Here is a 65,193-nt window from a genome sequence, read left to right as displayed (position 1 = left end):
GAGCTATCGCTCGAACTAGCTAGTAGCCTGGTTACAATCGAAGGTAGGATCGTTTATTTCGTGATAGTTGGATATCTTAGTAACTCTCCTTAACGGTCTTCGCGCCCTTAGAAGGTAAAGCGATTAAAATATTAAATAGATAGTCGTAAAGAGTGAAAAGGTAGGGTTAAGTAAAGAACTAAGTGTGATTACGATAGAATTATAATAGGGGAAGTATAGGGGTAGCTAAAAAATCAGATTAATCGCTGGCCTCCCTCTTCTAAGGGGAGGCTCCTCCGCTCCTTAAGACTACGTTTCGCTGCTCCTCGAGGGCTGCCTTATTTACTTCCTTAAGGGCTGCCTTATTTACTTTAAGAGACTATCCTATTTGCTGTGTGATAACTTGCTTTATTTATGTCTCGAGGGGTCTTAGACTAGGCATACCTGGATCCCTGTGGGTTCATACTGGGGACCTATTATGACCACTGCTGTAGGCACCTGATAAGAACCTAGAAGCTCTTGTTAATACACCCTTTAATACTACCCTATTACCCCTATACCTGCCTTAGAATAGCGTTAAGAGAAGCTTTTTAGAGTATTTTATTTATAAGTTATCTTTTGTCTATATTAGTATACTACTAAGTATAGGGATAATACTATATTTTAAGAATAGTATTAAAGATATTATTAAGAGAATTAGTCTTTCTTATCCAGATATAGATACCTAATAATTAGTATAGTTATTACATACATAGTTATACTACTATCTACAGTAGCTTTTATCTTTAGCCAGTCATAGCTAATTATATACGAGCTAATATTTCTAATCCCTGGATAGGTATATAAAGTTACTGCCTACCTACCCGGGAGAGGGGGTTTATAGGTCAGACCTCGGATAGAGACTTTTGCTCTAACTAGAGGCTAATAGATAAAGCGTAGTCAAAATCGTCATAAAATAGGTCAAAATTGATTAAGGCAATTGTGTATTATTATAACTGTCTTAGACTGTTAGGGAAATGCTGCCACCGTATTTTATATAGTGTAGATTCTGTAAGCGTCTACCCAGATTATACTCTTAGTAATCCGGCCTATTACGTAACCGAAAAGACTATAGTCTATTCGATACACCCCTAATCGCCCTAAACGTTAGTTAGGCGATTAAAGCTATTCGTAATCGGCAGATAATCCAGCTATATAATCTATTCGCTATAGTCGCCCTTAAATTCATCCTCTAGGTCCTCTAAATATTCTATCCGGACTTCCTCTAGCTATTTCTGCTATAACCGTTTCTGTATATCTATCACGCCTACCTAGGACCTGAATATCTTAAATTTCTCGCCGTATAGCGCCTTCGTTAATCCGTCTACCACTATTTCCGCGCTCGTAACGTACGTTACGAGTATTTACCCTTATACCTTTACTTAACGTAACTAGTAGCCGTGGATATTGACATGGCGGAGGCGTGTTATTAACGTGCTAATCTCTTAATTAACTAATCGAATCGTTTAGTTATTATCGTATAAGATCCTTAATTCCGGATCGTTAAATTCTACTCCTATACTAAGTAATAGGCGTTATATAAAGATGCCCTTTTTTACACCTTATACTAACGCTAATAGCTCTGCCTCCGTTATTAACGTTATAACCGTATCCTACTTATTAGCGTGCTACGCTATTATACCGCTAAATAAGCGTATCACGTATGCTTGACTGCTCTTTCGATCGAGAGTATTATCGGTAAATAAGGCATTAGTGTAGATTTCGATAGTATCACTACCCCCTAATTCTAACGTAAACGATTAGCTATTAATTGGATAGAGGATTAGATAATCGGCGGCCTTATAGTGAATAGGCCCTGGATTAATATTAAACCGGTATAGCCTGGATACTATAAACGCAATATTAGGCCGCGATATCACTACTACGTATAGTATAGATCCTATCTTCCGTTAATAGCTTTTAATATTAGTCGAGGTTCCTAAATAAGGTAGTAGCTCTATAACCTTAATTAGGTGTGTTAGGCGATAGTTACTACTCTACTTACTATTCGGCTTTAATAGGCGTTCTAACTTAGTAATATAATCGCGTTATAATAGCTATATTTTATGGGCGACGCGGTCGCAAATAACCTTAATACTCAGGAACCACTATAGAGGATCGCCACCTTATAGGTTATAGTGGCGTTATAGGTTATTAACGGCCTGCTCTATCTACGCCTTATATTATTCCTTATAAGTAATAACGATATCGTTAACGTAGAAGAATAGGATTAAACCGCGACGCAGAAAATAACACGGTTCTTATAGCACTATCTAGAATCCGTCCGCTAAAAGGATAGCCGAAAAATACTTCTACTGAAGTAGTGGAGACTCCTTAAGTCTATATAACGCCTTTTTTAGGTGTAAACGACTCCTAAGGGCTAGAAAGCCTGGTGGCGGGTATATAAAGATATCGTGGGGGAGGGGCGCGTGTATAAACGCGTTTATAACGTTAAATTATAATAGCGTAAGGTTAAATCGGGTAATAATAGCTATTAACGCGCGGAATAACTATCCGGCTAGTATTACTGCGTATATCTCCTCGAGCGAGAATTAATACTACTAATCTCCTTATAGTATAAGCCTTATAGCTCCGTAGGTAGTCTTCTTATACCTATCGGAATAGGTGGCCATAAGGGTGCGAGGGTATATCGCGAGGGTTCTTCGGAGGAGGAGGGAGGTCTTTACGGTGGATCTTTACGGCTATTAGGGTAACCACCGGAGTACCCGCCGGAGTAACCGCCGGGGTTATATTTCCCGATATAGCCTCCCTAGTCGTGCTTCCGGTAGCTACCGCCGGGGCTATAAATTTATAGAGTATCGTTAAGCGTCGCTGTAGTGCTATAGGCGTAGACCTTTTTAACCGTAATTTAGTTAGCGAAATCCTATTTAATATATATATATTAGGTATATAATGGCTAGCGTTAAATACTATAACCTAATAGTCTCTTTTCTAGCTATCTCCTTACCGAATTAGTTACGCTCCTTTATTTAATAGGAGCCCTATAGCCGTAGCTATAGGGGTATCGTAGCACTATATTCCGTTATCCTAGAACCCTACGGCCGTAGGGGTATTATGGTTTCCTAATATAACGGCTACTATTAGCGCTATAACTGTCGGCGGGGTTATTAATAGAGTAGGAAGTAATAGATCGGGCGGATATAGATAGTGATTAGGCGTTATACCGGCTAAATCACACTATTCGTGACCTAACACTTATCCTGATTAACTCGAGATAGCCTCCTCCACCCCCTTATAACCGGGCATTACGGACTATAACTTTAACGGTAAAGCTATCCAGGAAGGAGATCCGGGGGCGTTTAACCCCGGATCTAATAATTTAAAATAAGTAGTTATATAAAGGGGGGGGTCCTTAGCTTATACGTCCGTAAACGGCCGTGAATCTCTAGCCCTCTCCTGCTTAATCTAATTAATCAGGTCTTCTAATTACTCCTCGGTTAATTAACGGAGGTCGTCCTTAAAGGTGGCGATATCGCCGTTAAAGAAGGCGCGTTCGTTAAAATCCATATCGCGCGTTCGAATAACGCAGTTATAGCGGCGTAGGCTAAGCACCTGGATACCGAAAATATTAGTGGAATCGTAGCCGATAAGGTAGCCGATATAGGCGCGAGGAGCGATACGATTTAATAGCTTATTAGCAGCCTTTTAGGCGTTCTTTATTATCGCGTACGCCTTATAGCCGTAAGCTCGAAGGTGTGATAAAATCGGCTTTCTTTTAAAGAGGACCTCGTATAGCGTTTTCTATTCTTTATTATACTGCCTTTATAGCGTGCGGTTATAGACGTACGTAGCCGTGGGAATAGCCTTAGGCTATATAAATAGCGGTAGTTTTACGTGGATATTTATCGCACGACCTTTCGAGATAACCACGCTAGTAGCGCGTTCGGCACCCCCGTTCTACGCTTAAGTATCGGTAGCAAATACCTCTAAAAGGATACCCTTATTACGCAGGAATTAGGTGATATCGTGGGATTAAGTTAGCTTGTTATTATATTCGAAAACGCGTACCTTAGAGTTTATTTAATGGTTTACCTAGGTAAGGAATTCCTTAATTATTACGAGGATATCCACTGCTAGCTTACTCTTTATAACGTAGGTGGCCGTAAAACCATTATAACGGTCGGTGAAAAATATAAACCGTGAGTCCCCGTCGGATATTCTATTAAAATCCGTGAAATTAATCGCCTACTACTCCCCTATATAAGCAGGTACGGTGCGAGGGCGCCTGCTAATATATCGTTTAATCTTTACAAGCTTATAGGCCTTATAGTCAATAGTTATTAGTCCCTTTATTTTTACCCCCTACGTCTACTCTTCTAGGTGCCTAAGCGGTTTAGGGCTAGCATGCCCTAGTCGTAGATACTATAAGATGCCCTCCGTAGTGCTTGGATAGCGTATCGTCGATTTTTAGATAGCTTTTCAGGTGGAAGAAGAGCCTAGAAAAGCAGCCGTAGATTGGTTAGAGGGTATGTATTTAATAACGGTTTAATCGAAACGGTGACTTAGCTAGTATAGTATAGATCTATCGGAACGCCGAATACAGTTATTTAGTGGCTTCTAATTCTACTAGTATCCTCGAAGACGTAGGCGTTAGTTAGAGATTAAATTATAGGTAAAATCCTTATAGTAGGCGATATTCAATAGCCTAAAATCGAGGCCTCCTATTAGTCCGTTTAATCTCACGGTCATGTTACCGTAACCTTTAATAGGCAGGGATAAACTGCCTACGACTACGTAGTCTCCCGGCGTTACGGGTATAAAATCAGAAAAGCGGGAAAAATCGTTAAAAATATAAATAGTGGCACCGGAATCGAGGATAGCAGAGGTTCGAAGAGGGTAATTAGTAGTAGCGGTTCCTGCTATAAAGCTAGCGGCGTAGGAGACGCCGCTACGGATACTACGGACGCTGCTATAGTCGAGTCACGCCTTTTTAGGCTATACTAAGTCCCGGCTTATATCCTTCTTTACCTTCTTTACGGCGCGTAGTTCTTCTACTTCCGCGCGTAGCGAGGGGTCGTATTTCAGGGTCCGTTAGACAGTTATTTTAGTGCTCTCGAAGGGTATCTAATTGTTATATACCATATCCGGGAATAGATAGAAGTATACGTTAATATCGTGGCTAGGTATAGCGTATACACGGTAGATCTAACCTCTTTATAGAGCAGATTAGCGGCGTTTAGAAGAGGAACGGTTAGCTAAAGTAGCTAAAGGTATAGCTATAGATACCGCGGTAGTGGGATTCTTAGCTTTATTCTTCCCACGGCCGCCCTTCTTACGGGACTTAGCCGTGGCCTCTAAGGTATCTTTACCCTTTTCGCTTCCGGTATATAGTGTAGGGAATACTATAGCGCGGTAGCTACCGCGTTTTCCTTAGTCTTTAAGTCTAGTATTAATATACTTCTAACCGAGGGTGTAAAGGTCTTCGGGTATAACTACCTGGTTATCTATAAGGCGACCCTCGGCCTTAGTCTAATCGCGGCTGGTATAGGGGCGTATGCCTCTAAAGAAATCTATAACCTATATATACGTGGCGGGCTTCGAACCGGTATCTTTATAGCTTTATAGTAGTAGCTGCCACTTATCTAACTACTCCCCGAGCTTCTTAAGGCTATTCGCAGGATAAGGAGTATACTCGATATATTCTTTATAGGTATCGGTTTAGTGGGTGGCTAGGTATTAATCCGTATCGCGTTTAACGGCTTCGTATACCTCGCGAGGTGTACCTCCTTATAGTAGTTATCTACGGCTTTAGTCGATAGTATTAACCTGCTAGGTTAGTATAGCGTTAATCCCCTTTAGGTAGCTATCGTATTACGTTTATAGGATCTTCTAGCGCGCGATTTCGACGTCGTACGCTTTCTAGCCAGCGTCCGTAAGGTCGAGATATTACGTAGGGGTACGCCTAGGCGTTATAGAGGGGAAAGAGTCGTAATTCGGTATTATAGGCTCTTCGGGGGACTAAGTCGTATCGACTAGGCGGAGAAACCTCTATACGTTATTATAGGTAGTAACCGATTCGTATAGGCGTCGCTAGAGCTCCCAATCCTTATAGGTTTTATACGTAATAGGGCTAAGATACGATATCTTAATAGTTATTTATAGATTAATACGCTATATCGGCGTAGCTAGATGGCTTCTTAAATCGGTAGTAGTGGTAAAAGGGTAGGTAAAATAGGTATATCTTTACTTAGTAAGTAAGACTCTTAATTATTAGATAAAACGTAGTTAAAATCGTTATAAAATAGGTTAAAATTAATTAAGGCAATGATATACTATTATAACTGTCTTAGACCGTTAGGGAAACGCTGCCACCGTATTTTATATGGTGCAGATTCTGTAAGCGTCTACCCGGATTATACTCTTGGCAATCCGGCCTATTACGTAACCGAAAAGACTGGTCTATTCGACAGAGGCAGGCCAGAGAAATTTCTGTCAACATGATGTTCTAAGACTGTTGACAGACTGACCAGTTTATCGGGCTCTGTCCTATACCCCCCCAAACCCGGGTAGGTACGTTGTAAGTCGGCAAGATCAGGATCTTGGCGATGTTTTTGTGCAGTGGGGGTCTGCTAACACCTCCACCACTGAGGGGTGTCTTTTGTGGAGTGAATTCTTTGCACACCTCCCTCAGGCTGTCCTCATGACGGTGGAGTCTCGGAACCATGTGAGGGTGGCAACTTCCGAACCAACCAGCATCCTTCGTGAAGCTGAAACAAGTACGTACATACAGAAATATCCCTACCTACCTACCCGGGTAGGGGTGGGTATAGGTCAGAGCTCGAACAGAGAATTTTGCACTGACCAGAGCCAGGACAGAGATATCGCTGTCAACATAATGTTCTAAGACTTCGGACATCTGACCAGTCCATCGAGCTCTGACCTATAACCAGCCAAACCCGGGTAGGTAGGTACACGTACATGCCTAGGTACCTAGGTACCTTATGTAAGGTATGTACGTTCTAAGCTGGTAGCGAGTACCTACCTGTGGTATGGAGCACTGACGAGCAATATTGCAGGACCTCCTGATTCCGTCCAACCTGCAATTGGAAAGGTACGTACTCTTAGGTATCGTATGAGGCTGAATATTGTCAAGATATCAAGCCCAGGATAGGTCAACTCGATCTTCTACGAGGACAGGATTGGAGGTTCAGGTGGGAAAGATGTGGCAGATTTTACAGTGGTCACTTTTTTCAGATGGCTGAGGAAATTGGTGTTTTGATAGGTAACTGTAAGGATACATGCAGAGGGCATGTATTGGGCGGGTCCTGTCCTTAACAGTAGGAGGTCGACAGGACCTCGATGATAGTGTATAAGCTCCATATCAGTGTACCCTCTATGCTATGGTGTGCCCCTCGCAATTCTCATGTTATGATGTTCCTAGTGGGCCTTTCCCTTCTCTTTGCTTTCCTCGTTCGGAAAAAGCCCCTCCAATATTTACCTCCTATTACCAGACATAAAAATTAGCTCAGGCGGGCAAGAGATGATCAGCCGAGGACGGGAGGATCGGTAAGGATGGAAAAAGTCCCGACCGAAGTGGGAACTGGCAGGCCACGAATATCATAGGTATTCTGCAGTCTACCTCTGCGCACGAAAGAATCTGCCGGAAAAATCGTTGGGAACGATTACTGGCAGTGGCAACACTCTCCCTGGTAACTCGTCTTAGGTCGGTGGTTTAATGTGATACGTGTGTATCTGCACGCGGGGAGGGAGGGTGGCCATTTTTAAATCTGTGCAGTTCCCTCCTCTCTCTCAAAACTGAAATAACCACTCGGCTTCTAAAGCCCAGTGTCACCAGCCAAGGTGCCTGGTATAGACCTTAAACATATGCCATGTGTTAGCAGTCGAGAATTGTCATATTCTATCACGTGAGCCACGGTATGGTGCTCTCCTATTGGTTGGAGGTGCCCCACTATCCTCGCTTAGAAGGTGGCAGATATATTTAGGACACATATACCCGCCCCCTTTTTCTTTCTCTTTTATAGATAATATAATTATATATTTCCTGAATTAACGCTCCCTATAAGTACGCTCCCATTAATTTAATAGTTATAAGCCCGGGTAGTAGTAGTAACTAGTAACTTCCTGCTAATCTATTATCTACGTTTATTGTTATATACTTTTATAGTATTACGGAGCCCTCCTACGCTCTCTCTCCTAATAATAAGCTCTTATTCGCTAAACCCTTACTCGATACTATATCGAATAAGCTCGAGATCATGGCTAAAGCGCTTAGTATCCCGCGCCTTAAATCCACGCGGTAATAGGCCGATTAGATCTTCTATATTCAGTCGTATACGTAAGGGATAAAGGTCTAGGCACTACTCGATCCTAGCTAAAAGGATTAGCCAGATAACCGTCCTAAGTATATTATACCTAAATCCCTGGATTAACTACGCGAATAGTATTCTTAAGGCGAGGGCGACGATACTATTATACCCTTAACGCAGGAGCTTATACGTCTTACCGAAATCGAGAATTAGTAGACTATAGCCTAGAATTAAAAGCTTAGTCGCCTTATTAAGGCGCTCGATAAGGCTAATTAACTACTTAAAACCACTGTATAGACCTTTACTTATTAATAAGCTATTAAAGAGGCTATTAAAAAATATCCTAGCTACGATACGAAAAAGAAAACACTTTATATTACGCTATATAATAAAAGAACTTAAGAGTAGCTTCGCTCTAAGTAGTATTTATATAAAGGAAGAGGTAAGATGAGTATATGAAAAGTATCTATAAGACGCTCGTTAAGCTAATACTAAAATAGCTATATAGTATACGGAGTAGAATACCCTTATTAGACGCGTATATTAGTAAAAGGTAGCCGAGATTAAAGGACCCACTACTATTCGGAACTTCCTTATAGTAGTTAGATAGAAGTTTACGCCTATTTAGGCAGAAACTAAGCTTTAGGAGCTAGTAATAAAAAAGGTCCGCGGCGATAAGATTTCCGATGTTCTAATATACGGCCGTAAGTTTAACGCTATTATAAGCGCTCTAACCACGGATAGCACACGCCACGGCGTTTACGTAACCCTAGGAGACCGCTTAGATAATAACGAAGGCGGAAAGAAGCCTAAGAAGAAAAGCATATCGACGCGAATATATATAGAAGCCAGAGCACTATAATAAGCTAGAGTACGCTCTAACCGGAAAATACGAGTAGAGATCTAATACCTATAATAACGATAAGTGGTGTGAGGAGATACGGAAGGAGATTAAGCTCCTAAAGTGGAAGAGCTTACGCGAAAAACTATTAAAAAGGGATAGGAAAGCTTAGAGAGAGGTAGTAGTAAAGGAGATAAGTATCCTAGGAAGGTTATTATAATTATCCTAGATCCCGCCCTTATCTACACTATAGAAGAGGTCCCTAGGATCTATACCGCGCTCCGACTAAGCCCTTACCCGCTCTTATAGAGCACTCTTCTTAATAATTACGGCGTAACTCACCTGATTAATTTAATCGACCTGCTTATTCTAGGTTCCTTCGTTCCTATAAAGGGATCTATCGAATCCGGTATAACCGACTTTCCGATTATTAGTAAAGGTAAACGGCTTTTTAAGGGAATTTTTAATAGACCTTTAGGTGCTCTAAAACCTAACTTAGAGCTTAACGATATAGTCGTCGTAGAGGGATTTTACACGAATATTATATCGGAAGCTCTGTTATATAAGGTTAGGATCTAGTATTCGGGTTATAACTACTCGTTACGCTTTAGAATAGCGGAGAAGAGCGTGGTCTTATTAAAGCTGCTTCGACGCTTTAATATAACTATCCTTTAGTATAAGCTAATTTTATCTTCTTCTTCTTATTCGTTATTCTAACCGATACTACGTAGTATTATTCCGATTAACTACGACTATTAGTATATACTTATTATAGTAGTCGATTAACTAACTAAAGCTTACCGATATTATTAACCTTCCCGTGACCCTCCTCGTCCACGAGTCGATAAAGAATATCTATAGTATTTAAGAGCAGGCTATCTTAGACTAAGCGCTCTACGAGTATTAGTTTATAACGCTAGGAACGTGTTAATTAAGGGAATTAAGCGGATAGACTATAAGATATACTCTAGAACCTAGGCACGTTAAGTTATATCTCGATATATATTAGAATACCGCTCCCTATACCCGTTTTAGCGTATTTATTAGGATCTTTAAGAGCTATCTAAGAGCTATAACGGTATACGATATCTTCTTATAATAAAGGACGAATATAGCGGCTGGATCTACGTGCTGCCTTTAGCTTCGAAAAATAGCATTACGGTTTATAACGCGCTATAAGCCTTCGAATAATAGGTTAATCGGCAGTTTATAGTATATATCTATAAGATACGTAGTGATAATAAGCCCTTAATCGTTAACCTAGTAGGGGATTTAATAACCTAGCTATAGACGAGTAGTTAAGGGATCGATATAGAAATTACACCGCCCTATACCTATAAACCGAATAGAGGTAGCGAAAGAGCCGGTTAACTAATTATTATAAAGTCTAATCCTATACTTAACGGAGCAGGAATTCTACTAGATAAATAGCCAGAGAGTACGAGATTAGTAGTGTTATTATATAATATAAGTCCCTTATAACGATACGGATAGAAATCCCTAGTGGAAATCCTTAACTTATAGTTTAGAAAGAATATGCTAATTCTAATAAGAGAGTATATAGCTAACCTATGCCCTAATTAGAGTGGTATTTATACCTATAGCTACCGCGCCTATCTAATAGCGAGGGATAAGGAGGCTAGGAGGAATAGGAAATTATATAAGATTTAACTAAGGGGATATATTAGGTATCTTATAGGTTACGTTACCTATAATATTTACCGAGTATAGATTCTATAGCTTTAGAACGTTATTATAACACGTAATATACAGTTTAATAAGCAGCTATTTTATAAACTATAGCTCGAAGAAGCAGAATAGATCCCGGAGCCCGAGGCGAGGAACTAGCTTATGACTTACGAAATATAAGAAGATAAAGATAACGACTTTATCCTATAGACTTACCCTCCGGGTAGATTAATTAATAGCGTACCTTCTAGAGAATAAGTATAGTCCACGGGTTCGAACTCGGGGGTAGGAGTAGTAGAGGCTAAATTAGACACTTCGTTACTACTACTAGATACACCTAATATACCCGAACCGCCCGTAATAGGACTTTAAACCCCACGCATAACACCTAATCCTTAAAGCAGGAATCTTTAGGTTATAAGCATAGAGCCGTAGTCTTCAGAAGAACTCTTAATTAATAATTCTTCCGACTAATAAGATAACGGAGCGGCTATATAAAAAGATACCGTAACCGATACGCTAGGATTATATATACTAGAGCTTAATACGGACACTTCGACGATTTTAACTATAGAAAGGAGTATACAGGCAACGGTATAAGGACTAGCTACCCCTAATCCGCACCACGGCACTAGCTATACTATAGCGTCCGGATCCAGACTATCTATCCCACTGACTCCTAAGGTGACCGCCTACTAAAGGAAAAAAAGAATACTAGTAAAGGAAGTAACGCGCGCTAGCGTAAGAATTACCGATCGCCGTGCTTAAGGAAAGACTATTCGGATTAATCCACGGATATATTAGGTAGAGCCAGATATACCTTTAACTTATACATTTTTCTTATCTAATTAATAAGAAGAGTATTAGGACGGGCTAAAAGGGCTTTTAACCTTAAATTTAATAATCCTCGGAGTAGCCGATACTAAAATAAATACCCGTTCGAATACTAAAAAAGGGGCTATAATATCACTAAAGCCCTTAATCGACGGCAGGGTTTATCGCGACCACCTAAAGGCTATACTAAGGTATTAGCGGGAGCTTATTAACTACCCGATACGTGAACGGTTTAAGGAAGCCGCGTAGAAGGAGGTAAATAAGCTAATTAAGAAGCGTATATAGAGGGAAATTAAGCGCTTAGAGGCGAAGTTAAAGCCTTTTCTGTTAAAGTGGGTTTTTATCTATAAGTTCGACTAAGACGGATATCTTAGACGATATAAGGTATACTTATATATTTAAGGGGATTTATAGGAGAGCTTAATAATAGAGGGAACCTATATAGTAACGCTCGCTATACGATCTTTTCGTATTATTATAGCCCTAGCTACTTAGTTTAATCTAAAGATTAAGTAACTTAATATCGTTAATGCCTTCGTTAACGCTTAAAGAAGTAAAATAGGAACGCCCGTTATATACGAACTTCCTAATAGATTTATGTAGCCCGATAAATACTTAGAGCTCGATAAAGCATTATATAGACAACGCGACTCGCCTAGACTATAGTTCTAGACTTTCGCGGCCACCCTAATAGACTTAGGGATAGAGGTAAGTAAGGAAGAACCGTGCCTATTCTATACTAAGGCTTAAGACGTATTCGTTATTTTCTTTATAGACGATATTCTCGTGTTATTTTATAGAGATAGTGCTATAAATAGCCTTAGGATTATCGAAGGGATTAAAGTAAGGTTTAAGGTATCGGAAAAGGGGGAAGCCGATTAGTTTTTAGGTATTAAGATTACTTAAGATCGCCCTTAACGTAAGGTTTTCCTCTCCTACGACTTATATATCGAAAAGATTATAGCTAGGTTTAAATTAGACGCTCTAAATACCTACCTAATAATTCTTATTCCGGTTATAGAATACCGGAAAAGAGAAGATAAAGCTACCGCTTAAGAGATTAAATCTTATTAAGAAAAGGTCGGATTAATGCTTTATATAGTAGTTATAATATATCCTGATATAGTATTCGCCGCCTTTATCCTCTCCCGCTTTCTTAGAAACCCCTCTCCCGAGCACTATAAGGCGGTAGACTAAGCTATCCGCTATTTATCTATAATAAGGGACCTCTTAATTTAGTACGGATTAAGTATTAATTTATAGGCGATAGTTATTATAAGCGACGCTTTTTTTATAGATAATTTAGACACACGAAGATCTTTATAGGGTTACCTTATTAGCTTATTTAGTGGATTAGTTATATAGAAAGTAATAAGGTAAGTAACGGTAATAACGTCTATAACCGAAGTAGAGCTACTCGCTTTAGAGTAAGTGGCGAAAGAAATAATAGGTTTAAAGCGTTTTTTCGTCGAAATACGCTTTAATCCAGAATCTCCTTAGGATATCCACTACGATAACACGTAAACGATACGCTTAGTAGTCGATAATAGCTTTAGGATCGAGACTAGGCTTTACTATTTAAATATATAGCGCTTTTAGGTACGGTAGGAGAACGTAAAAGGATTATTTAGAGTTATATATCTTACTATAAATTTAATATTAGCGGACGGATTAATAAAAGCACTTCCACGATAAAAATTCGAGAACTTCCGAGTATATCTTAATATAATTAGTGCACGGAGGGGGTAGAAAGAAGTAGTTAAAGTCGAAATTCCCGCGCCCTAGGCGTACCGCGCGCCGGCGGTTTAGTTAATTCAGTAAAAGGAAGGGTATATCGTTATCTTAATACTATAATACTATACTAAACCCTAAAAGTAAATCCTAAAACCCTAAAAAGATAATATCGGAGTATACTAATAAAGTTACTAAGCTCTATTAATACTATCCTAAGCACCGTCCTACGTAATATTTACGCTATTTCCTTTAGTAGGAGGAGTAATAATAAAACTATTCTCCCGTAAAATATCTATTATAACTCCCGTAAGCTAGGAGGTGGAATTACTACTCGAAGTAATAGCGGGGAGCTAGTTTAACTCTCCCTTAAGTTCTTCCTTACGGAAAAACTTCTCGTTATCGTTATCCTCTATTAACTTAATTATAAACTTCACCGTTTATTTAAGCTTAGCGAAGAACTACGCGAGACTAGTTAGTTAGAGCTTTTATCCTTAGAAATAAAGCGATAAACGCACCTTTTTATTATCGTCCTCCGAGTCTTTATCAATTTTTCGGACTATAATATAGTCGAATAGAATTTTAACTAATAAGATAAGGCCAGAAAAACTATAAGTATAGGTTAGCGGTCGTAAAGCTTAATAGCGTATATATCTTCGAGCTAATACGAAATAGAGTATATAATCACGATCGTAAAGCGCCTTAGATAAGGGGTAAGAACTTATAAAGGGTAGTATATATAGTTTCTATCCTTATACTTTTAGCACTTATTAGAGCGCCTAGGAATAGAAATATAGTAATTAAAGGAGCGCTATTTTCTAGAATAAATACCCTTTACGTATTTAAGGCAGGGCGGTTCGAATAGGACTAGAATAAAATCGTCGTCGGTATCGTTATTATTATTATTACCACTGCCCTTAGCAGTCTATTAGGAATTAGCTAAGGTCTAAAGCAATTAGATCTAGAATAAACACGCTAAAATAACTTATAGTAGCACCCTTTTTACCGGCACCCTTACCCTTATTCTTCTTAACGCTATTAGATAAAGCCTTTTTCGCCGCCGCCGTATAAGTAACCGCCAAGAGAGTAGGAGGAGCCTAAGATAACGCTACTAGTTAGCACGCGCCACTAAAAATAAAGCTCCGATACTTACTATATCGCTGTTAATATTATTTTTATTACTATTAATAGAAAAAATTGGAAATTTTAGATTAAAATCGTTAAAAAATCCTTAAAAATAACGGAATAAGGGTTATAAGAGGGAAGATCCAAAAGCTCTAAAACGCCGGTATAACGCCTTTAATTTATCTATAGAAGGCCCTACTATCACCTATTTACTACTACTATTAATAGCACTTTTCCTTTATTATTTACTATTATTATTATTATTCTTTACTATTTTACAGCTTTTATTCCTGCCTTTTAACTCGATATTAAGGGTATCACACGACCCTTTCAGGCTATTTTAAGGTTAAAAATAAGGCTAGGTTAAGGTTAGGCTGAGTAATTATTCCGCTAATCACGGCGTAATAATTAGGGGGTGTGTTATATTCTATCACGTGAGCCACGGTATAGTGCTCTCCCATTAGTTAGAGGTGCCCTACTATCCTCGCTTAGAAGGTGGTAGATATATTTAGGACACGTATACCCGCCCCCTTTTTCTTTCTCTTTTATAGATAATACAATCATATATTTCCTGAATTAACGCTCCCTGCAAGCACGCTCCCGTTAATTCAACAAGAATCACAGCAGACGTTGCCGGTCAAATCTCCCAGGCTTGACTGAAGAGGCCGATTCGAGGACAACAAGTGCCTATTGTGAGGAGGAACCATCCGCAGAACGAGCGACGGCAAGCCATATAGCGAATTAAGATAAGTAGGCTGTGTGCAGGTGATGAATAGGCCAGGGGAAACGGACGATAATTAATTTGCATCGATTTATTCGAGTGTCGGCGACAGGTTGACGTTGCCTCAATGCTCCGTAGACCTTGTGCTCCCGGACCCGCAGCCCTAGCTTAGACATTCTGTTTCATGCTCAAGGTGCGGCGATGGAAATCTTATGGTGAGGTTATTGCCTTATCCAATACCCCTCCAGTGACGTCGAGGGTCCCTGCACTCGTAAGATTGATCCACCACCTGCCCTTCCAGTCTGCCTCTTTGGGACTTGGCGAGGTTTGACTCTTGTTGATATGGATGGTTGGTGACCATGGAAGGGTCGTATATTTGTGGCAAGGGAAACACGTGTACAGAGCACGGCAGAACTAGAATACCACGGCTTATTACCTTATATACCCCAATTGTTCTCAGTACGAGTGGTGTGCGTGTGTCAATTTCTCCACGAGTGATGGTTGCGAGACTCATTTGGCTGAGGTAGTAGTATATAGGAAGCTACCTATTGAGACATTCAGTGGTTTTTATGACCATATCCATGTATAACAGTAGAGCAATAGTCTAGGTAACAATGACTGATGTGCCTGATATAACTGATGCATGCACATCACGGGTTTGCTGCTAAACGTAGCCAGAGGGAACCAAGAATCAAGACATAAAGAGACACCATGGTTTTTAAGGTAAGGTACATAATACAACGGACTGTTACGGACATACAGACGGAAGAATCAACGGAGATTGACTTTAACCCGAATACGAAAAGACGTGACATCACCCCAAAAGAGGGTGGTATACAACGTTCCGATTTTCCGGGGATACTAATTACTGAGACGGCTTCTAAGCGAATGAGCAACCTCAATTCAGGAAGCGCGCAGGTCCGTGTTGACCAATACTCTAGACTACCAACAGCTACCTATAGTGCTCTCGGGCCGGTACTGGTTCGCATCAGGCCATACACCGTCCCAGGTTAAGGTACAGGCGGAATATTGTGAGTATATCTCGCATGAGGAAGGTACGTGTTCCAGGCACTGTACCCATACATACGGATAGTCTACCTAACGTCCTTTTCTACCTTATCCATTGAGTCTACTCTATATAAAGCACAACGCGCCCAGTATACACCTTGCTATTAATTAGGCTTTGCCTTTGGAATTCTTCTTTTTGTTGTCTTCGTTTCCCTCCTTAATATATCAACCTCAAGTCGAGTGAGAACCGAGGACCCTGATCAGCAGGTACGTAACTACCTTCTATTCAATAGGTACGACTGTCCCCTTCCTGCCTTAACGCCGGGAAACTCCACCTGCCCCTTTTATTTTTTTCTCTTCTATTAGTCCCTTCCAAATAATAACCCGCGTCGTGCTTTCCCTACTTGCCTGCCGTGACCGAATAATTTTTTCTTCCCCTCTATTCCCCTCTAACTCCCAAGCTCTTTTTTCTTTATTCTTCTTCCTCTCTATCGCGCGCAATGCTTAGAGCAACACTGCACTTCACTCTCACTTGATTTTCCTGACAAAAGACCTCAGGATCTCCTAACGCCACTAACAGCTGTTGAACAAACCGTCGCCATGGATATCGCACTTGAGATCATCGACACCTACGTTGCCGACCACATTTATGCCTGGCTCATGCCAGCGCATCCGGCTCCGTACGACCTTGCGCGCGATGGTTTTGCAAATGCCACTACGGGAACCTTCTCGGGATGGCAATACAAGCCTGCAACCCACTATCTCCACCTTGAGCCATCCGAGGCCGCGTACATGAGCGCATGGCCCAGAGACAATATCTATCGTCAGGCCATCACCCTCTACTTCGTCACCCTGTAAGCTTTCCAAAACCTGGCAGTGCTTGCTCGGATAACTACCGCCCCCCATAATGGGTCAGATGCTGACCTTTGTGTGCGCGTGTCTTGTCCAGTATTCTGGGGTTCTTGTTGTACTTCGTCTTCGCCACACTCTCGTTCTTCTTCATTTTTGACAAGGCCACGCTCAAGCATCCCCGATTCCTCAAGAACCAGATCCGGCTCGAGATCAAGCAGGCTACCTTCGCCATGCCGACAATGGCCCTCTTGACCATGCTTCTGTTCCTTGTTGATATTCGAGGATATGCCAAACTCTACGACACCACCGAAGACGGCCCTGGCCGCTGGTATGACTTCGCACAGATTCCTCTGTTCATCTGCTTCACCGATTTCTGCATCTACTGGATTCATCGAGGCCTTCATCATCCTCTTGTCTACAAGCACCTCCACAAGCCTCACCACAAGTGGATTATGCCCACTCCCTACGCCAGCCATGCATTCCACCCGTTGGATGGCTTCGCTCAGTCGCTCCCTTACCACATCTATCCTCTGCTCTTCCCTCTGCACAAACTGGCCTACATCGCCTTGTTCATCTCGGTCAACTTCTGGTCCATTCTGATCCATGACGGCGAATACCTCGCCAACAATCCCGTCATCAATGGCTCTGCGTGCCACACGGCGCACCATCTGTACTTCAAGTGCGTATTTCCCTCAATCCAGTTGGCCTTGCGGCGCGTCACTGGGGGTTTCAATTTCAATTTTGGTATACCCTGCATTCGGCTTTGTAGAGACTAACAGCATCACAGCTACAACTACGGCCAGTTTACCACTCTCTGGGACCGTCTCGGTGGTAGTTACCGCAAGCCCGACCCCGAATGGTTCAATAAGGAGACCAAAATGTCTGAGACGACCTGGAAATCCGGGATCAAGGAGATGGAGAAGATCCGCGTGCAAGTCGAAGGCGAAGACGACCGCGCTTACCTCACCCAAGGCAGTAAGAAGAACAACTGAGTTCATCTCTTCTCCACGGCGACTGAGATGCTTCGACTAGTGAAACAACGAGGGCCCTATTTGCTCCTCCAGTTTCCGAGGCGACTTACAGAGTTGTAATATTTGGTTTTCTCACGGCTCCCATTGTACATATTGGGATACAAGAGCCCATAATTTTTCTCATGCATGGACAAGGAGTTACGGTCTGACACGAAGATACACGCCCGGTGGCATCGTAGGGACTAGATGCGATCCCCATTACATCTTCGGAGACTTTGGGAGATGGACGAAGGTCGTTGGGCATCAGAGACTTTCATGTACATCAGCAGAATCCTGCACTAGATAGGACTGACTGATAGGCATAGGCTTAGCAAGCCTTAATTAATACGCACATGCGAAATGACCATCCGTGGAGTATTTCTCAAGTGACTGATGGGGATTGAAACCGTTGACTTCGATTTATAAATAGCAAGACGGAACCCCCCCATTTCGATTAAGACAACAGTCTTTTTATCGTACTCATAAGCTCACTACAGTATACCACCGTACTCATGCCTCCGCATCCCGGGGAGAGTGAAGTCAGCGGCTTGTTGCTGGCCCGCTCGGCCAATGTACAGGACAACTCCGAGAATGTGCCAACTGGGGTTGCCTCTCGGTCTTTCAGGTTAACCCTAGTGACCACGGGGAGTTGAACGCATCAAAATAGCTTTGTTAACTAAAAGTGACCGCCTTCGGGTCTGTCGGGCGACCGTCGGGGCCAATGCCATTTGCCTTGAATCGATTCTGTATGTAGACCCTCCGGGCTTCGTCAAACTTCATGCGACGTTTCTTCATGATCTTGAGGATCTCGGCCTTGCTCGCATCGTCCAAGCCAGCACGGCTGTCGCCGGCTTCGAGGTTGGTGTTCAAATCGAAGGTGGTGCTCGAAAGGCCGGCTTCGATGTCGCCGCCAAACGTAGACGGCAGGCGAGAGTAGATGTAGTCGCGGCCCGGGATCGGGAGATCGGAGACACGGTGCCACCAAAAGGCGCGGGTGAAAAAGAGAGTGGTGACGGTGAGAAGGAGGACAATGGAAACGCTGAAGAGAATGTATGCCATGGTTGATGTCGTGGTTTGCCAGTAGTGGCTTCGAATTATGGCGTCAGATTATCGTCTAACGAGTGCGGGAGAATGAATTAGATGCCGTTCTCCGGGGTCTGATGGAGAGAGCAGTCGACCCTGGCGCAAGGCATGCGGGTAAGCGACCTGAGGCCACCGAAGAAATGTATTGTAAATCGGATACGGCTGGGATATCTTGGAGGGGTTGCTAGGAGCCCATCCTCGACGGCATAGGTTGGGCGACGACGGGCTGGTCAGAGGCGTGGCAGATATTCGGGGATGACGGATGTTGCGGACCAGTCAGTCAGTCCCTGGTCCGTTGGCTGTCGCAATAAGCCACCGTGTCAGGGAAAACTACATACGTTGTCGGATAACGGTGTGTCTCGCTATCACAGCTCGCACGGCGCTAGTCCCGATGCAGATGGTTAAGCGACGAGCTGCCACACACAAGATACCGACACAGAATATTTCCAACTTCAAGCTCTTGGGACTGTCTTTTGGTAACCGCCGTTGATCGTGCACTATCTATCACAATGGCCGCCGAACTCCCGAACGTATCCCAGGACCTTGTCTGGGGGATTGTTAGTGAGTGACTTACCCGAGATCGATCTCAGGAATAATGCCGACTAATAGGAACGACTGGCAGGCACCAACAATGCCTTCCTCGTGAAGCGCAGGAGTCTGGGCAAGACCGCCAACTTCTCCCGCGATCCCCTGAACCTGAAGAACGTGCACTCCAGGAAGGTATGTTTCTTTTTTTTTTTTTTTTGCTCCCGTTTGCGGTGATATTGAGTGCTAATGTTAGATCTCCAGCACGCCGGCTTTGCTCATGACAAGGTACCTTCATTCCCCACGCAGAAATCGAACTTTTCTTCCGAGACCGCAAGGACGATGCTATGACTGCGACAGCAAGACTGACATGGGATATTACTCGTCGGTTTAGGCCATTGGTGTTCAGTCTGGCGAGAAGGGCGCTATCCAGGTGATCAGCAAGAAGGTGCAGAAGGCACAGCAGCCCGCCGAGGGTCTGAACGTCGTCACTTTCGGCAGCGGAACCTCGACCAGGAAGTGAGTTCTCCCGCCCTCTAGACTCTAGTATTCAGCGGCAGCAGGTGGCTGGGGCCGCTTGAATTCCCTTCTCTCGACAGCGGGGCCGTGTTAACGGGATATCTATCTGCCCTTTAGGACCTACAAGGCCGTTGCCAACCTGGCCGCTCGCCGCAGCTACCGCAGCGATCTCCGCCAGGCCGCTGTCGAGCGCGTCAGTGCCCTCCGCCGCGCCGAGAGGCCCGTGAAGCCCGAGCCCGAGCGCAAGCTCCGCGGCAACAAGGCGAAGAAGGCCGCGGCTGCTGAGGAGGTGTAATGGGGATGTATGGACATGATAACCAAAAGGAGCTTCGGACGGAAAACTGGCATGAAATGGGGTGGGTTTCCTCATAAGTTAGCCACGAAGAAATGATCCGGGCATTCGGCCATACCTTAACGAATGGGACATCACTTTCTTTCCTACGGGACGCGCAACCGGCGTTGGCCACAATCGATGTTGAACACATTTTCGCATTCTTCTTTATGTCCTCGAACCACTAGAGATGCAGTGTCCGACGCAGTACCGAACCCCTCGGGACAGTGGAACCCTATCCCGAATTCCTCGTGTGCATCATTCTACATCTTGGCTAGGGAGGTTGGGAAGTCTGGCTTCTGCGCTGGCAGCCTGTGACATATCGCTCCCTTTGATTGGCCTATATTTCGGTCTGGCAGTAGTCGAGGAGTTTTAGACCATGTTTTGAGTGCAGCAAGTCTTCTGGTCATGCTTGTTCGGGGGTTAAGGTATGCGGGTGGGCGTTAATATGAACTATTTTTGATTCATGTTTGCATCTTGCCCTTCAAGAGGTAACTAGTATTTAGTGGCATCGCGTCACGGACGGTTGACGCGGGGCCGGAGTAGTACGGAAGTATGTAATTCACCCATGAACGCCGAGGTAAAGAGAACCGCGTACATGCTCCTGATTCTGGGGTACGGCTCTTGTGCTGGACTGGTCATGCTGGGCAAAACGTGGAAATCCCGGAAACCAGGCACCCTCAGGGCCTCAACCTTCCGACCGACTTGTCTTCTCCACGTAAGATCGTAAGCGTCCGGATCTAGGGACCATCGGGATATGACGGGATCTAATGAAGATTAAGAGGTATGACAAAATTGGTTATACATGTGAGAGTGAGAATGGGACATATTGATTCGGGTCGATTCCTTTAACCACCTTCCCCATTCCCCCGCTAGTCCTGGTCAGTTCAGGTCCAGTCACAGTTTGGCGTACCAACGACTTCGTACTTCGTACTACCTACGTAAGAGGTAATAATTAGCCCCGCAGACCCCGCCCGGAGCTCCCCCTCCAAGGAGTCTTCAATTCTGACCCTATTGTCGCTGAACCTTCCTTTCGCTCTCAAGATTTTATCTACCAACTGCTGCCTCAAAGACTGAAAATAAGCACCAGAAGAATCGCATCTCAGTAAGATTATTCTCGTCTCCTTGGTTCAATTTTTATTTATTTAACTTATCCTTTTAAGGGTAACATCTCCTCTTCATTCATGAACTTCCAACTTTATCTTCGCGTTACTCTTTGAGCTACCCCGCTAATTGCTGGAATTTCCTACGGATAGGTGGCTCATCAGAATCCCCAACGCGTCAACATACCAACTCATTAACAAACTTAATCAACAAAATGGTCAAAGCTGGTAAGTGTTCAAACAATAGAACCCTTTGACTCTGCCAAATCCCCTGCTTACTGACCTCGCCATAGTTGTTGCTGGCGCCGCTGGCGGCATTGGACAGGTGCGCTGGTGTTCCAAGAACCACTCTCAACCGTGTCAAATTGGCTCACCTGTGCTTTTTAGCCACTGTCCCTCCTCCTCAAGCTCTCCCCCCTAATCGACGAGCTTGCCCTCTACGATGTCGTCAACACTCCTGGAGTTGCTGCCGACCTTTCCCATGTCTCATCCCCCGCTGTATGTGATCAGGTCCAACCATTCTGTCTGTGCTCCGATGAAATCTCGCCAATACTGACAGAATAATCAGAAAACCACAGGCTATCTGCCCAAGGATGACGGTGCCAAGGCCGCTTTCAAGGATGCCGACATCATTGTCATCCCTGCTGGGATTCCCCGTATGTCGTCCCCGGTCCCATCTGCTCTCACTTTTTTTTTTTTTTTTTTTTTTTTTGCTGCTTTGTTCTAAACGGTGTCCCCAACAGGCAAGCCCGGCATGACCCGTGATGACCTCTTCAACATCAACGCCGGCATCGTCAAGGGTCTCATCGAAGTTGCTGCTGAGGTTGCCCCCAAGGCCTTCATCCTCGTCATTTCCAACCCCGTCAACTCCACCGTCCCCATCTCCGCCGAGGTCCTCAAGGCCAAGGGCGTCTTCGACCCCAGGCGTCTTTTCGGTGTTACTACCCTCGACATTGTCCGAGCGGAGAGCTTCGTCGCCGAAATCACCGGCAAGTCGTCCCCCCAGGAACTGACTGTCCCTGTTGTGGGTGGCCACTCGGGCGAAACCATCATTCCTCTGTTCAGCCAGGTCTCCCCGTCTGTCACCATCCCCGACGACAAGTACGAGGCCTTGGTCAAGCGGGTCCAGTTCGGTGGCGATGAGGTTGTCAAGGCTAAGGATGGTGCCGGCTCTGCCACGCTTTCCATGGCTTATGCTGGCTTCCGGTACGTAGTGCGACATATGCGCATACATCTGTCTCACTCTGTGCTGACGAATAATGTATAGCTTCGCCGAGAAGGTCCTGAAGGCCGTGAAGGGAGAGAAGGGACTTATTGAGCCAAGCTACGTCTACCTGCCCGGCGTTCCTGGAGGCGAGGAGATTGCCAAGAAGACGGGCGTCGACTTCTTTTCCGTCCCCATCGAGCTCGGAGTAAGTCGAGTGCCAACACCTCCCCACCAGTAGATCGACGCTAACCGCTACCCCCCCAATCTAGCCCAACGGAGTCGAGAAGGCCATCGATGTTCTCGGCGACATCACCGAGAAGGAAAAGGCGCTGCTTGAGGTTGCCGTTCGCGGTCTGAAGGACAACATCAAGAAGGGCGTCGACTTTGCTCACAACCCCCCTCAAAAGTGATTCCCCCTCCCCTAGAATCTTTAGAGTAATTTGCGGTGCTGCTTGGGGAAGCTCAGAGGTTTCTTTGTAGCCTTCTCGTGTAGCCCACACCTAGACATAATATGAACTAGGAAGAGAGCCGGTTGCTGATTACGTTTCTTTACCTCACGTCTAGGCTGTAGGTTCGTTGATGAGACATCCACCAGTATGACAGAGGCCGTGTAGGGGACGAAAATGGCGTGATGGGCATAGTGCGCTTGTTGGAAAATTGGCAGTTCCCTGTTTTCCCTCTTTGAAGCAGCACCTTAGCCGCGAGGGCACCGGATATGAGAAAGAAATGATAGGAATCTTCTGAACACAGATTGTGTGCTCGACTTGGAGCTCGTCTTCTGGCGTTCATATTGCCGTGACGCCATTTCGCAGAGTGGTCGCCGTGTCCTTATGAGGAGAGCCCTTGTGGAAGTCGGTACAACAGTGCCATTGTCAATGAGATGGCTGCTTAGCCAAGGTCTTAATTTGGAATACAGCAGATGGCAGCTCGTGGGACTCTGCCTGGACCGTGGCATCGACGCCCATTGCCGCAAGAGCTCCACGCAGGATACCGCAAGGGAACCAGAGGAACTAGGGGAGGGGGACGGTCAGCGGGAAGAAGGGCTAGTCGAAGACGGGGGGATTCGGGGGATTCTGTACCGGCTGTGCTCGGATGACTGCCTGTCCTCCTACGTCTGTGCTCATCCTGCTGAATGGTTTGAAGTTGTTGTCCGTTAGAACATAGACCCCCTAAAATCGAAGCAAGTGGTCTATCGTCAGTTACTTGCTCGCTGTCGCCGTCCCCTCTTCACCAGCCCAGTACACCGAACGTACCCTATGATTCGTCTTGAGGTTGTCGACTTGTTTCCGAAACACCAAAAACCAGAGGTCCTTGCAGAGAAACTTGATCACGTCGAGATTGTCATTAAATCTAGGCCGGTCGCGGGAGAACCTGTTCCCAGTGAAGGGTTCTGCGTCAGCCCACGGTTCCCTGAAGCCAGCCCTTCACGGGAGACTATCACCACGCCAATGTGCTCCTGCCGACCAGCAGCAAGAGTGACGTAGCGGGCAGCGGCAGAACAAGAGCCTAGAAACCAGAGATAAAGAAAGTCGATCCTTACCTTTCCACAAGCCCCTGACCGACCCGGTAGCCCAGCCTCTCCAGCCTGTAGAACACAGCGTCCCTCTCCTCATCTTCATCCATCTTGCGGCTCATACTTGGCGCGACACTCCCGCTCCCGGCCCCGGCCCCGACCACGCTCGACGGCGCGCCGCCGCCGCCGCCTTCTTGTTGGCTCGCAGCCGACGATGCTGCATCGGCCGGTGCGGATGTGGGTTCTAGCAGAGCGGCGTCTGTTGCAGAGGCGGCGGACGCGTCGTCGAGCTCTCGGGTGACGCGGTAGGCGAGCGGGACGAGCTCAATGAGGAGGAAGTCGAGGCAGGAGGAGCTTAGGAAGGATGCGTTCGGATCCGCCGCATTGTACGGGGGCATCACGGTCTCGAAGGACATGGTTGGGGCGAGCTTGGTCGGGAGGGAATGTTCGTGAGGCAGCTACTATCAAATCGAAAGGCCAGAGTGTGACGAGTTTAAAGCATCGTTTGTCTCTTAAATGTTGGAGGAAAGTCGTGGAATCATGACGGATCTCATGGGGTTGGTTGTTGGGTCAGGTCTGAACAAGTCGCCAGCAGGGACCAGGGGTGAGGACGTCTTTAGAGCTGCGTTGTCCAATCAGACGTAAGTATTTCTACCCAAGCTACGAAGTTACTTCGTACCAACATGACAGTCTGGGTACCTTAAGGTACCTAGCTTTAGGTTGCTGAGAGATACCTTAAATTACCAGGCACTGTTACTCCGACCAAGGGTTGACACTGTCAACATCATAGCACCCGAGGAATAGTCAGTTCATATGCATTTTGAATTCCTCCGAATACGCAAAGCGACAGGATCGCTGCAATGCCTGTAGATATGGGATGGGGACTTGCAATCCTTTGCACTAAAGCCAACAGCGCCCTCATTCTCCAAGCCAGAAATAACCAAAGCCACAACTCCCGCGCTGAATCTCTCTGGAGAACCCTGACGAGTTGGTGATACATACATCTCTGTCCACAACGCCTATGCACTTCCCGTCCATCCCTAGCCAATCTCTCCGTCTCAAAAGAACAATGGGAGAAAAATCGCCGAGACGGCAATAGCTCAAAAGTACCGTGTAAACTCGCTTGGGTAGCCACCAGCAACCTCACCCGAGCCCTTACCACAATTTCGACAACACGAAGCTACCTGCCTTAGTAATAGCGTGGATGCATGGAATGCGTTGATGGTGCCGTGTGATGCTTCTTGGTAGGTGGTGGCCCGTCCTCGTCGTCCGAGTCGAGAGTCAAATCAACGACAACCTGCGCTGGTCTCTTGCCGCTGGTAGAACCTAACCCCCGGGGTAAACTTGACCCCCCCTGCGTCGTGGGCGTCGCGCTGCCATACAGCGACCGACTCGGCGTCTCCATCTTACGGCCTCCAACGACGTTGACCTCGGATATTTCTAGATCGTCGTCGTCGTCGTCGTCGTCGTCGTCTTCAAATCTGTTGCTTCTACTCCTGGAGCCTGCTGATCCGTTCTGTGCTGTCGGTACTCGCCATTTCGCGTCTGGCTCGATCGTCACCTGATCCAAGTCTGACGAGGTGTTCGTCAAAATCTCCTTGACGTACCTACCGGGGGAGGTCAGCATTCAGTAGACAAGAATCGCGGAGGTTGCCCACCGGTGGGAACTCACTCGTCGACTGCCAATGTCTCAAAGGTCGCACTCTTGTTGCAGATGGGACATAGCCACTGCGGACCCTGCTCTTGCAGTTGGAGGTATGATGTAGCATCGAAACATTGGATGTGGCTGCAGATGAGGGAGCGGCAAGGCAATTCCAGCCGCATATAGGATAAAGGACATTTCAGCGACAGCACCTGGGATGTTGTGACGATGTCGGCGTCTGCTGCCTTATTCGTGACTGGGCCGTTCTTTAGCGCCAATGTCTGGGGAGAAGGGGGGGGGGGGACGAGTGTAGGAAGCCAGTGCTTACTCTCCTGGATGACAGAGGCTTTGGGGATTCTCTTGCCCGATTTGATCCTTGTCACCAAATCCTGTACGGATGTTATTTTGCAAAAGTAGACCGCAACATAGAAGGGCTGTGGCAACTTGCATCAGCACATTTCCCCCATCACTCCCCCGAAACGTCATGTTGGAAAGGGACCTAACCTGTTTGGTTAATGCATAAATGAGTTCGACGGTGTTGTCGTAGTTAGTAGGCCGTGGCCTCAATGCATTTGTGATGTCCACGGGTCTCGTCGATCCAGGCTTGTTCTTTAAACCTCGCAGGTTCGCTTTGATTTCGCCGCCGTTGACCTTAATCTCGGACTGGTGAGGAAAGGCAATCTCCTGGACGCCGTCCTTGCTCCCAGCACAGAAGACCATGGCTCGTAAAGACGTATCAAGGGAAGCTTGCTGAAGCAAAGGGTGCTCGCTGGCCCTTATCCTGATGGTCACCACGTTCCGATGCTGCTGCATGGCTTGAGCGTAAGTCAGCAGCTGACGAACAGCCGGGAGGGAACGGACGAGGGAAGGGGCGGAGGGAGGGCATACGTTCGCAGACAAGAACCGGTCCGATAGAGGGCTGCAAAACTTCGTAGAAGGGACTCGGCTTAAATTGTAGACCTTGCATGCGTTAGGGTCGCTCAGGGAGTACGTAGACTGCAGACTACGAGGAAGGTATCATACTCAGCTGTGAGGGGGTGCCACGATAGCCATTAGCGCTGCTGCCATGGATCCCTGGGCTGGGCAGGCCGTAATAGGGCGCTTGTTGTCTGTGGGAATGTGAAGGCATAGTCTGGGTGTAGGCTTGTGCGGACTTTGCGGGCGATGCAGTGCCGTTGGCTCGGATGGTCTTGATGCTCTGCTCAATCTGGCGGAAGCGGGTGAGGTCTCGGGCGTTGACGGTTTCTTGTATCACTAGGATGGAGGGAGAAGGTCAGCGTTCGGCCCAGGGTAGACATTCTGGCAGGCTGAGGATAGAACGAGTGAGGCACGGAAGGAGAACGCAGGATGCCAATCGGGTTGTTCAAGAAGGCATCTGGGACAGCCCAAAACAACGTCTCAGACCAAGTTGCAAAAAGACCGTCCCTCGCCGGGCTTGAAGAGCGCAATGATTATCGCTTCCTTTGGTGCGGGACGACCCGGATGAGATAGGGCAGAACCGAGTCGGAGGGCAGGGAAGAGGAGCAAGGGCGCCGGGGAATACTCACGATTGACGATGCGTCCCTGAAGGTTGGCTTTGACCCCGCTGGAGGTCAGCCCGTTCAGTTGACAGATGGTGGACAGCTGGCGGTTCAGCAGAGTATTACTCTGCACTATCTTAAGCAACGAGGCGACATCGCCCCGAGGTATGTCAGGCATGGCGAGAACCTCATCAAGGGTGCCCGCGAGAAGTATTGAGAATTTCCGTCTCGCTCTATGCGATGGCCGGACTGGCGCAACGGCGACCTGGGAGCAGCCAGAGCCACCGACCAGACGGAGCCCAAAGGCGCGCCTCGTGTATTGATGCGATGGATATCCTAACTCGATCGAGTCGGTCGTCGTGGGCAAGGTGGATTTTGTCGTCGGGCGATGGGGTGGGGTGGGCGCGAAGTCTGAGGTCGGGGGATCGCAGGTATCAGAACGTCGGACCCGGACCCGGGAGCAGGGGAGCGACGTGCGGCAGGCGAGAGAGACTTGAGAACGGTAAGTTCTTCTATTACTCCGTGGACCGTTTTGAAGCCTTCAAGCCCAACTTTTAGTTTGTTTGAAGCGGAGTTGGCCAGGCTCTATATACCTAAGGTAGGTTGTCTGGGAGTGGGAGAGAGGTGCTCGTACTCGTACTTGCTTTCCCCGTTGGTCTAGCCACTGTGGGGCATCTCTTTTTCGTGCCTTGCGAGTCCCGTCAGAAGTTCGTAGGAAGAAAAACGTGCACGTCAGGGTAATTACTCCGTGCCTAAGGTAAGGTACCTTACCTTCGGTAAGTACCTTAAGGAGTACGTATATGGTCCCGCTTATTAAGCATAAGTGTCGATAAATTAGGTAACCGTTGGAGACGTATATCGTGGCTCGAGTTCCTTCAGAAGCCACCAGAATCCGCAATATGTTCTTTTCTTTTTCCTTTTGTACTCCAGATCTTAGACCCATTAGCTACATTATTCGCATCATTTGCTGTTACTTTTACGATTACTTATGGATTAATTAGTCACTTGGCCCCGTTGTCGTCGATTCTCAGTACTGAGTACGAACCCATTTTCCCTTATTCCACACAGGGGTGGGCGTAGTGAAAGACCCAGGCTGCTCAGGTAGGACAAGTCGCCGATAAGATAAGATAGCTCGTGGGGCACTGTCACATTCAAACGAGACCCTGAATTTTCATCGAGAATCGCATCGCCTTGCTCATGACCGTAGCATGGTACTTATCGTCAAGCTCTCTCCTTCTTGATTTTTTCTCCTCGTCAAAAGCTATTCAAACGTCTAGAAGCATAAAGGTCATATATTGCCCTTTAGGATAACGGTAGCGTCCTGATTGTTCGATCGAGACGACGTTATCGCCGCCCTCACTTTAGCCCGTCTCTTCAGTCTCTCAAGCAGCTTGACCTTATCACCCTGGCAAGGTTGGAAACGAGGGCACCCTGACTCTTCACCTCTTAACTTTCATCCCTCCCCTCACATATACTTCAACATGGCCAAGAGTGCGAGGGCCAGCTCCAGGAAAGCAAACAACCAGAGACTCAAGAAGAATGTCTTTGGTCCCGTCGAGGCGGCAAGAGCCGAACGCTTGTCTGCCAAGCTGCAAGAATTAGTCGCAAAAGAAAAGCCGCAGAAAGAATCCGATATCAAGATGATCGAGGACGCTGAGAATGGTATGCACTAGCGCTACTCCTTATGAAGAAATTGCTCGCTAGTAACTACTCAGACGTTAATATACTTTTCAGGCATTCACCCAAACGAAGGCGAGACGCAAGATGTTGAGGCCCTGGGAGATTCTAGTAAGTTGGCTAAACTGCCTCGTCCATTGTCACTCACTTCCCCCAGCTATTTGTGCTGACCACCTCCGAGAAATGGAAGTCGATAATACCAGTAGGTCGACCAAGTCAAAGGGGACTGGGAGGGTCGAGAAGAAGAAGCGTGGGAAATCCAAGATTGTCTTCCCGAAGTATACGGACCGGAAGGGGAAGAAGAGGTCTTGAGGGAGGGAAGCGGCGGTGTGCGTACACGTTTCGCAGCTACGAGGTTCGGTTTGGGACTTGACTTTACTCAGTACCTTATCATACTCTGCAGGCAAGCTTAAGAACTACCGGTATTGCTTTTTTCAAACCAGTCACCATTCAACTGGGTCATACCCCCTCCCCCAGGCCGATGATTCTCGAGTCCTTTCAAAATCTTCAATATGCTCAGAGCGAGATTGTGATGGCAGTATCGTTGAGTAGGAAATAGACGAACGTGGGAAAAGCAACGGTAAGAAGAGGTGAGGGGCATCGATAGAGATGAGTTCGTCCCCTTAATCGGATCAACAACGTTATACTCAGTATAGTCGCATGGCAACTGCGAGGATTGATAATAAACAGTGCGAGTCGGACGCAGTCACGTGTACCAACATCGCGGAGGCGACACCCTTGTGTCTGGTCCAATGCCCCGGTGCTGCGATAATCAGCCAATCAGCCGGTGCAATTAGCGCACCGTGGTACGGACGAGCGGGTATCCGTACCTCGTACTTCGTACGACGTACTCCGTGCCTTACCTTACTTCAGACTGTACGTTGTATCCGTACCTTGAAATGCGAACTTGCGCTCCATGAATATGCTGCAAGTAATTACGGAATAGAGACGTTACGTGTTCATCTCGACGATACAGGTCGCCGTGGTGGTTTTGCATCACATCAATCTAGACTGGGGTCCTCTTCCTGCTAAACCACCGGCGTCTGTGTACGTCCGGACTGGCCTTTCGCTTCTTTTCTTCCACTCCCTCCCCATTAATTTCATGGGCCTGTCCATCGGACCATGCTCAATTCTTATGGCTCCCGTCACTACGGGCTCCTCCTTACAGTTTCAAATGTCTTGGTTCCCATTTCCATTCTCATCTTCGCCACGGGATTCTTTCCATACAAGCCTTTCCTTCCTGGCCTGGCCCAGTTCGAACCGCTTGAATATGGGCCACCTCCGGTAGCCCATTTTGACAGACTGGTCTTCATGGTGGTCGATGCTTTGAGAAGGTAACGGGGCAACACACGTCGGAACCAATTTACAAGGCCGTTATTGTCAGATAATTGGGCCCTAGTCAAGACAAGACGCAACCTGCTAACATTGCGACTGGGGTTTTACTCTAGCGACTTCGTATATTCTAATAATAGCGGGTTTACCTTCACCCAAGAGTATGTCCATACCCCTTTCCCTTGTCCTACCCAGCCCAGGGGCGGTTATTCTCCTACCCCTAGACTCAAACCCCCATGACAGTCCGACTAACAAGATTTCAGACTGATTCGCCGCGGCCATGCTCTCCCCTTTACTGCCAATGCCCGGTCGCCGACCATCACGATGCCCCGCATCAAGGCCATTACGACGGGGTCCATCCCATCGTTCCTCGATGTCATCCTCAACTTCGACGAAGCGGATACGTCTTCTACCCTGTCAGCCCAGGATACCTGGCTCTCCCAGATGAAGGCCAAAGACTCGGGCAAGCTTCTCATGTACGGAGACGACACATGGCTCAAGCTCTTCCCGGAGACGTTCGACCGGGCCGATGGCACGTCCAGCTTCTTTGTTTCGGTAAGGCATGGGCTGGTTCGTTCGCGGTTGTCTCATGGGCTACATGCTTTCTTCACTTTAGCTCAACATGCTGACGATCCCCTAGGACTACACAGAAGTAGACAACAATGTCACCAGACATCTTCCCGAAGAGCTGAAGAGAGATGACTGGAACACGATGGTGCTGCACTACCTGGGTCTCGATCACATTGGTCACAAAGCTGGCCCTCGAAGGTTCGCCTAGATTTTGTTGCGGGCTATTTTTCTATTCATTCGGTGTAATGGACATGGTTGGATCGACTGACTGACTCTGACTCTGACTCTCCGTCACACCGCCTCAGCCCGAACATGTTCCCAAAGCAGCGAGAAATGGACGAAATGGTTCGGCAAGTCTACGAAGCCATGGTAACCCGTGAACATCTCGCCTCGACTCTCCTGGTGTTCTGCGGCGATCACGGAATGAACGATGCAGGGAACCACGGCGCTTCGTCACCTGGAGAGACATCGCCAGCTCTTGTTTTCGTTTCTCCTAAATTAGAGGCCATATCTCGCGGCCTGCCTTCGCCCTCTGCATATCGAGAGGACTTCGATTACTACACCAAGGTGGAACAATCTGACATAGCCCCGACCTTGGCAGCTTTGCTAGGCTTCCCCGTGCCGCGAAACAACCTAGGGGCTCTCATCGTCAACTTTCTCCCGCTCTGGCCAAACAGTACGCCTCGGGAACCCCCCCTTTTCCTCTTCTTTGCCTATTGGGTGCCATTGTATTGACGCGGCAACCTAGCAAACGACCAGATTCAGTTGCTCCTACGCAACGCTCGGCAGATCCTCAACATTGTGATTGCGACTTTCGGTGCAGGTATTATGGACTCGGATCCAGGACAAGACAATTGTGTCCTCCCCAAGGATGATGTCCAAGCGTTAGCCTGCGAATGGAAGGCTGTCGACTCTCAAAGATTAGCTCTGCACGAGTACAACGGCTCGCTTGACTCATGGGTGTCGGCGATGTCCAAGGTTGGTGGGAACTACGTGTAACTGTTGGCCTTGATGCGCTAACCCTACGAAGTGGCTAAGCAGAGCTCAGGACTTGCTGAGCAGTATGGCAAGTAACTACGACATGTCCCGGCTGGCCCTCGGACAGGCGTTAGCCCTTGCGGCCTTCCTGATGGCAACGCTGCTTCAGACCTCTACTATGACACGAATGCCATCCCTCGCCTTGGCCTCGGCTTATAGCGTTATGATGTTTGCCAGCAGCTATGTGGAGGAAGAGCACCATTTTTGGTACTGGGCGACGTCTGCGTGGCTTGCGTCGCTTGCCATTACCCGAGCCCAGAGGTGCGGCCCATATCCGTCGTCCAGACTAAACTTAGACTACCTGCGGTTATCTTCCCCTACTGACTTGTGTCCCAACTCAGGGTGGGCTCGCGCATTGCCCGGACGGTGCAGTTTACGGCGGCAATCTTCGCTACGCGACTCATCCGCGGCTGGAATCAGACAGGTCAAAAACATGCTGGCAAGCCCGATATAGTCACAACGTTTCTGGCCACCAACCCCCTATTGCTATGGGCTCTGGTTGGTGCGACGTATCTCAACATCTGTTTCCTTATTCACAAGCGGCTGGTGGGCATGCCGCCTGGCTCGTCAACGGTTCTCGTCACCTTCCTTGGCCTCTCCGGGATCACGTTCAAGCTCGCTTTCACATACGAAGACTCTCCCGAATTAGTAATTGGTGTCTTGAGAAGCCTGAAGGTGGCTACCGAAGGACTATCTCTCCTCTCCCACGCTCGCGTGCTTTTGGCTGGTCTGGGCATAACCGCTGCTTATGGACTGTACCATGCGATCACGAGGCGCGGGCAGGCCAAACGTACTGGTAAGCAAAAGCTTTTGCCCTCCTTTACCTATACACCCACTCCGTATGTTAAGGGCACGATTAGAACTAATGGCAGTAGACCTAGTCGAGCTGCTACATCACCTCTACACCTTGCTGGCCGTGACCCAGTCCCGAGTAACTAATATTCCACTCTTCCTCCTCTTTCAGCTGCAGTTCTACTTTCTCGCCTCTTTGGATCTCGATATCCCCTCCATTTCCGTCTCGTCCATCATGCTACAACACATGTCCTTCTTTGCCTCAGGGGGCACAAATGCCATCTCCTCCGTGGACCTTTCAAGCGCTTACAACGGCGTCTCGGGCTTCAACGTGGTAATCGTCGGCATCCTCACCTTCATCAGCAACTGGGCTGGCCCGGTCTACTGGACGTCAGCCACCAACCTGCTTCTGCTCAAATCACGACGCGACGTGTCAGGCCATCATCGCTTCCTGCAACATGCTGCCAACCTCACCCTTTTTGCCACCTGCAGCGTCGCCGCCATCATGGCCGCCTGCACCGTTCTGCGCACCCACCTCTTCGTCTGGACGGTCTTCTCACCCAAGTACCTGTATTGCATGGCGTGGAATGTTGGGCAGCACTTGATCGTGAATATTTTCCTAGCTGGCGGGTTGTTCAGCATGGGAGCATCGGGTTGACTGGCGTCAGAATAACCGAGGAGTTTGGCATTGCGGGTTGGAAGCGAGGGCCCAAGAGGGTGGGCCACAAAAAGGACCGGTATGGCTTGGTGTTGTCACTTTTATGGCGGGCACTTCAGCCCCCTTGAGCTTCGGAGGTATTATTTCATTGTGCCATTAGACTTTCCGTGACACGGACATCCGATCCTCCCAATTCATTCAGACCAACCCGTCCATCCGTCGTCGACGTCGTGAACCAGACCAAGGAAAACACAAAATCAAAGATATATCATCATATGTACAGGCTTTCGCTATACCACACTCAACCGCAGGCCAGGATGCCTTCAAAGCTCTTCTTCATCGGTCAGCAAATCATCTACAAGGGTGTCCTTGTACCTGCTCTGAACGACCGTCCCCTCGTCGCTATCCTCGTCCCTCGGAACGACGGTCCCCTCGACGCTCTCATCCTCCTCCTTGATGGTGGTAGTCTCCGTGAGGTTGGTCCTGTCCGTAGCCTCCGACCTCTCCTCCCCGGCGACGGACACGCTTCGGCTGGCTCGACGGCTTTCTCCTCCTGTTCCGCCGCCGAGAGCCGTGATGATCTTGCCTAGGCTGAGGTGCAGTTTGTTCAACGCGTTCCTCCCCGCAGTGTCGGTCACTAGCTTATCATTCACGGCGATCGTGACCTCCTCGTACGCCTCTCGGATCTTGTCTTCGGAACTGGATGCGGAGATGTATAGCTTGCCCAGTAGAGGGGAAACGACTTTCTTCTCCTCTTCTGTTTGGCGGTCAGTAGGAAGCTCGTCAGAGAAGAAGATGGCGAGGACAGAAAGAAAGAAGGGAAAAAAAAGGGGTTAAGGGTTGGTTGGCGGGATGTGAGTTTGTCAAGGTCAGGCACGTACTACTCATATTTCCGCCAAGGCGTTCCAGGATATCCAAGGCCAGAGACAGATGGATATCGCCATTCACGGATCTCTTCTCCGAATCCAGTCCCGAGTCGGGACTATAGCATTTCCTCGGGTCGGTCCAGTCCACCAGGCAGGCGCCGATGGTGGCAAGGTTCTGCATATCCTCCTCGACGTCAACGTCATCATCTTCCAGGTTCTGCCGAATGTTGTACAGCGAATGCAGGGCATCCAAGGCGACAGATCGCATCAAGTCCTGGTTCTCGGCGCGCGAATAGCAGAAGACGGGTAGGAAATAGTTGAGCGCTTGCCTGACGCTCTGGTTGTGCGCGCTGGAAGGGTCAAAGTAGGCGACCACCAGCGTCTTGAGCAGTTCCGACGAAGCGTCCGGATCAGTAACAACCCGTCCGAGGAGCAGCTTGGACGCCGCCAACGTAGCCGCTGCCTGGACCTCGGGCGACTTCGATCCCGACCTGAGAGCCTTGAGGTATACCTTGAGCAGGGTCGGTGTCGTCGCCAGGAGTTGTGCACCATGGACGTTGAGGATGTCGGTCAGGATATGCAGAGCGGTGATCTGCAAGGCCGTGTGGCCCTTTGCGAAGAAGTGCATGAACAAAACCAGGTTCTCCTCGGCGAGCGATCGATCAAGCAGCGAGCACAAGCCAAGGCAGACCAGTCCCCTCTCTCGCACCGGCGCTTCGTGGCTTCTAACCGCGGGAACCACCAGGTTATTGAGCATGGCAACCAGGTGATCGTTCTGCTGCAAATCGCCGGCGACGTTGGTGAGCATGCACTGGACAATGTACAGGCACTTCATGTTGATCATGATCTCCTTGATCGCCTTCTGCCTGGCCTCCTCCTCGTCCTCCTCTGTACTGGCACCCCGAGCAGCAGCCTTCTTGGCAGGTGCGTCGAGAGAAACCTCGGACTTGGCGGAATGAAAACTATCCTCGGTGGTGTCGGCATCGTTTGCTGGCCCTGCGGTATCGTCGGCGATGGTGTCGTGAACATCGGCTACGGCTTCGAGGACGATGCTGCAGAACTCTTTTTCGCCCGCCAGGTCCGGCGCGCAAATCTCGCGAAGAACGTTCACGGTGAGTTTCGTAATTTCGTCAGGGAGCTCCGGGATCGACAAGGACTGGCGGAGGAGAGCGAACATCTTTCGTCTGCCGACTTCGTCCGAGTAATCGAGGGTCAGAGCGATCTGAAGCATCTGTTCGACGATAAACTCTTGCTCCACCGTATCTTCCTCCTCGTCCTCCTCGTTCTCGTCCGAGGTCTCCTGCACTCTCTTGATCGCTTCAATCAGAACAGAGATGTACCGTTCAAGGTAGAATGCCAGCTTGGTGACCTCGGGTAGCTTCACCTCCAGTAGAGACTCGTACTTTCCGTTCCCCTCGCTGCGGCAGAATTCGTTGAAGCTCCTGGCCATAAAAACGGACTCGGCTGACAGAGTCAGCCAGAACTGGTCATCAAACACCGCTGCGTCCCGGTAGTCCGGCCGGCCCTCCCAAAAGCCATTCATCGCCTCGAGCGCCACTCCATTCTCGACGCCCGAATTGACGACGTCGATTCTTTCCAGAAGCTCTTGCAAGCCGTCAAAGTTGGGAGCAGATTCCACTGGTTTGCCGTCCTCATCCGTGGCCGGGACGCCGGCGCAGTCCTCGATCCACCGTTCGCGGAACAGCCGGCCTGCCGACTTGCGGACGTTGTCATCTCGATCGCGGAGGCCCCATCGAAGGAGCTTCTCTCGCATGGACAGAGACAAATGTCGAAAATCGCCCAGAGCCGGCAAGAGTCTCGAGTAGACGGCTCTCCGGGTGGCGGCGTCCTGATCCCTGGCGCGTTCCAGCAGATATGGGAGGGTGTTGGGGAGGATGGGCAGGTTGACGAGGAGCGACCTCCTTACGTCCGCGCTTGGATCGTTTTGTAGGACTTCGAGGAGCTTTTCGAGCAACCCGGCGTCGTCCCCGTCGCTGTCGTCGGGATCGGCCCCAGCTTCTGCCTGATTACCGACGAGTCGTCCGAGACCGAGAACGGCCTGCGAACGGACCATGGCTTCCTTGTCGTGGATTCGCCTGAGAAGGCCGTGGCGTAGCTTTTGGAAGAGCTCATCATCAATGGCGTCGAGGGAATTAACGACGTGAGAAATTAACTGGGTTGATCGGTATCTGACGAACTTGTCTTTAGATGTGAGAAGAGGCAGAATCGTTTCCATCAGCTGGCTCGTGAGGCGCGTTCCGGCGGTCTCGGGCATGACACTAGCATCCTCCTCGACGTCTCCCAGAAGCTCATTATCCTTGTCGTTGGAATGTCTCAGGAAGAGTCCGATGAAGCGAATGACCTTCTCCCCGGCCGACTCGGTTTTCTTGACTGGCATAACCCGCAAAGCACAGCGCACAAATTCGTTATTGAAAGTGGTTTCGTTGAAGACGTTCGTGTCGGCCTTTTTTGGGTTCGCGGGCTCGTAACAGCACTGTTCCTGGATCTTGCGGAGGCTGACGATAAGTTTACGGTGCGACGCGGTATTCTTTTGGGCGTCTCGAAAGATATTGCATATCTGGTGCCGAAGCGCATTGTCAGGGGCTTCGGTTGGAGCATCGGGGGAGGCGGATGAGGCTCGAGAATCGACGTCCATGGCGGACGACTTGTGAGAAACGGCGGTGGAGGTCCGCGTGGACCTCCCTGGTGCTCGGCCAGGCATGCTTGTAGTTGGGATTTCCGGAGTAGATTCTCAGTGAGTTGACAGATAATCCCCGGTTCAGAAGATGATGGTGGAGAAGTCGCAATGTCGCACGCACCTCGACATTCTTTGTTTCTTGCGTCGGGGGCCAAGACGAGAGATGCGCGTTTGTTGTGGTGGTTCCAAGTCAATAAATTACCAACATAGGACTAGTGCGGGGATGCCATTGCACGTGAAGATAACGGCGATAGAATCGATTCTGATAAGATAAGGTACCTTGTATCTCTGGCGAGAGAAAAAAAAGAAAAAAAGGTAACGCGGAAAGTCCGTACAGACACAGCAGCCGCATCACCCTCTCGGCTCACCGTCTTGAAGCACTTTTACCAAGGACACAGTCATGGCTTCAGACACCAAAGCATTGAAACGACCGAGGGGCGGAAATTCGTCAGAAGAGAACGCAGGAGTGGATCGCATTGACACCGTCACTGAGCCAAAATCCAAAAAGGCCCGCGTCGAAGCCAATCGCTCCCTTTTCGTCCGCTCCCTCCCCCACGATGTCACCAGCGAAGATCTAGCAAACTTCTTCTCCGAGCACTTTCCCGTTAAGCATGCCACGGTGGTGGTCGATTCCTCTACAAAGGCGTCTCGAGGCTTTGGATTCGTTACCCTCACGGACCCCGAGGATGCTTTGGAGGCGAAGAAGAAGCTGAACGACGAAATCTGGAATGGCCGTCGCATCGTCATCGACTTCGCCGAGTCGAGACATCGAAACGAGCATGGAGGCGCTGCAAAAAAAGATACTTCTTCTTCCGCTGTTCCGCCAGCAAAGTCGAAGTCCCGCGCCATTGAGGACGCATGGAAGTCGCCGAAACTGATCATTCGCAATCTGCCCTGGAGCGTCAATACGCCGGAGAAACTGACGGCCTTGTTTCAGAGCTATGGCAAGATCAAGTTTGCCGATTTGCCGATGAAGCAAGGCCGTCTCAGGGGGTTTGGCTTCATCACCATTCGCGGACAGAAAAACGCCGAGAACGCCATCAGCGGCGTCAACGGGAAAGTCATAGACGGAAGGACACTTGCAGTGGACTGGGCAGTCGACAAGGAGGAATGGGACCAACAGCAAGACGGAGATGGCGCCAAACCGTCCAAGGAGGCCAACCCTCCCCAAGAGAAGACGCCGGAGAAGACGCAAAAAACCCCTGCTTCAGCGGCTGCCGGCAGCGCCCCGGAGGACGACGACGAACAACTGCGAGCAGATTTGGAGAACTTCATGCAGAACCACATGGTTAATCTTGAAGAAGAAAAAGATGACAGCGACAAGGAAGATGAGGCCGGACCCGACTCCTCTTCCGACGAGGATGATGAGGAGGATATGGAAGACGAAAGCGATGGTTCCGAGTCCGAAGGCGACGATGAAGATGGCGGCAAATCGCGAGCCAATGACAACGATAAACACAAAAATTCCACTGTTTTCATCCGCAACCTCCCTTTCACGACAACGGATGAGCAGCTGAAAGACCATTTCCTCAAGTTCGGCCCCGTCAGGTACGCCCGAGTCGTCAAGGACCGGGCAACGGACCGGCCTGCTGGCACAGGCTTCGTCTGCTTCGTCGACGAGGAGCATTCCAAGGCCTGCGTAAAGAATTCCCCTCGTCCCCAAGCCAACCCTTTGATCGCGAAAAGGTCCGTGTTGCAGGACGAGGACGGCGATCCGACCGGCAAGTACACTCTGGAGGGGAGGATACTACAGGTCGCGCAAGCCGTCACCAAGGACGATGCCGAACGTTTGGCTTCCACCGCTGGAAGTAAGCGGCGGGCCAACGACAAGCGCAGGTTGTTTCTGCTTGAGGAAGGGCAGCTTGACACCAGGTCGCCCCTCTACCAAATCCTGAGCCAGGCGGAGATCAAGATGAGGGACCAAAGCAGGACCCAGCGGAAAAAGCTGGTCGAGCGCAACCCGAGCCTGCACATCAGTCTGACTCGCCTAGCGGTCCGGAACGTTCCATTCAACCTAACCTCCAAGGATCTGAAGCAACTGGCTCGTCAGGCCTGCGTCGGCTTCGCCAAGGACGTCCGCGAAGGTCTGCGGGAGCCACTCTCGAAAGAGGAGAAAGCCAGGTCGCTCGCCGAGACCAAAGAAGCCGAACACCAACGGAAGCTCAAGCGCAAGGGAATCGTCAGCCAAGCCAAGATCGTCTTCGAAAGCAAGGACGGGTCCAAAGTCAGCGAGTCGGCCGGCGGCAAGAGCCGCGGCTACGGCTTCATCGAGTACTCGTCCCACCGCTGGGCGCTCATGGGCCTCAGATGGCTGAACGGCCACGAGCTCCAAAACGACCAGGGAAAGAAGCAGCGTCTTATCGTCGAGTTCGCCATTGAAAACGCCCAGGTGGTGGCGAGGCGCAGGGCCCAGGACGGAGCGAAGAGCAACCCGAAGCCCAAGCAGGGAGCCGAGAAGGGTCAAGAGCAGGAACCATCCGCCGCCCCGGAGACGGGGAAGAAGGGCTCCAAGTCCAAATCTGCTCCGAGGAGACCTAGTCAGAAATCGAGCAAGAAGTTTGCGCTCAAGACGGGGAAGAAGCCGGACACGCCCAAGGAGCCCGCGAAGACCGAAAACACTTCGTCCAAGTCGGGCGCCAAAGACGGAAGTGAAGACATCAAGCAAAAGCTTATTGCGAGGAAACGCTTGATGCGGAAGAAGAAAGCCCAGTCTCGCAACAAGGGCAAGGCTTGAGGGGCGCTTTGAGAGTTGGCGGCTAACATCCCACTTCGGCCGGGCCTCATTCATCTTCATGAGCATTGTTGTTGTTGCTGTTGTTCACTTGGGAGTCGTGTTGTTGCCGTGGGACATATGACCAGCTACGTCAGAGATAGTTCCAGTACCTTGCGCCTTATATCTTTACATACCCTAAAACTGTGTTCCCTGTTCTGTGTCGTCACTAATGTCTTCGCCCGTCTCCAAGGGGTCTGCAAGGCGACTAGATCGGCGTTGTTGCCATGCAGTGTGAAAGATGCGTTTCTCCCGCAGGGGCGGGTGCCTCGGGACTCAGGGGGTTCGCCGTACAAGGAGGGGAGCAAGAGGCTAAAATTCATGAGAGTAACGCGCTGCCGATTAGAACCGCCATAATAAGATGACGCAGTTATGCCATTATTATATGTTTTGTGCCTGGATATGGACACGAGAGGGGAATCAAAGGGCTATAGGGAAACACTTGCAAAAGACTTAAAATCAACCTCATCCACGAGAAATATCATAGGAACTCGAGATCCCGGCCGTTGCCCTCTACCATAACGCCGCGCGAGGAAATGCAATGACCATAAAAAGAAAGAAGAAAAAAAAAAAAGAACAACTTGTGCCCGCCGAGTTAACTGCATTACCTCCTCTCCTCCCCGGGACACCATGAGCAAAATCCCCGGAATATACAACACACAATGTTCCTACGCGGGGTCCTCATGTCGGCTCTTCGGCTTCCTCTTCAACTTGAAAAGCTCGCCGAGGGTATCACTCAAGCTCCTCGGCCTCGTCCTCCCGTCAAACGGCGACTCCGTCTGCCCCTCTCGACTCGGCTCGTGCGCCGTCTCGTCCAGGCAACCATGGGACCGAGCAGCCGGTCTCCTCCTCTCGTCGCTCCGCGTTCCAACATCATAATTCTGCCCGTCGTCATCCGGGATGAAGAGGCTCGCGCGGATACCCGAGCGAAGCCTGCGCACGGACGGCCTTCTCAGATACGGGTGATCCGTATCCCTGAGAAGCGTGTCCTTGACGACAGCATTGACGGTGGATGACAGCGGCGAGGGTGAGAAGATGGTCCCGCTGAAGTGGTGGGTTGGCGTCCTGGGCGCTTGGGCTGGCAGTGACAGCGAGGCGCGTGGCGTTGTGGGCGTTTCGCCGGGACGGGCTGGCAGATACTGGCTGCTACGAGGAGGCGACGAGGGAGCAGACTGTGCGGCTGCCAGACCTGAGAGCGTCGTGGCAGAGTCGTCGGAGATTGTGCGCACCCCGGGGGGCGGCGCGACCTGATGATCCGCCAGACTAGCGGTCCACGGTTTCGACAGCAAGGGGGCCGACTCTTGGGATCCCAGGCTCCCATGGCGATGGGTACGAGCGCGTGGATACGAAGACGCCTCGAAGCCACGGCCCATCGCATAGGGCTGAGGGTCGCCCAGGAAGGGGTCGGGACGAGACGCTTTAGAGGAACCGCGAGACCTCGTTGGTCCGCCCGATGCGGTCGACCGGGAAGAGGGCTGGTTCGTGTCCTGGTGAGCGAGCCCGATGGTCTCCTCTATGCCAGGTACATCTGATAAACGGTGTTCCTCATCATCGTGGTCCGGCCTGCCGCTAGTGATGAGGAAGACGCCGAAGAAGGTGAGCAGACAGCCGCCGACAAACTTGGCGGCCTGTGTGGCAGAGGTGCGCTCGAAATCTCGATAGAGGACGGCGCTGCCGACGATGACGCAGAGTGTGAATGTGACGAACTGGGTGGGTATCACTTGGGTGGAATCGAATCGCTGCAAGGCTTTGTTGAGATATCGAATTTGCATGATAGCGGTCATGATTAAGATGAAAATTAGGACATAGGCGACCGGTGTCGTAAAGGTTCTCCATAGGGTCGAAGATAGCATGGACGACACTCCCTTGGTCGCCAGGGCGGTGTAACCTCCTGCACAGAGTCCAGGTTAGATGATGGACCATCGGGGGGAAGAGGACGTGCAACGGCATGCAGAACAAGACTCTTTTCGCGGGAAGCTCGTAACGTACCGAACAGACCTACAAGGCCAAGATCAATCAGAATGGTTCGTGTGCCATACCTGGAGCTGGCCCACATCAGGATAGCGATGAGGGATATGGTCACAGCCAAGTACACCTCGAATTCGATGGTCTTAATATGACGCCAAACGTCGTTGGGGTCGAGTTTCGTCTCCTCCTGATTCGCGCTTAGAACAACGGTAACGACGCCACCAACGGCAATGACGACACCCCAGAAGTCCCGCTGTCGGAAGATCTCCTTGAAAAAAATCGGAGCGATGATGCAGTTGGAGATCAGGGCAACGACTCCCAGGGGGGAGACGATAGACGCTGGCGCAAAGCCGTACGCCAAAAAATTGCCCAGCTCGCCCAGTGTGATCAATATTTGGCCGGTCCACCAGTAGGGGGACTTGAGGTATGAGGAGGAGGCCTTCGCTTGTTCATCGGAGGTGTCGGAGCCGGCGGAATCCTCGGAGCGGAATGATCGTGTTAAGAGGTCGGATTCGTGGGCATACTCATACTCATCGTCGTCGTCGACGTTGTTGTTGCCGTCGGCAGCGGCGGCTCGGTTGTTGTGAGGACGGTCCTCGGCATTACTACCCCGGTGCCCGTTTTCGCGACCCAAACTTCCATAGACGCCCGAGGAACGATTGTTGTTCTCGAGTCGCCTAAATGCCTCCTTGGCTCGTCGTCGTATTCGGACGCGCTCCCGATGTAGACGGAGATGTGCATATCGCTGAACGTTGAGGGCCAGCGCAATAAGGACGTTGCCAACAATGGCAGTGACGATGCCAATCAGGGACGACCAATTCCGCAACTCTCCATCGCCACCGTGATCGGGATGTTCGGAGCGGATCGCGACGATGTCGTTGAAAGCCGGGTAAGAGCTGGGCTCCCCCATGGCTACCTAGGTAGCGAGAAGACAGGTGAGGGGAGGACGACGGTGACCACAGACGAGAGTCCACAAGTATTCGTGGCAGTCGTGTGGCACAGAATCTGTCTTCTTCTTCTCCCTAGGTAACTGGAATAGCGCAGCACCGGATATGGCCGAGATGGGACGCAACCCTGGGAAGGCCGTAGTTATGGGATGGGAGACACACGCACGGCTCGAGTTCTGGAGACCTGGACAAATGGACTTCGCCTATCATTGGAACTGGGTGTCACAATGGAGCCGAGAAGAGAATAGTGCCTGGGTTAATCTTTGATCAATGAAAGAAATTGCCGGTTTCAAAGCATGGCGACAAGAGAAGCGACTGAGGGCAGAGGGTCGGACGATCGGGTTTGGACGGAGACGCAAAAGTTCACCATCTAAGGTAATGTCCGTACGAAGTAGGTACGAAGTAGGTACGAAGTAGGTGTAGTTTGGACCCAAAGTCGGGCACCTTGCGCGCCAGGCAGGCTACGCTACGTGAGCGGGGGGGTACGGGATGTACGGAGTTTTCTTAGGTACCTTACTCACTATAGTAAGGTACCTTCCCCCAAAAATACCCCAAGGCTACCTAGAAAGACCCTGAGATAAGCTACCGGTGCGGCGTCGTTCGCGAGGTGCCCAGCTTGCTGACTAAAGTATGAAGTTCTGAACGGCCATTTCTGCAGGGTTATTGAATCCAAAAAGAGTTTAAGTCAAGCCGGAGGACCTAATGGGCGGAGGACGAGCACTCGTATCTAATCAAGACTTTAGCTGTTTCTGGTATGGGTCGGGCTTGATCATGAGATACCGGTAATGCAAGCAAGTTCCCCAACAAATATAGGTAGTTAGTTATCCCACCCTAATAATCGCCACCATGGCTCCATCTTCAGTCTCCAGTCTCTCAACATCACCACTGAACCATCCATATTAACAGCTGCGTTGAAAGCGAATCGAATTGCTGACGACGTTAGCATCGGTGTCCTGTTTTTAACGGTCTATTTACCAAAGCCTCGCGGCCCCTTCGATACTCCTCAAACTGAACGAAACAAAAGAACTCCCTGAATCCTCTTCGACCTTCCTTCCCCTCTACGCAACCCCGACTAAATCCGCGTGTCAGTATGCCGAAGGACAACGACCCATGGACCGACTGCTTCATTCGTTTCAAGCAACAAGTCGATGATCACATCGCAACTATACTGCATGACGCATTGGGAATTCCCACCGTCGTCTCCAGAAACCTTAACAGTCATTGGATGACAACCTCGTCTCCTCGTACGGATGCGCAGACCAGCAACGACGGCAGTGCCGCCAATCAGCCCCATGAAGATCCCCAATCCGCCTCCCCTCCGACAGGGCGGCCACACCCACGCGATGCCTTTATTGCGCTGTCTCCCATGCGTTCCCTATTCGACCCCGGACTCCTGACCGAGTCTCTCTACCAAGTCATGTGGATGTCCTTCCTCGTCGACTCGCCATACTCGCCGCTGCGACTGCGCGACTTGCCCCAGCCCGTACCACGCGATCTCCCCGAGGGCGCCGACCCCGGTCTGTTCGGCTTCGAAGACGCCTTCGAGGATCTCCTCATGGTGACGAGCGGCCAGGGCCTGTCGGATATAAACGCCCGGTACGAGCTGAAGAAGCAGTGGAACGAGCTCTACCCGCGGGGCCTCCCGCCCGTTCTCTGGCTGCACCAGCTGTGCCGTCAAGGCCTGTGGGACGGCTGGGAGGCCAGGCCCGACGTCTTCGAAGGCGCTGTCAGTGAAAGGTGGCGTCGGTGGCTCGAGGAGCAGGGCGACCCCTTCCGGGCGGACCGAGAAAGGGCCGCCCAAATCCCGAAATCCGAGACGCCCAAGCAGATTACGGGTTCGGAACATGGGCGTGCTGCTGCTGCTGCTGCTGCTGCTGAGGCCAGTAGTTCCTCGTCTCCACCTGCCGAGGCCCGCGGACAGACCGAGGAAGAGGCTTACAATGCCTTGACCGAGAGAAAACAGACCGGACGAGCGGAGGAGCCGATGTGGGGGATGTGGAAGAACCTCTTCGAATCGGACGAGGGACTTTGGAAGGAGTCTGGGCAGCAAGGGAAGCGTGCGACATCCCGAGATCTCCCTGCAGGATGGAGGGTGGACGAGACAGTCCGGGAGAAAAAGGATGTCAATGGAAACATCAGCGTGACAACGACTAGGACCACTTTCGATGACAAAGGCCGGGAGGTTGGCAGAGAAGTGGTCACTCGGTCTCACTTCGCCTGGTCATCGAACGGCTCTGGCTCTGGCTCTGGCTCTGGCTCTGGCTCTGGCTCTGGTGGAGACCAGAGAGAGCCACGACCGAACAGCCAGGATGGTGATACAGGCCACCACAAGGACGGGACTAAGAGTTGGTTCTGGAAATAGTTGAAGGGAACTCTTCCTACCAAGAGTAAAACGACACCAGAAGAAGAAAAAAAGTCCGTATATATCCCAACAGGTTTAGGCTAATCGCTATGACTCCTTTTCACGAATATTTTTGAGTCGATCATCACTTGTCCTGTTTTGGATTTCGTCTTCGGTGCTCACGAATGTGCTGGCTAGCTTACCTCGGTTCTCGGTTCTACCTAGTCAGGCTCCGCAATATGGTATCAGACAGCATGATGTCCTCAACGCTTTGGGGGGGAGGGGGGAGTTCAGGATCTGTTGGTGAGCGAGCTTGTGCTCGTTCACGCCTCACGCGGCTTAACATTTGGCCTCGTTGACATTTCGAACACGACCACTGCGCCTGCATTAGGTGCTAGGTGCTGTACCAGAAAGTGCGTCGTCGGCCTTTGGAAGCAGCGAGAACCTCGTACAGTTTTTCGTCGCAAGCTTAAGATGAGTTCCCAATGCTCACGTCGCTGAAGGGCAGGCAAGACGGAGTGAAGTCGCGGCGGGGTAGAACGCCGTCTGCACTGGGGAGCTTTTCTTGAGCTGACGACACACTGCCTTCTGCGAACACCAGGCGAGCTTGGGTTGACTTTCACTCCCATGTGGACAGTAAGCAAGCGCATAGAGAAGGTGGCTCGCGTCGGACAGGAAACATCGCCGGGCAGCCAGGGGCAAGCATTCGGGAGAAGTAATACTAGGTGGAGCCAGGCCAAAGTGCAGGGGTCGGAGGGATGAAGGAATCAGGATCATCATGAGATGCAGCAAGAGGCGAAATGGACAGCTTGGCGACACGGGAAAAGAGGCTGAAGGAAAATAACTTGCAGCATCTTATCTTGCCACTCCACGTGTGTTTCGGGGGGGGACGGGAGACAACACCATCACTATGGTTAGGGGTACGTTGTAATTAATATCCATGCCGGCACGGAGTACACGCGGGTCGTGTAATTCGCGTCTACTAAGACCGCAACAAGTAGAACTTGTGCTGATCAGTAACAGGGGAACGACTTTGGTAAAGCATATTAAAGACAGAATCAGAACAAACCTTTAAGTGCAATTACTCTGTATATAACGTAGGTGAGGCTGAGGAGAGTATCAAGAGAGAAGAGAGGCGAGGAAACGGAAGAAAGAAAGAAAGATACCTATTAAGAAGGGGGGGTTTTTTTTTTTTTTTTAAAAAAAAAAAAAAAAAAGGGGTGGGGAGAGGGGGTTCATTTACGACCCAAAGTTCGCAGACACGGAACGAGGTGTGATCCCCATCATCGTGGGTCGTGGGTCATGGGTCGTGGGTCCTCAAGACACGGGAAAAGGGTGTTCGCTCTTCTCTCGATGCCCAACCCCGTAACTTATATACGTACCAAGGTCGAGTCCGTTGCCGCGGGTTCGGTACACGCCCGCAAGGGCCGACGCTGGGGACTTCCTTGTTGAAAGGACGCGTCGTTGGTTCCAGCGCCAAGTATGGACTCCTTATGGAGCGCACTAGGCATTAATTGCATTCTCACAAAGCAGGCAGGTAGCTCGGCTTTTCCATTGAGCGAGCCCTCCTTCCGATTTTTTTCTTTTTCTTCTTCTTCTTTTTCTTTGGTCTAAGAAAACCAAGCAGAAAGGTTGACTTTCATGCAGTTTCGGGTTCTCGGCCGGTCGGTCAGCCGTTGGTCGATTCGGAAGAAACCGCCCTCTTGTTAGCCGGCCCTCTCGCGAACATGCGTAACAACAGCATATGTCAAAATGCAGGGTTAGAGATCCCACATCTGTACGAGGAATTGAGTAATTTCAGAAAGGAGGGAATGGACTCGACAGATGGCGCCGAGGTAGGCAGGTCGTGGTGAAGCTTGCGGTGTTGGCTGGTCACCAACCGCGTGGACTTCTTGTTGGGCTGCCCTCCATATATCCGAATACGACACGTATAAGGTACTATTTCAGGCTTGTGTTTACGTTGTATGATGCTTCTGGAAAAACGACAACCATAAGCATTCACATCTAAGCTGATAATTGATTCTGGTCATTCTGGTCAAGTTCCCCCCAACTGCCCCAACTGATGCCGTACAGTGCGTGTTCCTGGCACAATTCCACTGTCACTGTGTTGTTGGAAGGGGAAGAATTGACGAATAAGATGGGGGCTATGGATCCCAAGTGCGTTGTATTGCCTCTTATAATAACTTTCCTTGATCCAGACCTTCTTCAGTGCCACAGAATCCTAAGGTACCTCGGGATACAGGAATCTCACTAATTAAGGGCGTGCTCCTTGCTTGCTTGTATTAATTTTTACCTTCCCTCGCGATTAAAGACCAAGCGGTTCAGCCGGCGGATCTTGGAAGGTTCCACGGGTCATCCCGTCCCTGCAACTGCTATCGAGGACCGAGGAGAGAGCAGCACAAGTCCAGTCTTTGCAGTGATTTGAACCGAGTCGAGCTGCTGTTGTCAACCTTTTATGGTGGTGGTTATGCCGCAAAACCCGCCAACTACCTTACGCGTACCTCAGAGGACCTTTTAATTCCCCACTACCTTAATCACTCGAAGCTCTTCGCTGCCGTACCGGTACTGCGTCTATAACAGAAGGTACCGAAAAGAGTACCTTATAGAGTGCAACGTTCAGATCCAGCAGCACGCATCTCCAAGCTGGAGTTTTACGTACTCTATACATCTCGCAGCTTGACAACGCTTACGACGCTTCCCACGTTTTACCCGGAACCCCCCCCCCCCCCCACTTGGCTGGTAAAGCACAAGCCTTGAACGCAAAGCGGCACGTACTCTGTATGCGCTGCAAGTCGCGAAGCACGCGCAGTCGCAGTCACACCGACTACTAAGAAGCCCCGCACTTTTTGCCAACCTCTCGTCGGACACCGTACGATAGGGTCGACTACGGAGTATACGTGTATTACTCCTTGCGAACATAATCATGCCAGATCATAACCCCCCCCCCCCCTGTTTATCGGCGACGTCCTGTGATTTCTGCACATGTCTCCCAACAGTCAGTCCTCTACCTTATCAAGCTCACCTACTTTATCCATCTCACACTGTCGACACGCGTCTGTTTCTACGAAGTATTTTTCATACGGTGCGTTGTACTTTGTATAATGTTATCTACTATGTTCTATTACGCGTTCTTCCGTACACGGGAAGACACGCTGTTGCTACCTCGTACACAAGGCACGGCACCTTGTGTTCCCACGACGATCCCTCCGCTTTCTCTAACAGTGGTTGATCTTTCAACCCGCTGCCCCTGCGTTTGCCCGTTGAAATGAATTCAAACCACCCAGAAAAATTACCAGAGGAATGAACCCCTCTAGAACCGTCGATCGAGTATTTTTCTTTTCCTCGAGGGCTTGTTTAGTGGGTTCACATCATGGAAGAGCAATTAATGGGAATATATGTGACATTATACCCCAGCGACTACCGCGATGCCTATACACACATTCATCATTTCTTTAGGACTGGTTCCCTCTTATTTTTGGCCACGAGAGAGGAGAAGGACAGGAATATAAAACACGACGTAATCATCTAGTCTTACTCCTTAGGGCATGTCGGTGTAGGGTTGATGGTGCCTAAGAGGACTGCACCCCCAGGAAAGGTGCCATGGAATCCCGCTCTTCGCGGAGAGAAACAAACCCCCTCCCCACCAGACAGATGTCAACTACCTAATTCAAAGTATCTATAGCTCCGTAGTTCGTACGCAAGCTTTCCTCACAAAGACCCATTTGCAGGCATCCCAGGTTTGCACTCAAGTTGTGCTTATTTGTTACAATTGCCCAATCATACCGGATGGGAGTGAGACAATATCCACTACGAGTCGCAGAAACACTCCAACAAGACGACCAGTTCGGCAGTTCAAGGAAGGTCCTCGTGCCGATTCCTTTACATATACTAGTACAGGTTCCAAGGAATAGATATAGATGGGCTGTGTCAGATAACTGGGGGCGGTCACTGAATGCTCCAGACCGGTTTGACAACAATTAACAGAAACCCCCCCAATGGGGCAACCCTAGGCCAAGAAGGGTCGAGGGCGCTGTCGATCATGATCTGTCACAATCTTTATCGGTTGAATGTGCTAGGGGTGTTTCTATTTATTGAGAGAGAAACAGACCTGTGAACTACCTAGCTTAACTAGTTAATGTATAAGACCCATCGCGATTGAGGAAAATGTTGAAAAAACGATAACTCTTCATATCACAACTCTTGACATGTCGGCATCCTTACACTGTAGCTGTAGGGTGTACTCCGTATGCGCCCGTTTTGACGCGAGTGGGACTGTCGATCACTCGCTTCGAAAGTACTCCGTATAGGCAGTACAGGCGCCACATGGACACCGAGCCGGCGACCTACGAAGGTACGATAAAGTAGTTGCCCGCAGTGAAGGCTTCTCCCCAGACTGCACGAGGGTCGCGTGGGTGATGCAATGTAAGCCACGTTTTCTTGTCCTTTTCCTTTGCCGTTTCATCATCATCATTATAGGGGACCAGCAGTACTAAAATAGAAGAAGAGCACACAGTTGATTGATCAGACGAACGTAAGATGTTTTTAATCCGGCAAAAGGTGAGACGACCGTAAGTTCGAGAAGCCCCGATGGTCATGACCGACCAACCTTTTATTAGACGATAACGAACTTCTGTGCCACATTAGAGTTATCTTGGGTTTAGAGTCGATCCTGAAGCGGAAGCCGTTTCGGACGCGGTCTGACGCGGTCTGCCGACCACTGGGTTATGGGTACTGGTAGCGACGCGGCTAGAAACCACACAACTCGTCCCTCGTGATATTGAAGGAATCATCTTCGCCCCAACTACCGGTCCTTCGAGATGCATTACGTTGTATATATCCTGTGTCAGTGGATGTCACTAACTTGTAGGGATAATGACATACGTGCCCGTACTCTCCTTTGTAGCATTGATCTGATGGGTCAGCTAGACTCCTTGGGTAAGTAGCTCGGTGGCAGCCGGGTTTAAGGGATGGCAGTGATGAGACGGAGAGCTACAAATACGGGGTAAATGACATAAGGTAGCTACCTTAGTACCTTACGAACTACGCTGTATGTAGGTACGAAGCCGATGGTTCAGTTCAAGTGGTCACTTTAGCTTACTGGAGGCGGCAGAAGGGGGCTGACATATAGACCTGGAATGAAACGAAACCATGCAGGAATTACGTGAGTCCCTTTGGCTGGTAGGCTCGACGGATAATTGCGGGGAACAACAGCCCAATGTCGCCGAAGGAGGCTTTTCCGTAAGCGATGGCCCAAAAAGGAAATAGCCTTGTGGGAAATAAGGCCCGGAAAACGATGGCGGGGATAGAGGCCACTGATGGGGGCAGAAGGGCACAGACGAAAATGACAGGGATTCTTGCATGGGAACCTTCCATTCCCCCACAATAGCCAACAGACGGGGAAACTACGACGCATAGAGTAATTAATCACAGTACCTTATAAAGTACGGAGTATAGAGGACGGAGTTGCGTGCATAAGGTAATTACAGACAGCCTTCACTCGACCCAATTATAGTAGCGCGCATCCTATCCTTCTCTCGTCCCGTCCAACGGTGCACTCACAGAGATTTCGTACTTTGACCGTCCTGCCCTAGTGTCCTTTCGTTCGAATCTGCCCTAAACTTCAGGTAAAGGTGGCTTACTATCTGGGAGAACCATATAGCACACGGACGGTGCTACCTTTGCCCACCTTCCTATCAACATACAATATCCATTTCGCAATCTAAACTGTTCAAAGTCTGGACCGTTGGCTGTCATGATACTCTGCACTACGAAGTAATTACTTTATATGGCATGCAGGGAGAGATGTATATAAGAAATGCGGGTGTCCGGGTCTCTTAATTTGCCCCGTGCCATCCAATAACAGTCCCAAATCGAACTCTGGGCCCAGCGCCGGCTTGTTCCCAGCAGCTTGTCACGATCAATTGAACCGAGATTATCCATACGCATATGATTACGGATGACGGCTGTCTCCTTACGGGCCGTACATACATGGTAACCTAGCAAGGCAAGACATATCTAACAACTAGGGGTGTGTCATAACGGAGGGATCCATCTATGTAGGTTCAACGGTAGTGTTCAAGGATTTGAACTCGCACACTCGATCTGTCCGTGCAAAATCATTGGTATAGGCCGCGACAAGCCCAGCCTTGCCTCGTTAAAGCGCCGGGTCACTCTTAGCTCAGGTGACTTTCTCTCGTTGGGGTCCTCACTGGCAGAAGGCCTTGTTAGCTTTTGAGGTACACCATCGTCGTTGGCTTTCGCCTGTCGAGAACCATCCTAGCGACAATAGTCCGGAGTAGTGAAATGATGCGGTCCGTGTGGCGATCAACCACCGACTTGCAGTTCATTCAGCCCTGTCGTGGTGGGAGTTGCGGAAGCGACGAGCCTCGCGCATTTCCTCATCGGCTGCGTAATAACATTGGGGCCGATATGATAATCGAGTACCCCTAGAAAGTATCCGTATTCGTACTTCGACATGACCACAAAGTCCCGTCTTCATCACGCAAGTAATGAGTGACCGGGGTGGCGGGTTCTGCTGCATATTGACCACCCCCTTCCCACCGATTGACCCGGACACGCGACATGGTGGCACGAGAAAGTTCTAGGGTCACGCTGACACACGAACGTCTTATTAACCGGCTATACGTCAGGAGTTGTGGCCTTCCACGGCTTTGAAGGCCGAGGGGCCGGCTTCCGGAAGAATCGACGCTACCCCGTACAGAGGGAGCCAATGGGTTCACGGGCAGCCGTACGCTGCCATGGTTCCTTGGTATGGCGGGGAACCCTGTTGTTGAGTAAGCAAATTTATAAGGCATTACGGACATTTGTGGCATCAAGCGGCCCTACCTAAGACGAAATTTCTTAAGATTAACCCTCAAAATCCTCATAGTCCAGTCATTGTCCTGCTCAAACGCACCAAACGACGCATTCATGAGATGAATAGATACCAGGGAAGTCGTATTGGAGTAGCGGTATCCCGCATACCCCCTTCTGGTCTTCCGCATAAGCGTATCCTATTTAGGCCGCGCTGCCCGAGGGCGTTCCTCGGCTAGGAAATCAGCGTCTATACCGAAAGTCCCGGTACATCGTAAGATCGTGGACACGAAGAAGACGAAGAGTTTTTACCCGACTTACCTTAGATACTTTAACGTACGAATTCGCTGCTATTTTAAAGATATTTTCATTGATCTCGAGCCTTAAAATCTTATAATGTCCTTCCCTTATCCGAAACCGCCTACGCCCTTAAGGGCTTTAACACACGAAACCCTGCTTAAGTCCGTAATATACTATCACGGCCTAGAATTTAGGCTAATGCGTGGGTAGTCTTAGGTATCGTTTAGGTACCCCCCTAGCTAATTACAGTGGCTAGCTACCTAGATAGTACCTCTAGCGACCTAGTAGTCCACGACCTTACGATGTACCGGGACTTTCGGCATAGACACTAATTTCCTAGCCGACGAAAACACTTAGCAGGGGATCCTAAATAGGATACGCTTATGCGGAAGACCAGAAGGGGGTATGCGGGATACCGCTACTCGTCGTATTGGGTGCAGTTAGTACAATTTGAGCTTATTATGGCAGCACCCTAGCAGCCTAAAGTAAGTAGGTAGAGTTGCGTGGTTGCTACCCACTAAGTAGTATCATCCGGTTCGTTTATTCGCGATGACCACTTTTTGCATCCGTGCCATACCTTAATTAACTACCGGTGTAGAGAGATTCGATCTCTGAAAATGTCCACTACTGCCCCCTTCTTTTCTCTCTTGCTTGACCTTACCGTACCTCGTACCCGAGAGTACTGTGTACAACCAAAACCATTAAGGTATAGACGGACAAGCTAATACCACAAACCCAGGGCAATGGTTCCCTCCAAGACGGATATAGGCACTTGCTGCAGTGTTACACTATTAGCCAATTAGTTATATTTGAAGTCACGCCTATTTTGTAAAGTACGCACTCTGTACATACAACTGACTCCAATGATACAACGGTACTTTAGCCTGAGTACTAATCTATGCGAAGGTATTGTATATACCGACATGCTACGAAGTAAAGTAAGTACTTTACCTGTACCCCGGTGAACCAATGAGCTGAGCCTATGCCATCCGCCGTTATACCGTTTTCCTACCGTCTCCACTTATATACTCGTCGTCGATTAAGGCATCCTATTAGGTGGCAGGGAAGTCTATGGATATTAAAGCTTAAAACACATTGTAAAACTCCTGCTTACTATATAGCTATTTGTCAGGATAATCCGGGGTAAACGAGCTTTAATGTCGCCTTAGCAGAGTTAGGCTTATTATGTCTTTGTGGTATACAAGAGAGTCAATAGGGGGGTTTCTTTTACGTAGGTACCTGAGGTGTAGTGTATTTTTTTCGCCAAGTTGGCGGGATTTACCAAGCTGGAGAGATTGTCGAACGGGGCCCTACGGAGTACTACGGACCAACGTACCTAGCGTTTAAACGTACTTCGGAGTACGCAATACCGGGACCGACTAAGGCACGGAGTTCTTACGTAAAGTTATCCTATAGTGGTGGGCAGCATATACGAAGCCAGAAGTCGGTTTATTCTTGTCGATAGCATCGTTTATGGCTTTGTCTTCTTTTTCTTCTCCTTTTTTACCCATCACTTTTCCCGACACTTTCAGCGAGTTATCCCTCATTTTCCCTTTCAGTCTGTTTTGTTTCCCCGAGGTGGTGGCCAAGGCTTCCATGAGGGTCCCCGAACCCCAGGTGGTGTTTAGCGGGGTGTCGGGAAGGGGGGTTTTCCTCCTTCCTAGTGGTTACAACCCTGTCAAGCCAACACCCTGACCCTGACGTAGGGGCCTACCTACCTTAGGTACCTAGGTATACGACGTACAACGTACCATGTACTCCGTACTTTCCAGGAAGTTCAGGTAGACTGAAAAGCTTAAGGTACCTTAGGGAGCTTGAGAAGGGTTAATTATGGAGCCCATCAAAGACCCACTCTACCCCCAAGGACTTGAAGCAGCCTCGCTCGCAAACCATCCTGCTCTCAATATAGACAGGATCCCTGGTTGCATTGGCAAAGGGGGGACCCTTGTCTTCACCCAGCATCTCATCCTTCCCTTCCCTCAGTCCCCCCGTCCCCTGGCTGAGAGGAACGAAGTTCATATTTCGTATGGATACATTCTGACAAGGTGTTTTGAGCGGGTATCTTCCCCATACGCCGTCCATCCCCCCTTCCCCCTGTTCCCTGGTATAATCCACAACAAAGTCTCCGGCATTCCCCCTTCCCCCAAATGAATTCTTCGCTTTCTGCCTCTGCCTCTTTGGTTTTTTTTTTCTTCTTCTTCCCTCTGCCTGCTTCCTGACTTGGTTGCTCGTTTACTGGGTGGCTGGCTGGCTCATTCTCTTACCGCCGACCTGTTTGCCTTTCTGACCAGCAAGAACCAACATTCACGATATATGAGAAACTTTTGTGCTATCATACATCTCACCAAGGACTCCATTGCGACGCCTTTGATCCTCGGGGAACCACACCCCTGGTTCCTGCCTACGCTTTTGTCTGTGCCACCCAAACGCTCTGCACAAACATTTGACGCACGTCCACGGTCACCCTCGATATTCAGGATCCTCAGTCAATTTTTTTTTATCTCCGTTGGCTAATCGTGGATATCGATGCCGCCTGCTGCTTTTGTCTAGGGATTAGAGTATCAGTCGAAAGTCGGGAAGGGCGAAGACACGTCAGGAGAGGCGGGTAAAGGAGACAGGCCCGCTGAAAGATATACGAGCAGACAGCCACATAAAAGGCATCGAACGCCGCTCCCCAGGAAGCTTGGATTCGCTACGGTTGGATCCTCGAGTACCTTAGATTCAACACGGCGACACGCTCGCACTCAGTCGCACTGACCCGGTAGCCGGCCGCCGTTGTACTCGACACCCACGATACATATGCAATCATGTGGGCAGCACCCTTATCCAGTTATTCGCCCTACGGCTTTGGGGCAACAGGTCGACCTATGTCCAGCAAGAATGTCACGGTTAACAAGAGCAATGCTTCAAAAAAATCCGATGGCGCCTTGTCGGTATCCAGGCCCAGCCCTCAACCTGGTGGCACCGGCATCAGCGACCTGCTAGAGCCTGCCGTTGATGGACCGCCGTCCCCCGAAAGGATTCGCGCCCTGAATAAGCAGATGAAGAGGGCCTCTCTCTGGGACTCGCAAGGCTCACCCTTGACTCGCTCTCCGGCACCGGATCGACCCTCCTGGGAACACTCTCATGAGCACAATACCCTCTCCAGGCACTCATCTGGGCGGTCCACGTCAAGCAGCATGCCGTCTCGTGAGCGACCGGAGAGTGTCCAGCTATTCGGCAAAACCATCTTCAACCGGGGCACGAGACTAAAGCGCGAGAGCAGTGCCAATAGCTCTTCGGGCAGTTCCCTATATTCGACTGACCGTTCTATCGACGGAACCGCCCCCCCTGCGAAAGAATACGTTCCGGGCCTATTCGGGCGCAAGAAGGTGCAACAGAAAGGCGACGCGTCTCTGGATCGGCTGCCCTCGGACAACGGCAACAAGAAGTTGCAGATTTCCGGTCCCTTCAACTTCCACCACGTCACACAACCACGACGTGATCGTGTACCACACCCGGAGCGTGGGCATCGGGCCGAGCCCGCATCTGACTGGCCGGCGATTCGTGGTGCTCAGTCGCCAACTGGTGCGTCGACGAGAGGCATCGAAACTGGCGACGCCTTTCACCATTCCAACCTGTCATCTGAGGACTTTGCGTTTCAACAGGACGCTGCTTTTGTAGATTCTTCAACATCTGCCCCGCATCGTACACCGCCGTCACATCATCCTGGACCGTTGCCACCGCTACGCCAGCGTGGATTCTCCGCCCCACGGCGACTTGTCAAGCGCACCAGATCTCAGGAACAGTTGCATATAAACGCCTCCAGATCACCACCACCCCCGAGACCTCCGAGGTCGCCTGTTGACCCTGCACCCCCCGTTTCTCGTGCGCCCATCCCCCCACCGCGACTCTCGAGCAGAGCTTCGTTGCGATACGACGGCGTCGAGCCATTGGACAGGACTCCCCCGGGCCGTCCGCAAACTAGCGGTGGTTTCTACCCGCCCGAGTCTTTTGGGCCTCCTTCGTCGGGCATGGACACTTACCCGGATTTACATGACGACGTGGATCAGTTCCAGGGTTACGGCATCTCGCCGAGTCCTCACTTCTCCCACGCTTTAACCACGCCGGATGACGCCGCTTGGCCATTGAAAACTAACACGGCCTTCGCGTATGAGACCCCGTTGCCGAATGTTCCCGAAGAGGATGAGAATCACGGGGCGGGCCGACGCTCACAGATGAGCCTCGCCAGCAACAATTCGTCTCTCCGAGGAAGCCACTCCGTGCCCATGCTGCGCCAAGTCGCGCAACTTCAGTCCAACGGACCCCAGCGACCCCCAAGCGGCGCCTCTGATACCCTGGGCCCTCTGGAGAGAACTGTCGCCCATTCCGGGGCCTCGAACCCGAGGGGAAGAAACACAGATGCGGGGATCAGTGTGTATCGTGAGAGCTGGGAGGACGACATTGACTATTGTTATGAACATGAGGCGGAGGCTGATTTTGAGTACGCTTGGGATCGACCATCCCTCGAGATCAACAGGGAAACGGATTTTATTCCATCGACGAACAAGGAAGACAGGGCGGGGAAGGAGGGGAAAGATGACAAGGAGGATGATTGGGGTGCAGACGCAGCCACGTCCCCGCAAGGTCCCAGGGGTGGTGAGCCTCAGTCCTTCGGATTGAAGCCAGTGCCAGCACGTCACTTGAACATTTCGGTGCTGGGCCCCGTGGAGGACTCGGTGGCAGATGTGGTTAGTGTAACCAAGCCTACTGCGACCCAGGAGTCCGCAACAGCATCGGAGTCATCACATCTACGCGCAGAGCCGAGATACCGTAATCCGAACCGCCTCCACCTCCGGACTAGCTCGCAAGCATCAAGCTTCAAGGAATCCCACGGGTTTACCTTATCGCCATCACTCTTGATCCCGGGCGATTACCAAGAGCAGATGGTCATGCCGGAGTTGAAGGTAGACAAGTTGCCCGACGAGTCAATTGCACGCATCGAAAACGACTTCCCTTACGTTGGCGAGCCACCCATCACGCTCAGTACGTCGGGGCTTTACATCAACGAGCGCCACAGCACCTCTACGACAGGTTCCAACTCGACTGGGCGGACAAGCGCCAGCGAAGAGCGTCACGTCTCGGCCCACTCCGACTCGACCGCTTTCACGCGCTACACGGCGAGCACCATCTTTGAGAGCTGGAATCCCAAGGCGCTCGATGCTCCCGAGCCCGTCCCCTCGGTCCAACTCGAATCGTTCTCCGACCTTCCCTCGCCAAAACGTGCCAAGGCGCCGACCAGCCCAAAGTCGGAGACCGAATACGCCACGACCCAGTTGTTCCCTGGCGACGAGCGGGATGAGGACGAGTACAGCGATGTGAGGGGTGTGCACGGCGGCTTGCACGGCAGCGTCCTCGATAACGACCAGCTCCCCACAATCAAGGAGGCTTTCAAGCAGCCTTCACGTCAGAAGGGACACACGAACAACCCGAGCGTGTCTGGCAGGGGTTATGCGCTATTTCCTCCCGCTTATATCGGGAATAGAATCTAAACGCTTCACAACCCACCTGCGATGTACCACTCAACTGTGCACAACACGTGCAGCTTTCCCTATGTTTCTTTTTATTCTGGATTCTTCTTATAGCGCGCTATTCTCTCGTTTTGGAGCGTTTCTGTCTTTTTCTTGTGCATATATTTGATAAGTCTTGGTTCCCGCCGAGCAAGCAGCATGGGCTTGTATGGGGTTCGGCGCAGCTTGGGGGGTTTTGTTTTCTCTTGAACTATGCCACTCGCTAGACTTGGGAGGAAAAAGTAAATTGGATATTGGGGGGCGTGGGCTGGGGTTGGATCATGTTATGCTTCATTGTGACGCTACAGGACGGATGTCAGACTATGAAGGCGATACTCGGGTTGGGAGAGTCTCTGTGTATAAGAGCTGTGAATATCCAACACGGGGAATGACGGGATTAGGGGCTCGTCATTTCGTCATGGGGAGACCATAGCGTTGTAGCACCAATCTATAGGCTTCTTACTTCCGTGGATGGTATTATCGTATGATGGGTTTCCGATTTGAGGAGAAATGAGAGAAGAAACTGGAAGGAAAATGAAAGGCGAATAGTCCCCTTGAACGATTGGGTCGCGTACATGTACATACGAACTAATACAGATCGTCCTGTACCTTACTCTGGAAGGTGCCAAGTTTCGTCGACGTGCCTGCGCTACTTAGTGCCTTAGTGGCTAAGTCTTGTTGGGAGCAAACTAGGTACGGACGGGATATAAGGTATCAAGGTCTCATCCGTTTGATTGACATCCGGGGAACTGGAATGACCAAAGACAATGTACCACAATGCAAACTCACTCTCCGTGTATTTCTCTCACATGCACGCTTCCCCCCCCCCCCCTCCTTCTCTCTATACAAGGTATGTATATATGTATGCTTACCTTTTACACATATTGTGCATTTAGATCCGCGCTCTTGATCGCTCGCCCAGGCACCGAAATACTAGTCGGCAAGAAACCGAATCCAACCCCCCCAAACCAACATCATACAGGGCTTCGAGTCCCGTGAACCTCAAAATACAACCCTCGCTTCGACGGAATGCCGCCAGCAAGCAAAGTTATGCCTTCCGGCCATGCCTCGCCCACTCGCGCAGGACGGTCTTCTTCAGCTTACCCGTGCTCGTCTTGGGCAATTCCGGCAACACCTCCACCTCCCGGGGCACCATGAACTTGCTGATGGTGCTCTGGTGCTTGGCCCAGGAGATGAGTTCCTCGGGGGTCAAGGTGCGACCCTCCTTCACCGTCACGTAGGCCTTGGGCCTCTCGCCCCAGTGGGAATCCGGCACGGCGACGACGGCCGCTTCCAGCAGGTCCGGGTGCTTGACTAGCATGCTCTCCAGGGCGACGGAGGATATGTTTTCGCCGCCTGATTTTTTTGGGGGGGAAGTGTGAGAGGTTAGAAGGAAAAAAAGAAAGAAAAAAAGAAAGAAAGAAAAAGAAAAGAGGAGCGGCGACATGTGACTAACCCGAAATGATAATATCCTTCGCCCGGTCGAGGATCTGGATGCTGCCGTCGGGATGCCACACGGCCAGGTCACCCGAGTGCAGCGCCCCGCCTGCGAAGAGCTTCCTGGTGGCTTCGGGGTCTTTGTAGTAGCCCTGGGCGCAGATGTTGCCGAAGAAGACGATCTCGCCGATTTCCTTGCCGTCCCTGGCCACGTCGACGAGGACGCCCTCGGGCTGGTCCGTCTTGATGATGCGGATCGGTAGGCTGGTCAGGAAGCCGTGGCCCTGGCGCGCCATCTTGGCGTACCGCTCGGCTGCCGGGAGGGTGTCCCATGACGGCATGTGGTAGCTCTTGGTGATGGGCCCGTAGGTTTCTGTCAGGCCGTAGACGTGGACGGGATGGAGGTTCAGCTTGGTCTATGGAGGTGAGTTGGGGTTAGCCAGGGGGAGAAGAGTGTGTGTGTAAGGTATGTGAAGGTCAAGGCAATATAGACGTACCATCTCCTCAAAGAGGTGGGCGGTCGGTGGGCTGGCTGCCACGGTTACCCTCACGGGATGGTCTAGCCTCTCGGCCTCCTTAGAGGAGCACAGGAGAGTGTTGACCGTCGGGGCGGCATTGAAGTGGGTGATGCCCTCCTCCTTGAGAAGTTTCCAGATGACGGGGTAGTCGATCTTCCTGAGACAGACGTGGGTCCCCCGAACTGCAGTGATGGACCAGGGGAAAGTCCAGCCCATGGCGTGGAACCTACACAGGACAAAGAAGAAAAGGCGACGTCGTCAGTCAAAATACCAACTACAGAACTGGACTACACCAGGAGGTCAAGGAGTAGATATGCGCGCCTACATGGGAAGCGTCCAGAGGTACTTGCACCTGCCGCTATGGTAATTGAGGCCGGATTCTACTATGTTAGCAAGAGCGGCCAGGTACGCTCCTCGGTGCGTGTAGACGACACCCTTGGGCCGGGAGGTGGTGCCAGAGGTGAAAGGGATGGCGATGATGCCGTTCTCGTCGGCGCACTGGGAATGAAGGCCGGCCCAACCACGGCCGCCCTGGTCGCGATCATGCTGCAGACCTTCCAGGATGGCCTCGTCGAAGGGCCCGCTGAGCTGTCCCTCGGTGGCATCGGTATCGGTGTCCACGATGAGGTGCACGTCTGGGTGGGCCTTCTTGAAATCGTCGAGCAGGTGGACGAACTCGGCATCCACCACAATGGAGTCGACCTCGGCGAAGTCGAAGATGTAGGTGATGTCGTCGGGTTTCAGGCGGTAATTGACGGCGACGTTGACGCCCCCGGCGGCGGCGATGCCGAAGATGGACTCGAGGAAGGCGGGCGTGTTGGTGGCCAGGATACCGACGCGGACGAGGCGGTGCTTGAGCAGGTAGTAGGCTAGGCCGCGGGCACGGTCGGCGAAGTCACGGTAGGACCGCCGCAGGGTCTTGCCGTTGGCTGTGATGTGGTAGATTGCCTCGGCATCGGGCTCAATGGCGGCGGCACGTTCTAGGAAGAAGGTCGGCGATAGCTGGTGGATGTTGTGGTCATGCTTGAACTCGCTTTCGGCCGGAGGCGACGAAGAGGACAGGAAGTGGCCAAGGAGGTTCCGAATGCGGGACGGAGGGCCTGACATGCTGGCAGCGAGATGGGTGAATAGGGAAGAACCAGGGGAGGGAAAGGCGAGAGAGTGGAAGACGGGCAGCCTGGAAAGAACGGAGAATGATCACGAGGATTTCAGACGCACACGACGGAATTCAAAGAGGGGGGAGGGAAGGCAAAGGAGTGTCTGATGAGAAGAACAGATGCGAAGTGAACCGGCCTTAGTAGAGATCCCCAATCACAGACCCTGTTAGCCGCTTCCTGCCGACCGAGATCACCAGGAGAACGACAGGGCGGTGGGGGCGGGGAGCGAAAGAGATGGAAAGAAAGGAGAAAGGACGATATTCAGTCCTAGGCCAAGGTGGGAGCTAGCTTCGAGTCGGTTTCAGGGACCGATGCTCGAGATGCGCTGCGCTTGACTAGCTTAATAAACCGTTTGGTCCATGGCCGTGATTTCTTGTTTTGGCTTCCTCCATACAAAACCCGCGGTGATCCTCGGCTATTGCAGGTTGTTGAAGAGACAAGCTGACAAGCTTGAGAGGAAGAGATGACTTTATACCTGAGTTAGGAAGCTTCCTTAAGGTAAGGTAAGGTACCCCATAATAATGCATCATACGGTGTACGGTGGATGTACCTACCTTAGGTAATTGCTGTGTTTACTTGGTACCATGTGGTGTCCACGGAGTACCTATTATATCCAAAGTTGGGGACTTGGGGGTACCTAGGTAGGTAGTGTAGAGGATCCATAGGGTCAAGAGACGACATTATAGAAAAGAGCATCCGAAAACGTGTAAACAGAATTGGAGGCTCTTCGTAGAAACCTGACGGGTCCAAACCTGCTTGAATTTCCGCGTAAAGCGAGAATACGTATCTTGAGAAGCTGTGACCGAGTCTGTAACTACAAACGAATTACAATACCGACCTAATACCATGTAACTGTGTCCGTACTCTGTAGTGCTCCATGAGATTGCTGGCTAGTTATTCACAGTTATTCCCGGTGCAAAAATGTGGAGGCGGGGGAGACAAGGGCCCAATATATGCTCAGTCCAAGTCATCAGCTAGTGCTCCTACCATGTATTATATAAGCGAGTTAGCGTTTGCCCTGTGCTCAGCCACCCAGTGGCAGCGTTCGCCACACCACTTTTACCAAGTAATGGGAGTCGCGCGTTGCAGAGCTGCTCTGTAATTACACCCTAGAGCGTACGCCGCATTTCACGCGACGACCCATCATCCTGCTGCTTGACTGGCCAGACGACGAAAGAAAAAAAGCGGCAGAACATGAAGAGGCTTCATCCCACCACAAACGGCGCACCCAAACTAATCGTAATCCTCCTCGACATCTCGTATAGCATCCACAACTCCCGTCAACAGACCCGCCTCCTCCCGGGCCCTCTATATCCCGAGTCAAATAAAGACCAACCGACTTTTCTTCTTTCGATTCTTACAGTCCACTGCCGCTTCCTCTCCTACGTCAAACCACGTTGGCGACGTTAAACCGCTTCAGCCATGGCCGCAATGTGAGTGTTCCACCGCCGGTTGCTCTATTGTAAGGATTATTCTAATACTTTTTTTCTTTTCTACGTCTATCAGCGAGAGTTTCGACGGTATCTACCTCGACCTGTCCACATCAAGCGGCAAATGCAGGTTCGCCGAGACGGGGTTGGGATGGAAGCCGGCTGGCGGTGGTGACACCTTCACACTCGATCATGAGCAAATAGCTTCTGCCCAATGGAGTCGCGCCGCCAGAGGCTACGAAATTAAGATTCTCAGCCGCGAGTCTCGCATTATTCAACTCGACGGTTTCCAGCAAGAGGCAAGAGACCTGGCCCAATACAATTTTTTTTTTCTTTCTTTCTCCTTCTTTATTTCTTCCCGCTTCGAGATAGGGCGGCGGCAGAGTGGTTTCTAACATCCGACTCTCCACAGGACCACGACCGTCTGAGCAAAATCTTCAAAAACTGGTACAGCACCGTCCTCGAGAACAAGGAGCATGCCCTCCGTGGTTGGAACTGGGGCAAGGCCGAATTTGGCAAGGCCGAGCTCTCTTTCAACGTCCAGAACCGTCCAGCCTTCGAAGTCCCCTACTCCGAGATCTCCAATACCAATCTAGCGGGCCGGAACGAAGTCGCCGTGGAATTCTCCCTGCCTTCCGACAAGAACGATACCGGTACGAATGGCCAGCTGGGCGGCGCTCGCGGTAAAGGGAAGAAGGCCGGAGCTGGCAAGGACCAGCTTGTCGAGATGCGTTTCTACATCCCCGGTACTGTTACCAAGAAGGAGGTCGACGGCGACGATGCGGGTAGTGATGTGGCAGAGGAGGAGAAGAACGCCGTCACCCTCTTCTACGACACACTTCTGGACAAGGCCGAGATTGGGGAGACTGCTGGCGACGCCATTGCCCAGTTTCTCGACATCTTGCATCTTACGCCAAGGTACGTTTTACGCATTATTCCATGACGTGCGCTTTACCGCCAGGTTGCCGCGACCTATGGCCCTGTGACACGAACTGACCCCGATTTCGAATTCCAGAGGACGATTCGATATCGACATGTACGACGCGTCGTTTCGACTGCGCGGTAAGACGTACGATTACAAAATCCAGTACGAAGCGATCAAAAAGTTCATGGTGCTCCCCAAGCCTGACGATGCCCACGTCATGGTCTGCATCGGCTTGGATCCGCCACTACGCCAGGGCCAGACGAGATACCCCTTTGTCGTCATGCAGTTCAAGAAGGACGACGAGGTGACCCTGGACGTAAATCTCACGGAAGAGCAGATCAAGGAGAAGTACGGCGACAGGCTACAGTCACGATACGAACAGCCTCTTCATCAAGTGATTACCTACATTTTCCGAGGGCTCGCCAACAAGAAGGTGACGACCCCAGCTCGGGACTTTCAAACGTAAGTTACCCCTATTGGTTTTTTTATTGTTTTTTTTTATTGTTATTTCTTCGCGTTCCAGAACGAATGCTGACATCCTTTTGCTCCCAGGCACCGCAATCAATTGGGCATCAAGTGCTCCATCAAGGCGAGCGAGGGCTTCTTATACCTGCTGGAGAAGGCGTTCATGTTCATCCCCAAGCCGGCAACATACATCGCGTACGAGCAGACGGCGTCCGTCACGTTCTCCCGCGTCAGCGGCGCCGTCTCGGCGCTCTCGACGTTCGACATCACGGTGCAGATGAAGAACGGGGCGGGCTCGACGCAGTTCAGCAACATCAGCCGCGAGGACCTGAAGGCGCTGGAGACGTTCTTCAAGCTCAAGAACCTGCGGGTCAAGAACGAGATCGACGAGGACGCCAACCTGCTGGCGGCGGCGCTCCGGGACCAGGACATGGACGACTCGGAGGACGAGGTGGTGGGCACCAAGGCGGACCGCGGCTCGGCGGACGAGGACGAGGAGAGCGTCGACGAGGACTTCCACGCCGATAGCGAGAGCGAGGTGGCGGAGGAGTTTGACTCGAACGTGGAGACGTCGGACTCGAGCGATGCGGAGAGTGGCGTTGACAATGCGATGGACGAGGGGGACGGCGAGGAAGAGGAGGAGGAGCGCCCGAAGAAGAAGAAAAAGGCAAACTGAGTTTCAGAACTGTTTCCCTCTTTGTCTTTGTGGAGGGAGAGGGAGGGGGCTTCTCGTTCTACAATGGTCTTGTCTCTCTACGGCGTGAAGAGGGGGAAATGCGCGAGATATTCCATGGTCAGGTTTTGGCGTTATGGCAAGGGGAGACGATGTCCTTTTGTTTCTTTTTTTTTAACTGGTTGATGTATTTTTCCTGTCTTAACATTTAGTTTCACCTGACACTGCAGGGAATAGACGAGAATAAGTCTCAAGTTTCAATCTCGGGGTTGTCTTTACGAATTTTCCCTATAATCATCCCCCTTGGTTAACGTACACAGATGCTGCCTCAACTCAACCCGTACCAAGCAGTATCTTAGGAGGGAGAGCTGTCGTCGTCGTACTCCCCAACTTACCTCGTACGATTCAAGAGAAAGGCAACAAGTAAATCAGATATAGAGAAGTACCTTACCCAGGTAGGCACCCGTAGCTGCCTGGCTCACAGAGAAAGCAGAGTGGGTAGATACACTGGTGGCCTGACTGACTGCCCCCACCTTCCGACTAGCTCGACGGGCGTGGTGTTTGTGCAAAGTTGATGAACGCATTCATCACATCATGGTTGGGGAAATGTCTGGGTTCGGATGCTCTTGTCTGACTGGATGAACTTAAAACCCTTGTGAGTGACTTCCAGGTTCAATTCCTTCCTCGACATACGAAAAACCGCCCGGCT

General features: G+C 50.1%; 17 protein-coding genes across 17 annotated transcripts in view; 11 read left to right on the top strand and 6 right to left on the bottom strand.

Moving 5' to 3' along the window:
- The first annotated feature begins 16,490 nt into the window (after positions 1-16,490).
- Positions 16,491-18,484, top strand: SODALDRAFT_333447 (fatty acid hydroxylase superfamily protein). Its single transcript, XM_028611974.1, has 3 exons — positions 16,491-17,109; positions 17,205-17,786; positions 17,895-18,484. The coding sequence occupies exons 1-3, from the start codon at positions 16,856-16,858 to the stop codon at positions 18,097-18,099; spliced, it is 1,041 nt and encodes a 346-aa protein (XP_028466626.1). The 5' UTR covers positions 16,491-16,855; the 3' UTR covers positions 18,100-18,484.
- On the bottom strand, positions 18,375-19,369 carry SODALDRAFT_333445 (hypothetical protein). The gene has a single exon (XM_028611973.1). It carries the CDS (start codon positions 19,174-19,176, stop codon positions 18,790-18,792), a length of 387 nt encoding a protein of 128 aa, XP_028466625.1. The 5' UTR covers positions 19,177-19,369; the 3' UTR covers positions 18,375-18,789.
- A 340-nt stretch (positions 19,370-19,709) lies between these two features.
- On the top strand, positions 19,710-20,539 carry SODALDRAFT_277202 (60S ribosomal protein L28; the record flags this gene model as incomplete). Its single annotated transcript, XM_028608048.1, has 5 exons — positions 19,710-19,761; positions 19,823-19,920; positions 19,990-20,013; positions 20,120-20,244; positions 20,362-20,539. The coding sequence occupies 5 exons, from the start codon at positions 19,710-19,712 to the stop codon at positions 20,537-20,539; spliced, it is 477 nt and encodes a 158-aa protein (XP_028466624.1).
- Positions 20,540-21,542: 1,003 nt separating this feature from the next.
- SODALDRAFT_311860 (hypothetical protein) lies at positions 21,543-21,989 on the top strand (the record flags this gene model as incomplete). The annotated part of the gene is made up of 2 exons (XM_028609182.1): positions 21,543-21,680; positions 21,832-21,989. Coding segments are annotated over 2 exons (217 nt in total), but the record flags the coding sequence as incomplete, so codon positions are not given.
- On the top strand, positions 21,894-23,295 carry SODALDRAFT_340085 (malate dehydrogenase; the record flags this gene model as incomplete). Its single annotated transcript, XM_028612914.1, has 7 exons — positions 21,894-21,906; positions 21,972-22,003; positions 22,066-22,176; positions 22,247-22,334; positions 22,422-22,884; positions 22,946-23,090; positions 23,155-23,295. The coding sequence occupies 7 exons, from the start codon at positions 21,894-21,896 to the stop codon at positions 23,293-23,295; spliced, it is 993 nt and encodes a 330-aa protein (XP_028466622.1).
- Positions 23,296-23,449: 154 nt separating this feature from the next.
- SODALDRAFT_333442 (transport protein particle component) lies at positions 23,450-24,965 on the bottom strand. Its single transcript, XM_028611972.1, has 4 exons — positions 24,426-24,965; positions 24,139-24,256; positions 23,965-24,054; positions 23,450-23,895 (listed from the first exon to the last, which is right to left on the bottom strand). The coding sequence occupies exons 1-4, from the start codon at positions 24,812-24,814 to the stop codon at positions 23,758-23,760; spliced, it is 735 nt and encodes a 244-aa protein (XP_028466621.1). The 5' UTR covers positions 24,815-24,965; the 3' UTR covers positions 23,450-23,757.
- Positions 24,966-25,201: 236 nt separating this feature from the next.
- On the bottom strand, positions 25,202-28,154 carry SODALDRAFT_333441 (MIZ zinc finger protein). Its single transcript, XM_028611971.1, has 7 exons — positions 27,588-28,154; positions 27,064-27,294; positions 26,929-27,000; positions 26,545-26,855; positions 26,369-26,474; positions 26,071-26,296; positions 25,202-26,005 (listed from the first exon to the last, which is right to left on the bottom strand). The coding sequence occupies exons 1-7, from the start codon at positions 27,736-27,738 to the stop codon at positions 25,588-25,590; spliced, it is 1,515 nt and encodes a 504-aa protein (XP_028466620.1). The 5' UTR covers positions 27,739-28,154; the 3' UTR covers positions 25,202-25,587.
- Positions 28,155-28,752: 598 nt separating this feature from the next.
- Positions 28,753-29,892, top strand: SODALDRAFT_333440 (hypothetical protein). The gene is made up of 3 exons (XM_028611970.1): positions 28,753-29,222; positions 29,295-29,348; positions 29,419-29,892. Exons 1-3 carry the CDS (start codon positions 29,042-29,044, stop codon positions 29,547-29,549), a joined length of 366 nt encoding a protein of 121 aa, XP_028466619.1. The 5' UTR covers positions 28,753-29,041; the 3' UTR covers positions 29,550-29,892.
- A 308-nt stretch (positions 29,893-30,200) lies between these two features.
- SODALDRAFT_344619 (GPI ethanolamine phosphate transferase) lies at positions 30,201-33,627 on the top strand (the record flags this gene model as incomplete). Its single annotated transcript, XM_028613169.1, has 9 exons — positions 30,201-30,571; positions 30,686-30,730; positions 30,833-31,124; positions 31,210-31,337; positions 31,445-31,815; positions 31,888-32,117; positions 32,170-32,438; positions 32,519-32,973; positions 33,053-33,627. The coding sequence occupies exons 1-9, from the start codon at positions 30,360-30,362 to the stop codon at positions 33,625-33,627; spliced, it is 2,577 nt and encodes an 858-aa protein (XP_028466618.1). The 5' UTR covers positions 30,201-30,359.
- A 24-nt stretch (positions 33,628-33,651) lies between these two features.
- Positions 33,652-37,353, bottom strand: SODALDRAFT_333439 (condensin subunit Cnd3). The gene is made up of 2 exons (XM_028611969.1): positions 34,509-37,353; positions 33,652-34,384 (listed from the first exon to the last, which is right to left on the bottom strand). Exons 1-2 carry the CDS (start codon positions 37,213-37,215, stop codon positions 33,951-33,953), a joined length of 3,141 nt encoding a protein of 1,046 aa, XP_028466617.1. The 5' UTR covers positions 37,216-37,353; the 3' UTR covers positions 33,652-33,950.
- On the top strand, positions 37,300-39,925 carry SODALDRAFT_359923 (RNA recognition domain-containing protein; the record flags this gene model as incomplete). Its single annotated transcript, XM_028614222.1, has 2 exons — positions 37,300-37,364; positions 37,570-39,925. The coding sequence occupies 2 exons, from the start codon at positions 37,300-37,302 to the stop codon at positions 39,923-39,925; spliced, it is 2,421 nt and encodes an 806-aa protein (XP_028466616.1).
- A 369-nt stretch (positions 39,926-40,294) lies between these two features.
- On the bottom strand, positions 40,295-43,252 carry SODALDRAFT_350947 (DUF803-domain-containing protein). Its single transcript, XM_028613507.1, has 2 exons — positions 41,951-43,252; positions 40,295-41,852 (listed from the first exon to the last, which is right to left on the bottom strand). Exons 1-2 carry the CDS (start codon positions 42,837-42,839, stop codon positions 40,630-40,632), a joined length of 2,112 nt encoding a protein of 703 aa, XP_028466615.1. The 5' UTR covers positions 42,840-43,252; the 3' UTR covers positions 40,295-40,629.
- A 395-nt stretch (positions 43,253-43,647) lies between these two features.
- SODALDRAFT_378968 (hypothetical protein) lies at positions 43,648-46,102 on the top strand (the record flags this gene model as incomplete). Its single annotated transcript, XM_028615013.1, has 7 exons — positions 43,648-43,658; positions 43,739-43,826; positions 43,901-45,221; positions 45,416-45,520; positions 45,616-45,665; positions 45,726-45,735; positions 45,819-46,102. The coding sequence occupies 7 exons, from the start codon at positions 43,648-43,650 to the stop codon at positions 45,977-45,979; spliced, it is 1,746 nt and encodes a 581-aa protein (XP_028466614.1). The 3' UTR covers positions 45,980-46,102.
- Positions 46,103-55,230: 9,128 nt separating this feature from the next.
- SODALDRAFT_252097 (hypothetical protein) lies at positions 55,231-57,861 on the top strand (the record flags this gene model as incomplete). The annotated part of the gene is made up of 3 exons (XM_028607423.1): positions 55,231-56,027; positions 56,166-57,092; positions 57,189-57,861. Coding segments are annotated over 3 exons (2,397 nt in total), but the record flags the coding sequence as incomplete, so codon positions are not given.
- An 835-nt stretch (positions 57,862-58,696) lies between these two features.
- SODALDRAFT_333431 (2-succinylbenzoate-CoA ligase) lies at positions 58,697-61,416 on the bottom strand. The gene is made up of 4 exons (XM_028611968.1): positions 60,160-61,416; positions 59,814-60,060; positions 59,336-59,732; positions 58,697-59,235 (listed from the first exon to the last, which is right to left on the bottom strand). The coding sequence occupies exons 1-4, from the start codon at positions 60,939-60,941 to the stop codon at positions 58,928-58,930; spliced, it is 1,734 nt and encodes a 577-aa protein (XP_028466612.1). The 5' UTR covers positions 60,942-61,416; the 3' UTR covers positions 58,697-58,927.
- Positions 61,417-62,166: 750 nt separating this feature from the next.
- Positions 62,167-64,752, top strand: SODALDRAFT_333430 (FACT complex subunit pob-3). The gene is made up of 5 exons (XM_028611967.1): positions 62,167-62,424; positions 62,498-62,720; positions 62,834-63,339; positions 63,437-63,808; positions 63,899-64,752. Exons 1-5 carry the CDS (start codon positions 62,414-62,416, stop codon positions 64,485-64,487), a joined length of 1,701 nt encoding a protein of 566 aa, XP_028466611.1. The 5' UTR covers positions 62,167-62,413; the 3' UTR covers positions 64,488-64,752.
- A 355-nt stretch (positions 64,753-65,107) lies between these two features.
- SODALDRAFT_333428 (hypothetical protein) overlaps positions 65,108-65,193 on the top strand; it is a 1,481-nt gene continuing 1,395 nt past the window's right edge. The window contains exon 1 of the mRNA XM_028611966.1: positions 65,108-65,193. This exon is cut by the window's right edge and continues 245 nt beyond it. The gene's annotated coding sequence lies outside the window, so the exon portion shown is untranslated.

The sequence above is a fragment of the Sodiomyces alkalinus genome (assembly GCF_003711515.1).
Source record: "Sodiomyces alkalinus F11 unplaced genomic scaffold SODALscaffold_5, whole genome shotgun sequence".
NCBI lineage: Eukaryota > Fungi > Ascomycota > Sordariomycetes > Glomerellales > Plectosphaerellaceae > Sodiomyces > Sodiomyces alkalinus.
The sequence above is the reverse complement of the archived record's forward strand: the minus strand, read 5'-3'. Positions and strand labels throughout refer to the sequence as shown.

What these genes read in the sequence shown, in the direction of transcription:
- SODALDRAFT_333447 (XM_028611974.1), top strand. Translation starts at nt 16,856, where the DNA reads ATGGATATCGCACTTGAGATCATCGACACCTACGTTGCCGACCACATT. An exon ending in ACCCTCTACTTCGTCACCCT is followed by an intron (nt 17,110 to 17,204) that starts GTAAGCTTTCCA and finishes TGTCTTGTCCAG; the next exon opens with TATTCTGGGGTTCTTGTTGT. An exon ending in GCGCACCATCTGTACTTCAA is followed by an intron (nt 17,787 to 17,894) that starts GTGCGTATTTCC and finishes ACAGCATCACAG; the next exon opens with CTACAACTACGGCCAGTTTA.
- SODALDRAFT_333445 (XM_028611973.1), bottom strand. Translation starts at nt 19,176, where the DNA reads ATGGCATACATTCTCTTCAGCGTTTCCATTGTCCTCCTTCTCACCGTC.
- SODALDRAFT_333442 (XM_028611972.1), bottom strand. Translation starts at nt 24,814, where the DNA reads ATGTCCTTCGAGACCGTGATGCCCCCGTACAATGCGGCGGATCCGAAC. An exon ending in GGTCAGGGGCTTGTGGAAAG is followed by an intron (nt 24,257 to 24,425) that starts GTAAGGATCGAC and finishes CACTGGGAACAG; the next exon opens with GTTCTCCCGCGACCGGCCTA. An exon ending in CAGTCATCCGAGCACAGCCG is followed by an intron (nt 23,896 to 23,964) that starts GTACAGAATCCC and finishes CCCCTCCCCTAG; the next exon opens with TTCCTCTGGTTCCCTTGCGG.
- SODALDRAFT_333441 (XM_028611971.1), bottom strand. Translation starts at nt 27,738, where the DNA reads ATGCCTGACATACCTCGGGGCGATGTCGCCTCGTTGCTTAAGATAGTG. An exon ending in ACCGGTTCTTGTCTGCGAAC is followed by an intron (nt 26,856 to 26,928) that starts GTATGCCCTCCC and finishes CTTACGCTCAAG; the next exon opens with CCATGCAGCAGCATCGGAAC. An exon ending in AGCCTCTGTCATCCAGGAGA is followed by an intron (nt 26,297 to 26,368) that starts GTAAGCACTGGC and finishes AGAACGGCCCAG; the next exon opens with TCACGAATAAGGCAGCAGAC.
- SODALDRAFT_333440 (XM_028611970.1), top strand. Translation starts at nt 29,042, where the DNA reads ATGGCCAAGAGTGCGAGGGCCAGCTCCAGGAAAGCAAACAACCAGAGA. An exon ending in GATCGAGGACGCTGAGAATG is followed by an intron (nt 29,223 to 29,294) that starts GTATGCACTAGC and finishes TATACTTTTCAG; the next exon opens with GCATTCACCCAAACGAAGGC. An exon ending in TGAGGCCCTGGGAGATTCTA is followed by an intron (nt 29,349 to 29,418) that starts GTAAGTTGGCTA and finishes ACCACCTCCGAG; the next exon opens with AAATGGAAGTCGATAATACC.
- SODALDRAFT_333439 (XM_028611969.1), bottom strand. Translation starts at nt 37,215, where the DNA reads ATGCCTGGCCGAGCACCAGGGAGGTCCACGCGGACCTCCACCGCCGTT. An exon ending in CCTTGGCGGAAATATGAGTA is followed by an intron (nt 34,385 to 34,508) that starts GTACGTGCCTGA and finishes ACCGCCAAACAG; the next exon opens with AAGAGGAGAAGAAAGTCGTT.
- SODALDRAFT_350947 (XM_028613507.1), bottom strand. Translation starts at nt 42,839, where the DNA reads ATGGGGGAGCCCAGCTCTTACCCGGCTTTCAACGACATCGTCGCGATC. An exon ending in TGGCCTTGTAGGTCTGTTCG is followed by an intron (nt 41,853 to 41,950) that starts GTACGTTACGAG and finishes GACTCTGTGCAG; the next exon opens with GAGGTTACACCGCCCTGGCG.
- SODALDRAFT_333431 (XM_028611968.1), bottom strand. Translation starts at nt 60,941, where the DNA reads ATGTCAGGCCCTCCGTCCCGCATTCGGAACCTCCTTGGCCACTTCCTG. An exon ending in TACCTCTGGACGCTTCCCAT is followed by an intron (nt 60,061 to 60,159) that starts GTAGGCGCGCAT and finishes TGTCCTGTGTAG; the next exon opens with GTTCCACGCCATGGGCTGGA. An exon ending in GAAGGATATTATCATTTCGG is followed by an intron (nt 59,236 to 59,335) that starts GTTAGTCACATG and finishes CAAAAAAATCAG; the next exon opens with GCGGCGAAAACATATCCTCC.
- SODALDRAFT_333430 (XM_028611967.1), top strand. An exon ending in TCGACGGTTTCCAGCAAGAG is followed by an intron (nt 62,721 to 62,833) that starts GCAAGAGACCTG and finishes GACTCTCCACAG; the next exon opens with GACCACGACCGTCTGAGCAA. An exon ending in CCAGCTCGGGACTTTCAAAC is followed by an intron (nt 63,809 to 63,898) that starts GTAAGTTACCCC and finishes TTTTGCTCCCAG; the next exon opens with GCACCGCAATCAATTGGGCA.